General features: G+C 29.9%; 5 protein-coding genes across 5 annotated transcripts; 3 read left to right on the top strand and 2 right to left on the bottom strand.

Moving 5' to 3' along the window:
* The first annotated feature begins 909 nt into the window (after positions 1-909).
* Positions 910-7,379, top strand: LOC115699016 (aquaporin NIP2-2). Its single transcript, XM_030626226.2, has 5 exons — positions 910-1,354; positions 1,526-1,750; positions 4,323-4,517; positions 4,640-4,701; positions 7,015-7,379. The coding sequence occupies exons 1-5, from the start codon at positions 1,178-1,180 to the stop codon at positions 7,271-7,273; spliced, it is 918 nt and encodes a 305-aa protein (XP_030482086.2). The 5' UTR covers positions 910-1,177; the 3' UTR covers positions 7,274-7,379.
* An 8,463-nt stretch (positions 7,380-15,842) lies between these two features.
* On the top strand, positions 15,843-30,531 carry LOC115700394 (aquaporin NIP2-2-like). Its single transcript, XM_030627953.2, has 5 exons — positions 15,843-16,096; positions 16,208-16,432; positions 29,333-29,527; positions 29,627-29,688; positions 29,964-30,531. Exons 1-5 carry the CDS (start codon positions 15,941-15,943, stop codon positions 30,223-30,225), a joined length of 900 nt encoding a protein of 299 aa, XP_030483813.1. The 5' UTR covers positions 15,843-15,940; the 3' UTR covers positions 30,226-30,531.
* A 2,318-nt stretch (positions 30,532-32,849) lies between these two features.
* LOC115699504 (aquaporin NIP2-1) lies at positions 32,850-34,988 on the top strand. The gene is made up of 5 exons (XM_030626954.2): positions 32,850-33,226; positions 33,315-33,539; positions 34,015-34,209; positions 34,298-34,359; positions 34,435-34,988. Exons 1-5 carry the CDS (start codon positions 33,125-33,127, stop codon positions 34,688-34,690), a joined length of 840 nt encoding a protein of 279 aa, XP_030482814.1. The 5' UTR covers positions 32,850-33,124; the 3' UTR covers positions 34,691-34,988.
* LOC115699503 (structural maintenance of chromosomes protein 4) lies at positions 34,772-44,100 on the bottom strand. Its single transcript, XM_030626952.2, has 28 exons — positions 43,790-44,100; positions 43,371-43,460; positions 42,994-43,095; positions 42,532-42,708; positions 42,306-42,436; positions 41,954-42,032; positions 41,720-41,877; positions 41,482-41,557; positions 41,219-41,347; positions 41,007-41,151; positions 40,686-40,816; positions 40,339-40,491; positions 40,065-40,254; positions 39,615-39,748; positions 38,664-38,822; positions 38,030-38,338; positions 37,780-37,956; positions 37,427-37,510; positions 37,136-37,345; positions 36,947-37,036; positions 36,712-36,833; positions 36,440-36,595; positions 36,262-36,369; positions 36,095-36,155; positions 35,706-35,840; positions 35,490-35,577; positions 35,338-35,410; positions 34,772-35,253 (listed from the first exon to the last, which is right to left on the bottom strand). The coding sequence occupies exons 1-28, from the start codon at positions 43,931-43,933 to the stop codon at positions 35,133-35,135; spliced, it is 3,732 nt and encodes a 1,243-aa protein (XP_030482812.1). The 5' UTR covers positions 43,934-44,100; the 3' UTR covers positions 34,772-35,132.
* Positions 44,101-46,517: 2,417 nt separating this feature from the next.
* On the bottom strand, positions 46,518-47,708 carry LOC115701397 (gibberellin-regulated protein 4). Its single transcript, XM_030629184.2, has 4 exons — positions 47,468-47,708; positions 47,338-47,379; positions 47,216-47,249; positions 46,518-46,944 (listed from the first exon to the last, which is right to left on the bottom strand). The coding sequence occupies exons 1-4, from the start codon at positions 47,534-47,536 to the stop codon at positions 46,763-46,765; spliced, it is 327 nt and encodes a 108-aa protein (XP_030485044.1). The 5' UTR covers positions 47,537-47,708; the 3' UTR covers positions 46,518-46,762.
* Between the last annotated feature and the right edge of the window lie 24,381 nt (positions 47,709-72,089).

Below are 72,089 nucleotides of genomic sequence, written 5' to 3'. Positions count from 1 at the left end.
AGAGCCCTAGAGTAATATTTGTAACTGTTTCAGTTATAACTGTCTTTGTAACTGTCTTTATGTTCTTTAGTCTTGATCTTTGGTGTATCTTATGTAAGGGTATATTTGTCAAACCCTGTGAGTGGTATTATTCAACTTAAGGGTAAATAAGTGAATCTGTAACAACACCTATGTCACAAGCTTCGAGCTTGAGGCCGTTGAAGAGTTTGCTAAGTTACAATTAGTTAGAGAAGTTAGTTAGTTTGTAGTTGTTAAGTTGTTTTTCTTTCTTTAGTTTCTGTTATGTTGGAATATTGAACAAAGTATATAAATACTCTTCTGTTAGTTGTTTTGTGATAACGACTCAATCATCAATAAGCAATTCAGAAAGTATTCTCTTCACTTCAAATTTTCTTTGTTACTTTTCTCATCTCTCATATGAGCTAGCTCCTTTCCTTCTAGATCGCGTTCTTACACTCTCGCTCGTCCTTATATTTTTTCTTTCATTTAATAAAACGGTATAGTTTGCATTAACTGCCATCACCTGTCAAATTTATTGAAGTGAATTTATTTTTTTCGTTAGGCATTTACAAAAATAACCTCCAAGGATAAGATCACTCCACAACATTCTATAATTTATCATGTGATAATATGAATTAGGGACAAATTGCAGTAAATTAATAATCTCAAAGTTTACATAGTCTAGGCACATTTATAATAAATTTAGCAAATAATTGGGAAAGAGAAGACTTAATTACTATATATTATTTTAGATGAAGGCATGACTTGCTATAGCTAGCAGCTGGTAGGTAGGTAGTACACTATTATTGTATACTGTTGACCTTGTCATTTAATTGATCTATACATGTTGACAATAATTAATAATGTTGATATATAATTAATAATTAAAACAGCTTAAGCTTACAATATGGTTTGTTTGTATATCTCTCTATATATATTCAAGTAGTCATTGTTTCCAAGCACCATATCGATCAATTAATAGATCACTTTTGCCTAGGTCTGGTGTTCTTAGTTAATTTCTTTTTTTGTATCCAGTTCTATAGCTAAGCCTAACCAACTATGTAGTACTACTAATTAGCTATACTCCTCTCACAATTATAACAAAAATATATAACCTCATATATATATCTACTATCTATATCCAAGTCTCGAGAGAGTTTATAATATTATATATATAATGGACGACAGAATAGAGCAATCAGCGGAAAGAAATCATGAATTGAATGGTCATGATGAGAACCTAAACGACTTGGTGTCCGTTCAGAACCCAACAAAACGTCACAGTGTTTATCTTAGCCCTTCCTTTCTTTGGAAACTCTCTAAGACTCATTACAGTTCTGGTCTTCTTAGAAAGGTACCTACTTACCTACTTAACTAAATTAATTAATTGCTTATATGCAGTACTCGATCGGGACCATTCAAGAGGCCTCCATTCTCTTGTTCTTTTAAGAATTTTTTATAACAATTACAATCGATCTCTTGTACAATAAAAATTCTGAGTTCGTCACTGACTGACTGATAATAGATGATGGCGGAGATTGTATCGACATTTTTGCTGGTGTTTATGACGTGTGGGGCGGCTGCTATTAGTGCAAGTGATAACCAAAGAGTGTCTCAGCTGGGAGCATCGATTGTGGGTGGCTTAATTGTCACTGTCATGATATATTCTGTGGGTCATATCTCTGGTGCACACATGAATCCTGCTGTTACTCTAGCTTTTGCTACTTTTCTACATTTTCCATGGAAGCTGGTACATTATTTTTTTATTTCTATAAATTTAATTTCAACAGTTTTTTCTTTTATTTTTCAGAAAATGATAAAATATACCTTAATCGTTATATCATATTATTATTAGTATAATTTAGTATAGTGAATCCTACTCTTTTTGATTTAATATAAGTAACCACTAATCAGTTATGGGGTGCTATAAGAATTTGATAATTAGATAAATCTTACGTACTTTAATTAATTAATGTGATTTAATTTATTAAAAAAATTATAGGGTGGCATGATATTTTAAGGTACATAATAACTATGTGATCTAATTTTCCCTTCTAGTTATTATCTTTCTTTATTCCCTATTTAGCTTGGCACTGTTACTCTTCATGCATGCTAGGGAACGTTTCTAAAAACAAATTGAGTAATAAATAAATTCTCAGTTTGTATTTACTTTATTACTCAATTAAGTTGTTGGTGGACTATCACTACAACAAATTTAATTGGAAAGTATAAATTATTATAATGGCTTTGTTTTTGTTTTTGTTTTGGTTAATCAAATGTTCGATTCAGCAAACTATATATAAATATATTATAATAAAATATTCCATTAAATTATGGCATCAATACTAAGAGTTCTTGACTATAGTCGTGGCATTTTATAAGTATATAATATTTATTATTTATTATATTTTTTAGTATAAATATAGTATATTTGTTTTTAATAAAAGTTTATTTGGTATACCTTTGCTTAATAATTAGGGAAAAATCAGTATGAATAATTTTGCTATATATGTTTATGAATATTGCTATTGGGCACTTTTAAGGTGCCTCCAATAACACACTGATATGGCGTGTTGTGAGTAGTGATCAACATATTTTTTATATTATTTATTACATGTAGAACTTGATATAAGATTATACTAATATTATATTCTATGTTTATTATAGGCATTAAACAAAATAATTTGGAGACTAATAAGTGTCGGAAACTATAGTTATAGTTTTTTTTTATATAAGTTTTTTCCATGAACCTGCAATATTTATATGTTCTATTAAATACATTAAAGGAAAAGCTAAACAATTAACATGTACATAAACATATTGAGACATGCATAGTGTGTAGTTGGTGTGTTACTTTCATTTCATGGTGTAATATATATATATATATATATATATATATATATATGACACTAATTAAATTCAGGAGTCAACGAAATTTGTCAATTATTAAAATATTTCGAATTAATTGCAACAATATAGTAATCATTAGTTAAATGGAAATTGTGGTCACCATTCACTCTATGAGACAAAACATTAAGCAAATTAACTATATATAAATTAAATCATTAATATTGGTAATATTTTATATTAGAAAAGTCACATTAATAAGAACCAATCTAAGCCACAAATTTATGTTGAAAACTTCAGAAGCGGTCAAATATATGGTTAAACTTAAACTATAACCACAAACGGATAGTCATATATCATTTGTTATTATAATTATATATACTAGCCGGCTAGTGGTTCAAATTTAATATTTCATAATAATATCCACACATATTTTAAGTTATACATTGATGTGAGTGCGACATGAAATGCAATCATTCACTATAAAAATAATAAAAATATTAAAAAAAAAAAAATTAGTTTTCTATACTTAAATTTTCTATTAATATATATAGACAATCACTCATGGAAAATAAAATACATTAATTTGAAACGTTTCGTCTGGTATAAATGATGGTATATTTTAAGGGAATAATATTGTCTAATTAACAAATCATAAGATAAGAGTTGTTCAAAAAAAATTTAAAAAACAAATCATAAGACAAATATTAAGTACCATTTAAAGGCTAGTTTGTTTTAAGTGGTGCCATCTTATTTAATAGATAATTTATCGATGATCCAATTAAAACAGTCTTTCAACTAACATGTGATCCCAAAATTATCAAAAACACCATAGGGTTGTGAAAAGCATTGGCACCAGTACGTATGTGATCCCCTTATTCTAAACCCCAAAAGAAAAAAAAAAAAAAAAAAAAAAAAAAAAGAAGAAGAAGAATATTTAAGTACCGTACAACATAAGAGTTCAACAAAAACAAACATTTCAACATATATGAAAATGAAAGCGTAACAATAATAAATTATAGTTAAGTTGAGAGACATAATTAATTTTTTTTTGAATAAGTGTTCTTTATTAATAACTCGAGCAATCGCTCGCAAGGATAGACAATAAGTCCGAGGGAACACTGTTAATGGGAAACATACGTTCAGCTAGATAAACAGAATGGCGGGCAATAAAATGCGCGGCACGATTCGCAGAACGTTTAACAAACAGAAGAGAAACATAATTAATTAGTTTTACTTTTAGTCATAATTATTTTTATAAAGTTGATTAAAATAATAATATTTGCAGCCACAGGACATAGACTGGTTAAGGCTATGTTAACGATCACTTAAATCAGTGATCTAAAAAAACTCTCCTTCTATAATTATATATTTTTTGTACTGAATATATATTTGTATACATAGATTTTATTATTATACTTTTTTTGAAGAAAGATTTTAATATTATACTGAATATATATATAATTAATTTGCAGGTTCCATTTTACGTTTTTGCCCAATTAACGGGAGCTATATCAGCAGCTTTAGCGTTACGTGAATTATTGTACCCAATACATCATATTGGGACAACGACACCTTCTGGATCTGATTCTCAAGCTTTAGGAATGGAGATTGTTGTAACATTTTCCATGATGTTTGTCACTGCAGCTGTTGCAACTGATGCCAAAGCTGTAATTAATTATTTAATTATTAATACATAACATCCATCCATTAATTAATCAATTATTAAATCATAACTAAATTGTATATTTATAGTTAAATATTATTGTTATCATTTTAATTAATGGCACAGGTAGGAGAGCTTGCAGGTTTAGCTGTAGGTTCAGCCGTGTGCATTACTTCAATCTTAGCTGGGTAAGCAAATTATTATAATAATATTATTTAAGATAATAAAAATAGGCAATAATTTTAAGAAAATTAAAAATATATAATATTTTATTTAGAATTTATTTTAAAAATACACAAAAATTACAAAAATAGGATTATCTAAAATTTTAAATATTTTTACGATTTTTAAAATTTTATTTACATAAAATATATATGAATTTTTTATATTTTCTATTATTTTTATGTCTAATCTTGTTATTGTGTTCTTGGTTTTTTTTATTATTTATATATTATTTTGATGATAAATTTTATCAAATATAATACTTTGTGTAAACTTCTCATATTTGATTTTTAAGGAAATTAAACTTAAATATATAAATATCTATTCTATATAAAGTGTGTCTATATAACTGAATTCTTGGTTTATGAGAAATTCATGGGTGTGACTTTTTATTTATATTTAATAAAATAATAAAATATTATTTATATATAATAAAATAATAAAGTAAAAATAAAACAAATTCCATTTAAACTGATATTTGATATTTGAACTGATATTATTTATATATATACAATATTATATATTGTTTCATGTGATATTATTTAAACCATAAATTTACTATTCTATTTTGAATTTAATTAAAACTAACAAAATATACATACCTAATCTTGTACGTATATCTCTCATTTTTTCTAATTTTTTTTTATTAAAGTTAATTATTTTAAATAAATAAAAATTCATAATAAAAATCTAATTTCTAAATTTTCTCTATACTATTTTAAATTTAAATAACACCAATAAAATATATGTACTTATATTTTTTATTTTTTTAATATAAATTTTCTATATACATATATATTTATACAAAAAAAAAATAGAGATAAAAAATAGTAGTGAAGAGATCCAAAAAATTTCACATAAGCTTCAAACACACTCTAAAAAAAGTATCATTTATAATTCTATGTGTAACTAATTTATTTGTTTATTTGGATGATTTTAGTCTATATATCTCAAATTATACTTTTTAATTTTTATAATTCGGTTATAGCAAGTAAGAATATTTAGATTGATGTAATCATAACAGTATATATATAGCTTTAGTTGAGCATGAATTGTCCATTTGATTTTGTTTTAAGTTTAGATTTTACAATTGTATTTGAATACTTAGCTATATATATATATGTGGATCTTGAGTTTATCGGGTTAATTTGTTGAAAATATATGTTTACTGATTTGCTCAAAATAAATATACATAAACACATATATTTTGTTGAATCTATCATGAAGTACTATGAGATTGATGAGAGGCTTCAAGAGAAGAATGATATTAAGATAAATTTGGAGAGCATTGCTTTGTTATAATATTATTTGGAAGCTATCATATTTCTTGTTTTTTATATTCTTTCTTTCATATGTCCAGTTATATGCCTGCTACCCTTATTCTTTATAATTTTATTATTACCGGCTCGAGTTAAGTGTCCGTAGTAAGTGTGTAGCATTATTATTTTTTAAATATATTTCAAGCTAATCTCCATTCTCCTCTTCTCTTTCTACAAATTTTAAATTTGACTTTTCACTATTGATTTTCAAATAACCCGACACACTAATTAAAATTAGTTTTTAAACCATTTTAAGTTATATGATTATTTATTGAATCTTTCTCAATTAAATTATAGAGCACCTGACATAAAACTAAGTATACGTGCTGCCTTGCACGTAACTTTCTTCTAGTATATATATATATATTTATAGACTTTCACATTCTTTGCAAATTACTAATAAGCACCAATAATATTTTCATATTCTAATATTTTTCAACCTTCTCTTCTTGGTGGTAAAATTAAAAATAAAACTAAAAATAAGCACAAACATATAAGGTAAATACTAATTACAGCCCATTTCATCTTTTTTTTTTTATTATTTTTTTAAGCCCAACCCCAAAATCTCTAAGCCAATACAATCAATCTTCTTTTATATTATCTTTTCTAGATATTTTATCTATATTTTTCTTTTTAAAAAAATAAATAAAAAAATTATTAATATTCTCCCAGGTTTGTTAGAGAGATATGTGGCTAAGATGATTTTTTTAATTTAAAAAGAGATTATTAATATTTAAAAGATTGTTTATTTAAAAGATTGTTTAATTTTTTGGGTTTAATTATTGGGTTTATTTTTTAACGGGAGATCAAACCTAATCGTTAAATTTAACAGAATATTCTTTTATTTTTTAAGTATATTCTGTTAAACCAAGAAATGCCGTTAGATAGACACTTTTAATATATAAAGATATATATTTATATTATTTATCTAACCAAAATAGTTATATATTGTATAAACAGGCCAGTATCAGGTGGGTCGATGAACCCAGCAAGAACATTGGGCCCAGCGATTGCGAGTGGAGAGTACAAAGGGCTTTGGGTATACATAGTGGGCCCAGTTATGGGAACATTAATGGGCTCATGGTTTTACAAGATTATTCAGTTGAGTGAACGCAAGCCCATTATATCCCCATCTTTGTCAATTAAACTTCGTCGAATGATGAGCAACGTTGATAATAATGGGCAACTTGAAACCAAAGAGCGTGTCACTTCAGTCTAATAAGTTAGGGCTATTTTGCTTAATAATATGTTTTGTGTACTTTTCTCTATGTTAATGTGATGGTAAGTAATTTTATGATAAATAAATAATAATGTTTAAAACTAAATTTCATAATGTCACATCCAATATATATATTGAGCATAAAGTGACATCAATAACTATTTAAAAGAAATACAAAAAAGAGAGTATAGTATGTACTTCGATTTATATGGTCTTCAATGGGTATCCACTAGCTTAGATTGCGACAAGCCTTGAAGCAGTAAAATATTTAACCCTAATTCTTTAAGTAAATAGAATATTCAAACCTGAATACATCTATGAACCCTAAACCCAAACTAGCATGGAAAATGTACCTTGAATCCCAAGCTAACCCTAGCTAGTCGTACTTGTGTAGAACTTCAAAGCTTTGAATCTTGTTGATAACTGAAGCATGCTTTTGGCCTTCGGAGATACTAGCTAGGGTTTCAAATCTAGCAGAGGAGATGGGAAATGGGAGAGGGATAGAAGAGATTGGTGTGTAGGGAATGAGCACTAGCCTCAGTACTAGAGCTTACACCTAGTGTGAGTAGAAGATAGAACGAGCAAAATTAAGAGAGCTATGACTAAGAGAACTTGAGTGTTGTGTGAAAATCATGAAGAACTAAAGCCAGTACTATTCCCTTATTTCCAATATGAACACAATGATCACACCCTCAATCACCATTTATTGCTTGATTTTTCAATCAATCATTCATTGTCCCATAATCAATCTCTTCACAATCTCCTTCATCAAGTTAGACCAATTTTTATTTCTTATTCTTGATCATCTTCTAGCTAGTTGAAATCATGCTTGATGTGATGAAACTTCACGTTTCAGTTGTTGTTAATTATAACCATTAATAGCAATTTAAACACAGAGGTACGTAGAATTGATTAAGAATCAAAAAATTGAACAAGAACTGAAAAATACTTAGCTCGATTTCGATGATAGAAAATGAATGGATTTTATGCTCAGCACATTACAATGAGAGTTTATAACTCAATTACAACCATTAATGGTGGAAAACACTAATTACACAAAATCTCCCACTAAGGAACCTTGATCCTATACACGTGGAACTTTATTACAACCCTCCTTTGGACAAGTCTTAAAAGGGAGAGAGCTGAATCTGTGAGATAGTTTGATTCTTCTAGGTGCTGAGATCCATCTTAAGCTGCATGTGTTGATATTTATTTATAGGTATAGGTTTTTGTTGGTCCGAGAGAGAAAATAACTAACTTTTATTTCCCAAAATAGAACAATGATTATGTCAACTAGTTTAGTAATCTAATTCCTCAAAAAAATACACTTGAATTATTTCAGTCAACTAGATATAAGAATAATGTATTTCAAGACATAAGTGGCAAAGTTTATCATTGCAGATAATCTTTGTAAACATATCTGCAGGATTATCATGAGTGTAAATTTTCCTTACTTGCACTTATTTGAGAGCACTACATCTCAAATGAAATATAGTTTGATATCAATGTGTTTGGATTTCTCATAAAATATTAAATTTTTCATGAGACGTAATACACTTTGATTATCACAGTAGACAATAATATTTTTTGACTTAAACCTCGATTCAATGGTCAATCCCTTCAATCATAGTGCCTCCTTGATGGCTTTAGTTGCAACTATATATTCAGCCTATGTTCATGACAAAGCTACAATTTTGACAAGTTAGATTTCTAACTGACACACCAACCTAGGACAGTGAAAACATATCCTGTACAACTTCTTCTTGTGCCAATATTGACTGCAAAATCTAAATCAACAAAACTAGTAACATCCTCCCTGTATTTGCTCTCATTGTCGAACACTAGACCAGTGTTTAGAGTTTCTCTTATTTATCTCATGATCTATTTCAGGGCTTCCAATTGTTCAAATCCTAGGTCTGAGATATATCTGCTAACAACACTTATGGCATGAGCTAGATCAATTCTAGTATATACCATGGAGTACATTAAGCGTCCTACACAGCTTGCATAGAGTATTTTACTCATCATCTTTAGCCTCAATGCATCAGTGGTTAGGGAGTGAGATGCATTAATTAAGTTTCAACTGTTGAGCAAAGGTAGTAGAGATAGCCTTGATTTTATTCATGCCAAACTTGCACATTAGTTTTTGTAAGTAGCTTTTCTGGAACAAAGTTATTGTGTTTAGCCTAGATCTTTTTATATCAATCCCTAGGATTCTCTTGGCTTTCCCTAGATCCTTCATTTCAAACTCATCATTGAGTTTCATCTTGAGTTCATCTATCTTTGATCTATTGTACTTACTTTTGTTGACTCCAATTTTAACCATATGAGAATCAAATCTCAAGTTACACTTGTCTTGAAGATTGCTTGAGACCATATAAGAACTTCTTGAGCAAACACACCTTATCAGGATTTTCACTCTCAAACCTTTTAGGCAGTTGCATATACACATTCTCTTATAATTCCCCATGTAATAAGGTTTTTCTAACATGCATTTGGTCAATTTCTAAATCAAGCTTGGTAGCTTCAGCCATCATGACTCTTATTGAAATTTTCTTGACCACTCAAGAAAAAATCTCATTAAAATCCACTTTTTCTTTCTTTATGAGTCTCTTGGAAACTAGCCTTGCCTTATACCTTGCTTTTATAATCCCAGAAATTCCTTCCTTTTATCTTAAAATTAATTTGCAGTAGTGACCATAATCCATCTCTTTTCCTTCAAAAGGGACAGCTTCTCTTGCTCTATTGCTTGTAGCCATGTTGCAACATCTTTACAATTAATTGATTATTTCTTTATAACTGTTAGGTTTTGTGCTATCAACTTCTTCTGCAACTGTTGTTGCATAAGCAATGAAATCAGCATAGCCCAACCTGTTTGGAGGCTTGCTCTCTCTTCTTTGTCTGTCTTTGTCCAGTTGGTAGGGTCTCATGTCACCCTGGTTACCCGGCCTATCCTGACATCTCTTCATGGTCATCTCTTCGTATTTGGTTAAGTGAAGATTTCCACACTTTTGTTTAAAACATGGATGAAAATAATATCTTTAACTCAATTTAGATCAAACAATGTTTTAATACATTGGTACTGTGAGCTTAATTTTTCAGATATCATGACTTTTGATTTAGGTCGAACAAAAACCTCTCAGATTTAGACATATTGAAAAATTACTTGACCAAATTAATTAAATTGAGGTCGAGATATCAATTTGATTTATTTTACCAAAAACATGGTACATCTAAATTATTATTTAACAAAACACGAAATTTATCACGTATTCGCACTAAACACAAGAGCCAATTTTTGTATTTTTCGAACAAATAATGATCATGGGTGATTAAAATTAAGATAAAGTGAGAAATTAAAAAAAAAAAAAGTTAATGACGCTTTGTTTATAATCTTTTACGCTAATTGCGCAATAAAATTGATGTCACTACATACTTTATTGACATCATAATATGAAGTCCTTAAATGATTTTTACATCAGAAAACCGACCTAAAAACTCTTAATATGAAGTCCTTAAATGATTTTTACATCAGAAAACCGACCTAAAAACTCTTAATAGAAAATTTACAAACGGCATAGAACATCTGCAATTCCATTAATTAAATTTAGATAAATTTTTGTATAATGTAACTCTGATTAAAAACAAAATTACCAACAATGTAAAAGTCTTTGTCGGTTGTAGTGATGATATTTACATGCCTCCTATTCATAAGTAAAATATTAATTAGAATTATTAAAATAATAACATTATCCAATGATATTTCGACAACTCAATGGACACTAGCCTTTAAGATATCATTAATTAAATGATACATTACATTTCACGACATTAATACGTTACAATACTAACCATATTTTTTATATTAAACTAATTATATAAGTAACTAGGGTTTGTAAATCAATGTATATTTTTTTCCTGAAAATAGAATATAAAAAGCAAACTTCTTAGTCTAACAGCATAATTAATAAGCATATATTCGAAGATCAAGAATAAGACAGAGTACTATATATATTTATTTATATTATGACTATAAAAAAATTGTAAATCTGGCCGACTTTTGTGATATATTATTCAAAATATTGATTAACATTCTTATCTAGAAAAACTATTTTTACTCACCACTACTTAAAGATTTTTTAAGATTGAAGAGACTAATTTTATGTACTTAATTATATACTTCAACCAATTACTAAACCTATAAAATTATGCATAATATTAATTAATATGTTTATTATTCTATTTTATTTTTTCTCCAGGCTGTGTTCATATGTCGTTGTTTAGAGAACCACCAAATTGGATTACTAATAAAGTATGTTATACCAGTTGTATATTTTTAAATGAGAAATGTTATATATACAGTGGCTAGGTTTAAAGATTTCGTCTTCATATATATATGAAGAGATGAAATACTAATTAATGTCACTGATATATAGGTTAAATTTTATATATCTATAACTATATATAGTTCTGTTGAATTATAATGTATGTTATTTTTTAAATTAATTAGTACATCTTCTCCATATTAATTATACTACACTTACTTTTTCAATGTGCCAGTATAAATATATTAACCATGTATTATAACTGTTTTAGAAAAAATTTGTATTGTAAAAAAGTATAATGTGTGACAGCTTAATATATCATATTAAATTATCCCACATCCCTAATGTATGAAAAAATAATAAAATATATATATAAGAGGAATGAGCTACTCTTTTCATTGCCAATTAGTTTTGAGATGGAACCTCATTTATCTTATCCCAAATTCTAACACTTCTTTTATTGAAAATTGTTTTTAAGATGAAACTACATGATATAGCTAAAAACAAAACTCGTATCCAATCTAAAAATATAATAGAGACAATGGGGTCACCAAAATCTAAAAATTATTCCAAGAAGTAGAACTAAAAAAGTCACTTATTGTGATTTGAAGATAGTGAGCCAAAAAGAATGTTCATGTTCATCTTGCACATATAATGACAATGTGTGTGAGCTTAATTTATTTTTTATATAAAGTATGTTTTGAAATACTCATTTCATTATCAATTAATTTTAAAATGAAATCCTATCGTTCACTCTCTACTTTCTCCACCACGCTTCGGCATAACATGTGTTAGAACCAATCTTAATAATTTGACAAAATCCACACAGTTTCACATACTTTAATTCACTAAAATTTACATAAAATTAGTAAAAGTGTAATCAACATAATAATATACATAAGATTCCGTCAATTTGGAGAGTAGAATTAAATTGAGTAGGATTGGATATTTGTTATGGAATTATCTAAAGGACATTCATGAGAAAATGAATTCAACAATTATATATAATGATAACTGAAATTTATTGAAAATTTTATGATAAATTTAGCTTATTTGACCAATCCTAAGTTGTTGTTATCAAATGATCAACTCGTTCATTCTTCTCCTAAATAGGAATTAATAAGTACAATGCATTCTTGTTCACTTCTTGGCAATTTACACTTTTCTAATTTAGTTATCTCCAAAAATATATTATCATATATTTTGACAAATAAATATATAGAAACTACAAATTAATAACATATATGGTAGTTAGACTCTCATAGTTGTTAGGCTTGAGTATATTGCCAAGTTAGCGGGCTTGAAAGGTGTTACACAATATTCTTTTATTGGACAATAAGTGATGATTAAGAATATTGTGGTAATTAGACATAAATGGTGAGATGAAAAGGGATTGCATTATCACCATTCTTGCCTTACATATAGTTGGTCATTATTACAAAAAAAAAACTGCTATCTTTAGTGACAACCTTTTAGTCACAATATAAATTTTTTGTAATTAAATGAGACTTTTAGTTACAACAAAAAAGATACTTGCGACTAAAATATAATATTTAGTTACAAGTTGTCACTAATTTAGTTTTAGTCACAATAAATATTATGACTAAAAACACATTTAGTCACAACAAATTGTAATTTTTGTGACTAATACTTTTAGCCACGGATCTTTTAGTCACAACACAATAATGATAATTTATAATTAGCCACACAATTTTTTTATCTTTAGTCACAAATTATGTTGTGACTAAAAATAAGATTTTTTGTAGTGACATGGTGAATGAATGAATATATTTTCGGCCATAAATTGTAGGTCTTGCACCAGCTACAAATAAAAGATCTTAAATCGAATTGTAAGATGTGAATTTATTCAAAGGAAGTATCATTAGAAAAATCTTGAAATTATCTAAATATGTCACGAAGGGCTCAAAATCAAATTTGTAGGTTAAGATAGTGAAAAACGAGTCACAAAGTAGGAGCTCACAAAAGGTGTGAGAATTCAATTTAATTTTCCATTTCTATGCACGAACTTGGACATGATCAAGGAATAAAAGAGGATGTGACTGGAGAGTTGATATTACAAGGAAGACAGTTCTATTCATTTTATAGTTAGACAATTCAGATTGTATATAAAAGCTTTTGATTATTAATTAAAGCAGAGAAAATTCATAAAACTTGAGAGAGATTTCTATTGTTTTATGTGGAGTGTTTTTGTGTGTGTTCATTGGAGTTTCTTACTGTGTGGGATCATACGTCATTTCCAATAGATGGTATCAGAGCTTGGAGATCAAAAATCACATTCAAAGGATTCAACATTCTTAAAGATCGATCCAAGAAACAATGGGGAATGCCAAGTATGATCTAGAGAAGTTTATAGGAGAAAATGACTTCGTAGTGTGGCATGTCATGATGAGACCCCTCCTTGTTCAACAGGGTTTACAAGTTGCATTATTTGAAAAAAGGAATCTACCAGAGGGATTGAATCCAAAAGAAAGGATCGACATTCTTGTCAGGCTCATAGTGCCCAACATCACACTAATATGTCACCATATAATTAGTTAGTGGTTCGCCATATATAATTTATTATATTAATGTGTATGAACCGATTTTAAAATACATCAATAATAATATTTAGGCTATTAGTAATTTTTCCTCCTGAACTTTGACATGTAGTAAATCGTTCCCTCTGAACTTTTTTGGCCGTTAAAAATTTCTCCCGAACTATTGAGATTGTTAAATTTAAGAACTTTTGTCTAATTTCATTTAATTTTACTGTTTCAGTGATTGTTTATGTACTATACCATGCTCTCGAGACTTTGATATCTACCCAATCATGCCCCTCAAACTTTGATATGACTAAATCATGCCCCTTGAACTTTCATCCATGTTAGAATTTTTTTACTAAAATTAGACAAAAATCTTTAAATGTAACAATCTCAATAGTTCGGGGGAAATTTTTAACGGCTAAAAAAGTTCAGGGGGCACGATTTAGTACATGTCAAAGTTTAGAGAAAAAAATTACTAATTAACCTAAATTTATGTTGCCTCTTATAATGTTTTGCATCTTAAGGTTAAAGTGTCTTATAGCATTTATCAATTTGTAAATGGCCCTGTCAATATTTAAGAATAATAAATTATTTATAATATATGGCTGCGAATATTCCGTTTATTACCACCTGCCTAAAGCAGAAACCCTATCTTTTGCTACTCTTCAACTTGCCTAATTTGAAGAGAAGTGATCAATCGAAGACCTTCTCACTAAATTAATCACTTTTTATTAATTGTGGGGCCAACCAATAAGACCAATTCAAACTCAAGCTATGTCCAAAGTGTTAACATGCATGAGTACAACTACTATATAATTAGCTAGTACCTCATAACAAATTATTGACATTTATTTTAATTAATTAACAGATGATGATCATATGTCCCCATGTGGTGTTGAGAGGAGATATTAATAAATTAAAAAAAAATAAGGGTAGAAATTATCATCTAATCACAATCACCAACAAATTTAAGTGCTAAAGAACTATATCTTTGGTAAGAAAGACACAAACAAGTACATATCATTATGTCATGGTTAGTTTTATTTATTCATATTATATACTCTAATCAAATTTATAATCATAAAATATATTTTATTTTAGCATTGTTATTGTGTACCAATAGTGTCTAATACCACCTAAAGGTATTAACGTGGTACAATTAGTTAGCAATATTCTCTAAAATTATTACCTTAAGTTAAAACATGATACTTAATTATACTAATAGCGATATGTAAAGACGGACCCACATGTATTAATGTGGGCTATAGCCCCACTAACAAAAATATTGTCTTTTAAAAAATTAAATGCATTCTTTTAATTTGATAATTATAGATCAAAATAGTAGAAAAAGTCCCCACAAAATTAAATAAATTTAGTAAGAGTAATTATAATATAGGTATAAATATTTTTTGATGATAAATAAGCTCCCACACAGTAAAAATTTTAGATCTGTCACTGACGATATGACAATGAGAAAGGTGTTAGGACATATTTTTATTTGTAGAATATGTATAACCCCTTTAATTTTCTTCTTCAAATTATATGGGTAAAAAAAGAAAAAGTCTTCTTGATGAATTATAATTGGGATGACCTAGTGGGAGGCCTTTGTCATTAAAAAAATTGATGACATGGCACGATATGTAAAGGCTACTTTGTCCATAGCACAATTGTTCTCTATTTAAGCCAACTTTCTCAACCCTATTAATGCATGAAAAACACCCAACTTTATTATTAGAGCTAAGTCTAAATTAAGTACTTCTTCACTTTCTTTTATAAGACTAATTAATAGTATTTTTATTATGGACACAATAGATCAATCAGTTTCTAGAGGTATGAGTGGTCGTGACACAAATGAACTGACCTCTAGTTTGAATCCCAAACCTCAAGCTGAGGATAACACTTCAGGTTTCTGGGCTCTATATAAGGACCACTTCGAACCTGGTCTTTTTAGAAAGGTATATATATAAATTGACATAACTAATAAATGCTATATATATTTTTCTACGTACGTAACTTTGGCCACATGAGCCATGCACATGCATCATCATCGAGTACTTAATATGTAGATGTTGGCTGAGGTGGTATCAACGTTCCTGCTGGTGTTCATGACATGTGCTGCGGCTGCCATTAATGGAAGCGATGAACGGAGAATATCGCAACTGGGAGCATCGGTTGCCGGTGGTCTTATCGTGACGGTGATGATTTACTCTGTTGGTCACATCTCCGGTGCACATATGAACCCTGCTGTTACTATTGGTTTTGCATCTTTTCTCCGCTTCCCATGGAAACAGGTATATATTTTATAATTATATATATTTTTATATAATTAGTTAGCTGATCCATTCTAATTGTTTATGTTTCTATTTGAATTAATCATTTTATTGTATTGTTTCTTTTAAATTACGTAAGCTTATTTGAAAATTTGCCCTCGATCGCTACTGAAAAAGTCGTCACTTTGCTTTCAGTTGCGACTTTGTTATCGTTGCGAGGACTTTCAAATGTGCTTGCTAACAATGTGTTAGCTCGTCGTTGAAAGTATGTCGTTGTTGCATTGCGAGGACTTTCAATGTATTTGCTAACAATGTTTTAGATTATCGTTGAAAGTTTGTTGTTGATGCCTGGCAAGGACTTTCAATGTACTAGCTAACATTGCGTTAGATCATCGTTGAAAGTTTGTCGTTGTTGCATATCGAGAACTTTCAATGTACAACTAATATTGTGTTAGCTCATCGTTGAAAGTTTGTCGTTGTTGCATTGCGAGAAACTTTCAATGTACAGCTAACATTGTGTTAGCTCATCGTTGAAAGTTTGTCGTTGTTGAATAGCGAGAACTTTCAATGTACAACTAATATTGTGTTAACTCATCGTTAAAAGTTTGTCGTTGTTGCATAGCGAGAACTTTCAATCATGTACAACTAATATTGTGTTAGCTCATCGTTAAAAGTTTGTCGTTGTTGCATAGCGAGAACTTTCAATGTACTTGCTAACAGTGTGTTAGCATATCGTACGTTGAAAGTTTGTTGTTGCAAAGCGAGAACTTTCAATGTACTTGCTAATAATGTGTTGGCTCATTGTTAAAAGTTTGTTAGAGCTTTTAGTGTACCTGCTAACATTGTGTTAGCTTAATTATCGTTGAATGTTTATCGTTGTTGCTTGTTAGCGAGGGCATTTGTGCTTACTAACGGTGCGTTAGCTCGTCGTTGAAAGTTGTTGTCGTTACTTGGAAAGAATTTTGACTGTACTTGTTAATAATATAAGATTTACTCACTATATATAAGTTTGTTGATAATTTTCTTAATTATACAAGAAGTTATTAGTACTAGCAAGAACAGTACTCTTACGAAATTAAAATTTTTCTATGGAAAATATTCAATCTGATGATAATTTGAAGATTTATGATACTAATTACTAGAATAAATCAAATTTGTCCCCCCTAAAATTTTGACCCTTCTATAGAGTTGTCACTAAATTGTTTTTTTTTTTTTTTTTTTGCAAAAATTTCCCCACTATAAAAATGTTATTACCTATAACTCATGAACTAATATATAACCAAATTGGTTTAAATAATGAAATGTAACAATTTATATTGTTAGAAGGCAATTTTGTAATAAAGAATAGCTTATGGGACGGAATTTAGGAGTACTGAAAAATTTTTATTTATTCTAATTACTATGTATGAAAAATACTAGTATATCTGTATAATCATATTTTATTTTTTGATGAACTGGAATATTTTATTACACCAAAATTATTTTTTACAAACTAAAGAGATTTTATAATTAGCCTCAAAATACTTTCTATACAAGATTGTAATTTGTGCATGTTTTTTATAGACTATTATGGAAGATCGATCATTTTACATATACGTTATTACACTAAAAAAAAGAAAAAAAAACACTACTTTTAGTGACAATATTTTAGTCACAACATAAATTTTTTTACTAAATTTGAGTTTTAGTTACAACAAAAAATTACTAAAAATACATTTTGCCACAATAAATTGTGAATTTTGTGACTAATTCCTTTAGTTACGGACTTTTAGTTACAACATAAAAATATTAATTTATAATTAGTCACAATTTTTTTACTTTTAGTCACAAATTTTGTTGTGACTAAAAATAAAAAATTTAGTAAAAAGATGAGAGTTTAGAAAATGATCTCACAACTTACCATACATGTCATAAAAGATACTATGTCGGGATGAAAACTAGTCGATAAAGGTCTTCCTTGTATATTTAGGGATGAAAACTCATTATAGAAAATTATTAATTATTTTACATCTCAACAAACAAGGGTGTGGCAAAGTTTTAAGCATATGTAGGATAAAAACTATTTTTGTACAACAATAATATCTACATAAGACTTCCAAAATAGTTGGAGCTGCCACATTCATCAATTAAATTCAAATTGATATCATATAGTAACATTCATATATATTAATAAAAATGTTGTTATATGATATTAAAGTGTTTTACAATTTAATAATATCTTTTAAATACTTTATTAATGTGATTGTGAAGTACACTTTATGTGGTGGTGATATATAATTTATATATTAATGACTACAACTAGAGCTTTTTCAAAAAATTATTCACTCTAATTTTTTTTTTTTTTTTTTTTGAAAATGGGATACTCTATTTTTTTTTTTAAATATACATATCACTAAAAAAATTTATTTTACATCAAATTTTTATATTAGATCATGTAGATTTTATAAATATATTTTACATCATTGAAACAGTATATCCTTAAATATATTTATTAATTAAAAGAAGAGAAAAATTTATTAAAGTAATTAATTCAAAGAAAGATATAAGAAAATGAGAATCAAATATTATTTTTTTGAAAAAAAAAAAATGTATTTGAAGATAATGTAAATCATGCACTACATGTATAGGATTTGAAGAATATAACTCTAAATAGAAAAGGAATTAACACTATTTTTTATTAAAGAGATATTTACTATAGAGTTTGAATTAGCACTATATTTTCAATTAGAAAAGATATTTACTATAGAGTTTGAATTAACACTATATTGCTATTAGAAGAGATAATTACTCTTTGTTTTTTCAACTTTTTGGAAAATATGCTCTGTGATACAATATATAGTCATGTCACACAAGTGTTGAATTTGAACAAAAATTAACTAGTAATTGAGTTGTGAAGGGGAAAGTGTTATTACAACAAAAAAAAAAAAAAAATTATTTGTATTGGTTTTGATCTGACATATTAGTGCGTCAATTAGCTATTGACGCTTCATTTCTTTGATAGACAATCACGTCGTGTGGAATTAAAAAAAAATGTAAATGACTTTAGATGAAGAGTATTGTTATTAAGTATTATAACGTACGTCTAATACCGTCGTCAAGTACCCATTTCTTGATCCTCTTGAACCCACAGAAATTCGTAGATTATTATTATTATTATTATTATTATTATTATTATTATTATTATTAGAGCTCATCAAATAAGTTAGATTCATATATAGTGTATATAATTATTTTAAAAAAATATATATTATACATAGTCTACATAATTTGTAACTTTCCAAGAATATATATCATAATAATATAATGTATTATAATATACATTTCTATATATTAACTCACACGAAACACTATTTAAATAAGTATGTATATATTTACAAATATTATATTGACTTATTTATTGTTATTTTCTGCTTGGACGAGTCACAAATCGACAGACATCAATGCACAGGTCAACTAGATGGTTTTTCTAATTTTTCAATTCTGCAATATAAGTGTGCCCTATATAATTAAGAATGTTATAGTTTGTATTGGTCTAATAATTTTTTAATATAACAAACTATATTTCCATTATATTAAGAAGAAGAAATTTTGAATGTACACACAATTAATAGAGAAGAATTAATATTTAGTATATAGTATGTGCTAATTTTTATTTTTTTTTTTGAACACATAGTATGTGCTAATTAAAACATCGATTTCAATGTAGAGTTGAAATATAATATAGGGTGATTTTATAATATGCGCATTTCGACATGCAGTTAGAATAATATTTTAGTTTAATTTTTTTTTTTTGTTATATTCATGTACATTATATAGTTATTTATAAGATATCATACAAAATTTTGAGAAATTCGTAATAATTTACAATATAAAAAGTAATATTCAAACAATTTATTTCGCATGCATCTAAATTAAAATAGTCTTGCGTGCAACACAATGTTTGAACTTGTTTTCAATGTTTTTAAATTTTTCAAAATTTTTTAAAATTTTGCAGGATGTAATAACTATAATGTACATAACCATGAAACAGATAAGGGATGCATCGGTACATCTCTTTTAAAGGGTGCATTGTAAAATTTTGTATACATATAAAGGGCAATATATGAGCATTGCTATTGGGTACTAAGGTGCCTATATGACATGGTATTTTATAATTAGTTAGTAGTTTTTTTATAAATTTTAGTAAAACTCGATATTAAATTATACCAATAATAATATTACACCTTATAAGAATGTTAGCCACTCGTCCCTTTAATATTTCTCAATATATGTTGTAATATCCGCTTTCTTGGTTGAATAATTTTTTTTTTAGTTTATTTTGTTTGTCAATGGGGATAATTTATTATTTTGAATATTTATGAGTTTGGTGGAGTATGAAATTTTTCTTAGTGACAATAATTTTTTTTATTATTTTTATTTCGTTTATTTTTGTTATTTTATTTTGAGGGTGTGTGTAATGCTAGATAAATAATTAAATTATTGGAGATAATTTAATATTTTATTATTTGTGAATATTATTGTAGGTAAATTAATAATAAAAATATGGGTAAATATATTATAGCATATTGTCTAATTTATTATTAATAATAATAATATTATTACTATTACTATTATTATTATTAATACTAATATTATTATTACTATTACTATTATTATTATTTATTATTATTATTATTATTATTATTATTATTATTATATATTACTTCTACGTAGGTATGTATATATATATATTCTTTTTTTTTGTTTTTAAATTTTAAGTTGTTAATCTAGGGTTATATTAGGGTTAGGATTATATATAAGATGTTTATATGATTGTTTAGGGTTTGAAGGGTTTAAAAAAAAACAGTAGTGAGAGGCAGAGACTGAGAAAGAGAGAGAGCGGTTTGGGTCGAACGAAACCGAGTGGTGAGAAAGTGAGATTTCGGGTTGGTTGGATTTGAGAGTTTTGGGCTGCCTTAGATTATTTCATTGAGTTTTATTTCATCCAAGAGGAGTTTTAGATGCGATTAGAGGGTCTGTAATCGCACCATTCGACATACGCCATTATTACGTTCAAAATACCGTTCTTGAAACGGATCCGAATTTGAACGTGTTTAACTTGTTTCAAGGATCAAAGAAGGTTGTATTTGAGTTTTTGGGACCCTAAGGCTTGGTTTGGACGAAAAATAATGGAGCTTTGACGTCAAAAACACAAAACCAATATTTTGACACCATAAAAGGCGGTACACCGGAGCTAAAGAAGACAACTCTTTTAGGACGTAATTTAGTTGTTTCTTTGGACAAGATTGGATCGGTTTGAGTTTCTGGGCATTGTGGGGATCATTCCTAATTGAAAGGAGGCGTCGAAAGCAAGAAAAACGGGAGTTTGGAACTCACCGTGGCCGGAGAAGACGACCCGCCGGCGAAACTCCGGCGAAGCTCCGTTCAGGGGTTTTTAAAGGTTTTATTCCAGATTTTTTCTTATACTTGATTTGTTTTAGGTATTTTTAGGTCTACTATGAAGTTTGGGAATTTTCTTGCAATTATTTGATTTATTATGAATTATTTGGTTTATGTGTTAAATTAATTAGGAAAAATACTTAGATTACTCAGAAAAATCTAAATATATTTTATATGATTAGTTATGAGATATAAACTATTGCAAAATTGGTAGATTCGAATTTCAGTTAATTTTGTAATTTTCACGAATTATTTGTGTTATTTATTAAATTAATTATGAAAAATACTTAGGTTGCTCAGAAAAATCTAATTTTATTTTCTATGATTGGTTATGGATTATAAACTGTTACAAAATTGATAGATTAGGTTTTCGGTCGATTTTGTATTTTTCATGAATTATTTGTGTTATTTCTAAAGTTAATTATGAAAAATACCTAGATTATTCAGAAAATTAAAAGTTAATTATTTAGGGCTTAGTATAGAGTATAAACTGTGTTAGAATGGTTAGATTGGGTTTTCAATCATTTTTGTATTTTTCATGAATTTATTTAGTTAATACTTAAAATAATTATGAAAAATAGTTAAGTGATGCTAAAACAGTAAAATATATTTTTGTAATGCTATTTACTACCTATGGTACGAATTAAAAGGGTTTTTATAATTTATTAGTTGATGTAGGTATTTATTATAATTATTTGTGACTAAATAATGATTTAATTGAGTTTTAGATAGAGTAAATATTAAAAATTGTGTTCACTGCTTGGGAACTGTCAATATAATGTTACAATATAATTCTAGTCTATGAAATAAATTTAAGACTAGGTTGAGATGTTTTGTTATTTTATATATCTAAGTAATTGGTATTTATATACAGTTTGAAGTGTAAATTAGTACATGAATATGAATAATAAATTGTACGTGTATCTAGATTGATTTAATTACTTTTATAATCTGTATAAATGATTAAGAAATATGTTAGCTTCTGATTTTGATAAATAATTACATAATTGTATATTTGTTGATAAATAGTATTTTAGTAAAATTTCACGTAAAAAGTGTTTGTATGAGCACATGTTTTACGTTAAAAATATTCATATGGGTACATGCAATGTGTTGGTGTGAAATATATTGATAAATGGTTATGTATGGTGTGGCATGCAAGTAAAATTAGCTTATGTGTTACGTACTTCTACGTAGGTTTTTGTATGAGTACAGAGATTCATACTTGAATATATTTTGAATGTATTGTTGTGTTAATGAATATTTAGGATCTTGTTCTCAACAAGGAAATTCATTGAGGTGCTTGGAGTAGCAAGAAGGTGTTCTTAACAACTGAGGTAAGAAGAGTGGACATCTGTGCACAGGGTGTATGTTGAAACATACAACTGTATTATGGGTTTGTATTTACATGTTTTATTCTATGGTAGATTGTTGTTTTATGCTAATGTTATTGGTGTGTGATAGTGATAAGGCTTTTGAATGTTTGTGTGAGGATAGCACTTATAGGATAGGTTTTCTCGTTGGTGTGAGCATAAGATCATAGGATATATATATTTTTGGCCGCTTGTATGGGTTTACTTGCAGTTATCCTATCATGGGTGGGTACAACTTGTGATAAGGGATTGCCCCGTTGGATGCCGAGTGTGAGAACAAGCACGAGGCAGGCAGTTACACTTCATGTCTGATCAACATGAGTGGGAGTATGTTATCGTATGTGAGGACAATGTGCGATAAGATACTGTGTGTTATGTGTGTGAGTATAGCATGCATTAAGATTACACTGTGATATGATGTTCTATTATATTTGAGAATAGTATGTGATATGATATGTTGGTATATGAATGCTAGCATGGTATGAATTAATTTTACATTGTGATGTTATTATGTTTATGACTATGTTATCTAGTTGGGGAGTTATGTCCTACATAGCTCTTCTTGCGGGCGTTAGCTCACGGGTACTGTGTGCGGGTAAGGCAAAACTATACAGTGAGGGTGGCGAGCTCGAGGCATGGATTACATGTTAGGGGATTGTCACGATGTTTTGGTTTGAGAATATTTCTTTAAAGATTATGGCTCGATTACTTTTGTAAAAGTTAATGTTTAAAAATTTATAAAGGAATCAAGAGTTTTTGTTTTAAAATAATGAGATCTCATGCTTTAATTATTTTCAATAAATTAGTTTATTGTTTTTCTATAAATGGTTTTAAACGGACTAGTAAGTGTGACGTCTCGGGAAATCGGGCGTTACAATATGGTATCAGAGCAATACGGTCCTAAAGAGTGTGGTTAGCCCTAACATGTAAAGTTCATTGCCACGAGACGAGCTCGACTCACTGTACTGTAAGTGGTTATTACTTACGATTAAGTTATCTTTAAATTGTTCATGTAGTGTTGTGATATTCTTCTCATCTAAAGGTGATGGTCAAAATGTTCCTTCTTGATATTTTTTAGGTTTGTGTGGTTTAGGAGTTTGAATATGCCTCCTAGAAGGTCAGTCAGATTAGGTCGAGGTCGGGGTCGAGGCCAAGGCCAACGCCGAGATAGAGGCCAAGAGAATGGAGGGATCAATGAACCACCACAAGCACCACATGGATGGGAAGAGCGCTTTGCTGCACTGGAAGAAACTATTCGTAGGCAGAATGAAGAACTTCGTCAGCTGAGACATCAACCGGAGCCGCCAGGGCCAGAAAATAGAGACCCACCACCGCGGTGGTATATCCCGCCGTAGAGGCTAGACACGAGATGTTAGCAGAGAGGTTTCGAAAACAACACCCACCCGAGTTTGAGGGAGGCATAGACCCAGTGGTGGCTGAAGAGTGGATGAGTCGCATAGAAAATATTTTGCAGATGCTAAGGGTCAATGGGAATGACCGAGTGAAGTGTGCATCATACATGTTGAGGAAAGATGCTCGTATCTGGTGGGAGGTGGTGGAACAAACAAAGGATGTAAATACCATGAACTGGGATGATTTCAAAAGGGTCTTTAATGAGAAATATTATAACACAGCAGTGTTAGCAGCAAAGGTTGATGAATTTACGGGATTAGCCCAAGTGGAGCCTTATCAAGTTACAGAGTATGCACAAAAATTTGATAGACTGGCAAAATTTGCTCCAGATTTGGTACCTACTGATAGAGTGCGAGCACATCGATTTGTGGAAGGCCTGAAACCAATGATTGCTCGGGATGTAGAGATTGTGTCAAGGGGTCAATTCAGTTATGCTCAAGTTGTCGAAATGGCTCTTACGGCTGAGCGAAGTGAAAACAAAATTTGGAAAGAAAATGCTGCTAGGAGGGAATCTAAGAAAGGTGCAGCCAATTCTAATGAGTACAAGAAAAGGGGACAAGATCAGCCCGGACAATCAAGTCAAGACAAGAGGTACAAAACTGATAACGACCACCGATCCAATGGAAACAATGGACGCAATGTTCCAGAATGTCCTAAATGTACTAAACGTCATCTCGGAGAGTGTAGGGCAAATGCATGTTACAAATGCGGAAAAGAAGGTCATATTAAACGTAATTGTCCATTGTGGGGACAAACTGAGAACAAGGAAGATTCAAAGGAAGACGATAAATATGTTCCAGCGAGGGTCTTCGCTATAAAAGAAGCAGGACAGGGTGATGACAAGTGCTGAGGTGTAAGACATTGAGTCTTCGCTTTCAAAAAAAAAAAAAAAAAAAAAAACAAAAAGAGTCGAGTAGAATTTCGGGACGAAATTTCTTTTTAGGAGGGGATAATTGTAATATCCGCTTTCTTGGTTGAATAATTTTTTTTTTAGTTTATTTTGTTTGTCAATGGGGATAATTTATTATTTTGAATATTTATGAGTTTGGTGGAGTATGAAATTTTTCTTAGTGACAATAATTTTTTTTATTATTTTTATTTCGTTTATTTTTGTTATTTTATTTTGAGGGTGTGTGTAATGCTAGATAAATAATTAAATTATTGGAGATAATTTAATATTTTATTATTTGTGAATATTATTGTAGGTAAATTAATAATAAAAATATGGGTAAATATATTATAGCATATTGTCTAATTTATTATTAATAATAATAATATTATTACTATTACTATTATTATTATTAATACTAATATTATTATTACTATTACTATTATTATTATTTATTATTATTATTATTATTATTATTATTATTATTATATATTACTTCTACGTAGGTATGTATATATATATATTCTTTTTTTTGTTTTTAAATTTTAAGTTGTTAATCTAGGGTTATATTAGGGTTAGGATTATATATAAGATGTTTATATGATTGTTTAGGGTTTGAAGGGTTTAAAAAAAAACAGTAGTGAGAGGCAGAGACTGAGAAAGAGAGAGAGCGGTTTGGGTCGAACGAAACCGAGTGGTGAGAAAGTGAGATTTCGGGTTGGTTGGATTTGAGAGTTTTGGGCTGCCTTAGATTATTTCATTGAGTTTTATTTCATCCAAGAGGAGTTTTAGATGCGATTAGAGGGTCTGTAATCGCACCATTCGACATACGCCATTATTACGTTCAAAATACCGTTCTTGAAACGGATCCGAATTTGAACGTGTTTAACTTGTTTCAAGGATCAAAGAAGGTTGTATTTGAGTTTTTGGGACCCTAAGGCTTGGTTTGGACGAAAAATAATGGAGCTTTGACGTCAAAAACACAAAACCAATATTTTGACACCATAAAAGGCGGTACACCGGAGCTAAAGAAGACAACTCTTTTAGGACGTAATTTAGTTGTTTCTTTGGACAAGATTGGATCGGTTTGAGTTTCTGGGCATTGTGGGGATCATTCCTAATTGAAAGGAGGCGTCGAAAGCAAGAAAAACGGGAGTTTGGAACTCACCGTGGCCGGAGAAGACGACCCGCCGGCGAAACTCCGGCGAAGCTCCGTTCAGGGGTTTTTAAAGGTTTTATTTCAGATTTTTTTCTTATACTTGACTTGTTTTAGGTATTTTTAGGTCTACTATGAAGTTTGGGAATTTTCTTGCAATTATTTGATTTATTATGAATTATTTGGTTTATGTGTTAAATTAATTAGGAAAAATACTTAGATTACTCAGAAAAATCTAAATATATTTTATATGATTAGTTATGAGATATAAACTATTGCAAAATTGGTAGATTCGAATTTCAGTTAATTTTGTAATTTTCACGAATTATTTGTGTTATTTATTAAATTAATTATGAAAAATACTTAGGTTGCTCAGAAAAATCTAATTTTATTTTCTATGATTGGTTATGGATTATAAACTGTTACAAAATTGATAGATTAGGTTTTCGGTCGATTTTGTATTTTTCATGAATTATTTGTGTTATTTCTAAAGTTAATTATGAAAAATACCTAGATTATTCAGAAAATTAAAAGTTAATTATTTAGGGCTTAGTATAGAGTATAAACTGTGTTAGAATGGTTAGATTGGGTTTTCAATCATTTTTGTATTTTTCATGAATTTATTTAGTTAATACTTAAAATAATTATGAAAAATAGTTAAGTGATGCTAAAACAGTAAAATATATTTTTGTAATGCTATTTACTACCTATGGTACGAATTAAAAGGGTTTTTATAATTTATTAGTTGATGTAGGTATTTATTATAATTATTTGTGACTAAATAATGATTTAATTGAGTTTTAGATAGAGTAAATATTAAAAATTGTGTTCACTGCTTGGGAACTGTCAATATAATGTTACAATATAATTCTAGTCTATGAAATAAATTTAAGACTAGGTTGAGATGTTTTGTTATTTTATATATCTAAGTAATTGGTATTTATATACAGTTTGAAGTGTAAATTAGTACATGAATATGAATAATAAATTGTACGTGTATCTAGATTGATTTAATTACTTTTATAATCTGTATAAATGATTAAGAAATATGTTAGCTTCTGATTTTGATAAATAATTACATAATTGTATATTTGTTGATAAATAGTATTTTAGTAAAATTTCACGTAAAAAGTGTTTGTATGAGCACATGTTTTACGTTAAAAATATTCATATGGGTACATGCAATGTGTTGGTGTGAAATATATTGATAAATGGTTATGTATGGTGTGGCATGCAAGTAAAATTAGCTTATGTGTTACGTACTTCTACGTAGGTTTTTGTATGAGTACAGAGATTCATACTTGAATATATTTTGAATGTATTGTTGTGTTAATGAATATTTAGGATCTTGTTCTCAACAAGGAAATTCATTGAGGTGCTTGGAGTAGCAAGAAGGTGTTCTTAACAACTGAGGTAAGAAGAGTGGACATCTGTGCACAGGGTGTATGTTGAAACATACAACTGTATTATGGGTTTGTATTTACATGTTTTATTCTATGGTAGATTGTTGTTTTATGCTAATGTTATTGGTGTGTGATAGTGATAAGGCTTTTGAATGTTTGTGTGAGGATAGCACTTATAGGATAGGTTTTCTGCTGCTGGTGTGAGCATAGCACTGCAGGATATATATATTTTTGGCTGCTTGTATGGGTTTACTTGCAGGTTATCCTATCATGGGTGGGTACAACTTGTGATAAGGGATTGCCCTGTTGGATGCCGAGTGTGAGAACAGCACGAGGCAGGGCAGGTTACACTTCATGTCTGATCAACATGAGTGGGAGTATGTTATCGTATGTGAGGACAATGTGCGATAAGATACTGTGTGTTATGTGTGTGAGTATAGCATGCATTAAGATTACACTGTGATATGATGTTCTATTATATTTGAGAATAGTATGTGATATGATATGTTGGTATATGAATGCTAGCATGGTATGAATTAATTTTACATTGTGATGTTATTATGTTTATGACTATGTTATCTAGTTGGGGAGTTATGTCCTACATAGCTCTTCTTACTGGGCGTTAGCTCACGGGTACTCTGTGTGCAGGTAAGGCAAAACTATACAGTGAGGGTGGCGAGCTCGAGGCATGGATTACATGTTAGGGGATTGTCACGATGTTTTGGTTTGAGAATATTTCTTTAAAGATTATGGCTCGATTACTTTTGTAAAAGTTAATGTTTAAAAATTTATAAAGGAATCAAGAGTTTTTGTTTTAAAATAATGAGATCTCATGCTTTAATTATTTTCAATAAATTAGTTTATTGTTTTTCTATAAATGGTTTTAAACGGACTAGTAAGTGTGACGTCTCGGGAAATCGGGGCGTTACATATGTAATGCTTACGTAGTGGCACGATCTTGGTGTAATTCATAACAATTAGCTAGGTGAAAAAAACAATTATAATAATTTATTATTAATTATGATATAACTGATCAAAAAAATCATTCTACATTTTTGAAAGGTAATAAGATCGAGTTGACTAACTTCATTATATTTATTGAAGGTGATTATAAATTTATAAGCCTAGCCTTTTTATCTTGGATTAAAATTACTAACGTTTTGTATTAAATTAAAATATAAAAAATGTAAACATTGTATGTAAGAATATTGGTGTGTTCTAATATTATTAAATATATATATTGTGTAGGTGCCATTCTATGCATTATCTCAATTCACAGGAGCAATTGCAGCAGCATTTACACTACGTGCACTTCTGGACCCAATAGATCGAATTGGGACGACAACACCTTCTGGGAGTGATGTTAGGGCTTTGATAATGGAGATTGTTGTCACTTTTAACATGATGTTTATCACTTCTGCTGTTGCAACTGATGCTAAAGCCGTACGTATATATATATATATATCATTTAATGTGTACATATGTTGGATTATTAATTAATTAATTTGGACTAATTAATTAATTAAAACAATATAATTGCAGGTGGGAGAGCTGGCTGGTTTGGCTGTTGGTTCATCAGTTTGTATAACATCAATTGTTGCTGGGTACGTAATAACTCAATTTTTAAATTAAAATCTATAATAATCATATTCTACCAAACTAACTATATTTCGTTTAACATTTTGTTAAAATTATAATAAATTGAACCTTATTTTTTAAAAAAATGGTAGAAACAAATACAAAAAAAATGCAACTAGTCTAATTATTATAACCATCAAGTTATTATTAAGTTTTATCATTCAACAAATTGAAAAATAGTAATTACCCAAAACAAACTCACATCAAATATTGATTGTAAATTTGTGAAATTATTATTCAGGCCAGTTTCAGGTGGATCTATGAACCCAGCAAGAACATTAGGACCAGCAATTGCAAGTAGAGAGTTCAAAGGGCTTTGGGTGTACTTTATAGGTCCAGTTGCGGGAACATTGCTTGGTTCATATGTTTATAAGGTCATTCAGTTGAGTGAGCGTAAGCCCATCATTTCTCCCACCTTTTCGCTCAGACTTCGTCGTATGATGAGCACTACTACTACTGACACTCCCCACCTTGACAACAAACGCCCATCTACTTCTGTTTAATTCAAATAAAAATACTATTTATTAGTATGTTTGTTTGGTTTGGTTGTTTGTTAATTTTAGTCACCAAAAATAAAATTAATTAATGACTCGGTTGGATCGATCGATCAGTGATTAATTGTATGCATGTGTTTGAAAGTGATCACATATATTGTTGTATATTGTGAGTACTGTTTCTCTAGCTATAGCTTAATTATAAGAATCTATTAATGCTTTAAATTATGTGTGTAAGATCTTGCGACTGAAAGGTGTAATATATATATATGCATGGCTACAAATGTGAATAAAGACTTTCTATCGAAATTTCTTCAACACTATATATCTCTATTCTTGTCATATATATTGCATAGCTATAAAAAACTTTCTAAATCTGCATTCAATAATGCTTTTATTTGATTTTCTCACAAAATCCTAATTCCTAAAGACTACAGTTCATTTTAGAAATCAACCAATCTTAGTCGAAGATTTATTTCTTAAAAAATAAATCTATATCTTCTAGTTTTCCCAATCAAATCGCTATAATTTTGTATTAATGGTTATACTCTCCTAGATGAGAATCTTTATGTCAAATTAATTTGAAAAATTCCTTTAAATTAATAAACTTTAACTATATATATATATATATAGTTCCATAAGAGTATCATTATTAGTTATTAGTATTAATGTTGAACAGTATGATCAAGAAATGACACCTTGGGAATTAATTAATAATTTTTATAATGATTATTAGGTTAAATTATATAACATCAAATATCAAATTACATGTCTAGTGTTAGATCATGGCCATTTAAGCAATCCACTTGCGGATGTGGATTTTTCTTTTAACAGTTTCTAATTGTACTTAGTGATAGGTTTTACTAACGGTCCTAATTCTATTCTATTATTGATATTGTTGGGTGTGCAAAATTATTAAAGTCTCACATTGACTAGAAATAGGAAGGATCATGAGTATTAACGATGGGCATATCTCTATAGGTATAGAGCCTTTTGGGAAGGTGCCCAAAAATAAAATCGTGAGGACTTAAGCCCAAAACGAACAATATCATACCTAGAGTAGAGATGGATGGTGTCTGGCGTCCTTAACAAGTGGTATTAGAATCAGATCACAACATTAACCGTGTGAATGAATTCTTTGAATCTTCTTAAGGTGATGAACTTTTGTGTAACCTCACGATTGAAGATATGAATGGTACCTTGTGTCGAAAGTCTTCTTCACAATGAAGATCAAGCAGCGTGTTCTGTTTGATGATAGCGGTAGTGCAAGATGGAAGATCGTTGAGCGGAGGCTATATGGTCATGTTTGAGGGGAAAATTGTTGGGTGTCCAATCAAAGTCCTACATTGACTAGAAATGGGAATGATTATGGGTATATAAGGATGGGCATACAATGAAGTCTTTTGGAAAGGTACCAAAGAACAAGTGGTATTAGAGCTGAGGAGAATAAAAGAAATCAAGAACCCATGTTCTTTGAGATTAAGAAATTCTTTGAGATTAAGAAACACAAGCACAATTTGAGGAGGACAAGTTCAATGGTGAAAGATTAAAAGATTGCAAACCGATTCAGGGGTGAATATCAATCTTTCACATCCTTATGAAGCAGCCACAAGGTTTTGAAGACAAAACCAAAAAACCCAATTTTGTGTAAGGGTGTTCATAAAATAGCCGATCCAATTCAATCCGCACGATCCAATCTAATTCAATCTAATATTCGCACTTGTACTGATTTCAAATAAAAGTATTTTCATTGTTCAATGTTATTTCTCATTTTTAATCAATTCAATATGGTTTTACATTTGTTTTATTCTGCTCTCATCACAGTTTAGTTTACAAATTGTTTGGTTAATTTTGTATGTATGTTATTGTTGTTATGTTTACTTGATCTTATTCTTGATAGTGATTTCAATCACTGCAACATGGAATGATACATCAGTTGGTGTTAGACAAAAACATTGCTTTTCTTGTAATTTTAATGTCTCAAACTCAATTATAAAGCATGGAAATCCAAAAGTTATGCATTTACTACTTTAATTGAGTCTTAATAATCGTTTTATCATCTCTATCTTTCATTAAAATATGTGGTTATCCCTCTATCTTTCATTAAAATGTATGTTTAGAAATCATGGACTACTATAGCTAAATTCCTTAGTATAGCCTCCAATAAAATTGACATTTTTGTACTTCTCATTAACCAAATCAAACAATAAGAATCTCCAAATAATAGATGGTGACCAAAGTTGAGCATAAAAATTTTAAAATAATAATAATAATCATAATCCTAATAATGAAAAAGACACGAATGGTTATGATATTGATCAAAAGACTAGAAAGATTAAAGAGAGACTAAACATGTACCAAAGGGCCTAAGCCTAAAGTTACCTAACTAAAGGTGAAATTTGTAAAGATTGATTATGATAATGAGGAACATAATAATAAGTAGATATTTCAATTAAAAAATTTGTAGTGGTAGTTAAAGAAATTGTACCAGAAATACAAACAAGGAGAATGACAACAGATCCATAACAAAGGAAAAAAAATTACACACATAATTATATTGGAGACTAGTACAAAATATATCTTGATAGGAAGGTCTCCTCCTAAATCATGTAAATATCCTTTGACCAAAACCTACTTAACTACACATATTAATCAAAAGTAGTTACTATTATTTGTACTATTACTTTCTCATTCCTTCCTTTTTTCTTTGATTTTACTTGTGCCTTCTTCCCCCCACCCTACAACTTTCTCAACTTTACCTTCTATTATTGCACTATCATAACAGAAGTTGTACTAGCTTTTCAAAGCAATATAAATATAAATATATATAATAAGCAACCCCAAACAAAAGGGAGGCAAAGAGAAATAGAAACACCAAGAGAATAGTTTCCAAATTAATATTAGTTTAATGGATGACATAATTGAGCCAGTTTCAGAGCAAAATTCAAGGTCCAGTTATGTTTTCTGGAAATCTCTTGAGCAACATTATCCACCTGGATTTCTTAAAAAGGTATTAATCTATGTAATTAGCTAGATGAAAGATCTTTTATGCTACTTAATACTTCTTCTATGTATTAAATTATTTGGTGACTGCACAGGTGGTAGCAGAGATTGTAGCAACATATCTATTAGTGTTTGTTACATGTGGTACGGCTGCACTGAGCATGAGTGAAGAGCACAAAGTTTCAAAGCTTGGTGCCTCAGTTGCGGGCGGACTCATAGTGACCGTGATGATCTATGCCGTAGGCCATATCTCCGGTGCACACATGAACCCGGCTGTCACTTTAGCTTTTGCAGCTGTTAGGCATTTTCCATGGAAACAGGTTCAAATTAAATACACATGACTTGATTTGGTTTAGTTTAATTTGTAATGGTGACTCTTAACAATAGCAACACAATCCCACTTGACATGACCACATGCCCAACATCCCATGACATGACCACATTCTTAGGTCCAACTGACCCAACTTCACCTAGTCCTTGATTGAACAGAGAGAGACTTCTCAAAATATACACCAAAAAATTACACTTAGACATGGTTTTCTAACCAATCACATGGACCTTTTTTCAAAAAAAAAAGTGTTACAAGAATGAGTGCACATATTATTACTCAAAAATTTGGTATCTTGATGAAGAAAACCACATGCATTTCACTTCAAAAATTTCAGTATCAGGAGTCTTTACTTCTTTTCTCTTTCTTTTTTTTTACGAAGTTAGTCATATTTTCGGAAATACATGAGCAGAGCATTTTAAAAAGAACAAATAGAAAAACGGTGTAAAAGTTTGATAGAGTTGCAGGTGCCAGTTTATGCAGCAGCTCAATTAACAGGAGCAATATCTGCATCTTTCACGTTGGTCGTTCTTCTACACCCAACGAAAGAGGTTGGCAATACATTGCCTTCAGGAACAGATATTCAAGCTCTAATTATGGAAATAGTGGTAACATTTTCTATGATGTTCATCACTTCAGCCGTGGCAACTGATACTAAAGCTGTATGTATCACTCTCAACCACTCACTTTATCAAAATTCATCAAATTCTTTGGAGTCTTAACTTATACCAAAATCATTTGGCATCCCAGATAGGAGAGCTAGCTGGCATAGCAGTAGGATCTGCTGTATGCATAACATCAATTCTGGCTGGGTAAGCAAAAAATCACACTTCATTTTCAGATATTAATATGTTGTTTCTTCTTTTGAGTTAAGAGTCCATCCACAGACCCATATCGGGAGGATCTATGAATCCGGCGAGGACTATAGGACCAGCTATTGCTAGCTCATGCTACAAAGGTATTTGGGTGTATATGGTGGGACCAATCACCGGAACACTAACTGGAGCTTGGTGTTACAATCTGATTAGGGTGAGCGAAAAGCCAGTTCATGCACTATCTCAATCTTCATTTTCATTCAACTTCCGGCGAATGATGACCAATGAAGGCCAAGTTACCAACAAGGAAGCTCTCAATTCAGTTTGATAAGAGCCTTTTACCTGATACTAAATAAGGCTTTCTTCAGCCAAACCCAATACCAGCTCATCACATCTTGTAATCTTTAGATTAGCATAATAATAATGTTATAATAATTAAGTAATGTTACAGTACAGCACTAGTTTGTAAATCTGTCATAATTTAGCCAAAAGGAAAGTGCAGTTGATTCCCGTGAGCTTTAAAAAGACTGCAATAGCTACCTATCTGCACTATACATCATCACAATAAAATTACAGAGCTCCTGAGGGGCATACAATGTGCCACTTAAGCTTGTTGGTTCTACATATATTTGGTAAACATATGATACCGGCCAAAATATCAAAATATACATAAATAAGCGAAAAAAACACAAGCACGTAAAAACATTGAATTGATCATAGGACAATAGGACATGGAGCCAATTCATGCAACCAGGCAACACGAAAACAGATCAAGCAGCCTTTTCACAGACTACAAAACTCCCTGGGTTGATGGTAATGCTCTTTGTGCAATTATCCGTTTTGTATATCCCGACAAGCCGATCGGCTAGCTCAAACATATTGTTTCTAAGGCTGTAAAAGAGACAAAGAAACCATCATTTTTACTCATATTTACAAGTGAGTTTGGGTATAGTCCATTGGCAGCGGATAACCTACCTTATGATTATGAACTGTGCATCCTTTGTCCTGTCCTTCACATAATGCCCCACTATAGAAACATTCTTGAAATCTACAATGCCACGAGCCATATAAATGAGAACAAAGAGAACATATTTAATTAGAAGAAGTTTAAAGTTCAAAGGAAGTACCCAACGCAGCATCGATTTCATCCATTACATAAAGTGGTGTAGGCTTGTAGTGATGCAGTGCAAAAACAAGAGCTAATGAGCTCAGAGTCTGAAAACAGTAAAGAGGCAACGTGATAAGAGATTTTGAAATGCTATATATGTACAGGAAATATTTCTCTTCAACAACAGCAGAATGTATATATTTATAATGTAATTTGAAAATGATGTGAAAAGAACCTTTTCACCGCCAGATAAGTTTGCAATATTCTTCCAGCTCTTCTTTGGTGGTCTGACACTGAAAACAACACCTTCAGAGAAGGGATCCAAGGAGTCCACTAGCTCAAGTTCGGCATCACCTCCAAGCGTGATCATCTGAAGAAAGTAAATTAAGAGGAAAAGAATAATTACAACTCAAATACGAGAGGTTAGAAAATAGGAAGAACGGGATGCAGGTAGCATCTGGTGTGCGAGTATCACATATAAGCTGTGAAGAAGGTTCCTCCAAGTAACAAAACTAGGAAAAATTGAAGAATATGTACTACACCACACAAGTGCAGCAGCAATGTTCGAGGATGGTTACAGAAAAAGCTAAAACATGAGCAAGACCAATAGTTACGATCACAAACCTGGTACATTTCCTTCAACTTTAAAGATATAGCATTGAATCCTGCCATGAACTCGTCTAACCTGAAACAACAGGAATTTCTCTTTATTTAGAAAAGAGCTTTGAGAAGTACAACACCAACGTGCAAGTGCACAGGTATGTATACATATAAGCTAAAGGAAACCGTGCCTCTTTTTTCTCCATTCGTCATACTGCTTCTTGATATCATCACGTTGTTGAGTGACTGTGTTAAGGTCCTCAACTCGTTCATTATACAACGAAACCTTTCTTCGATACCTATAACAGCAAACAGTTAGAATATAAACAAGGTAGTGAATTTCATACAACAAAACCTCTCCAAACATACTCTGCAATTGAGTCAAGATTAGGATTCATTTCTTTTAGTTGTGCCTCCAGCAATGTGACTGTTTCGAGGGCTCTTTTAAGATCACAGTCCTTATGAAGAGTTTCATCTGTCAAAGTTGCTTGAAGCTTTTCAGGGTCCACTAAATCTTTTTGGATTCTGCAACCGACATGGTTATGATTTCTTTATTAATGAAAATTTTGTAATAATACGTTATTTTGCCAAATTCAGAAGCACAAAAATATAGCTAAAGAAAATCAATCAAATTAACATACTGTTCTATATGCTTTACAATAGCACTTTCCAACTCGTCAAGCTTTTTCTTGTATCCCTTCCCCTTTTGTTCCAACTCACCGTATAGCTTCTTCATGTCTTTTAATTTATAGTCTACATCTACCTGTAACATTTTTAATCTACTGCTCAAAACAATGAAGCACAACAATAGTAACCTGAACAAATATGTAACAGAAGGAAAAGTCTCAAAAGATAAGAATCTTGATATCATGGTACCTCTGTCGCTCGCAATTCATCCACTGTCTTTTTCATTGTATTATACTCTGATTTTGATTCGTCCAAAACATCTTTATGTTGATCAATCATCTACACAGACAAAAAGATAATAAGATAAAAGATAAGACAATTCCTTGTAGTTTGCAAAATCCATAATTAAAAAAACAAAAGTGAATAAGAATGCTAGACCTCCTGTGTCTTTTTATAATTCTCTTGAACGGCAAAAGCCTTCTGTTCTATTTCTTTGAATTTGTCTCTCAACTTTTCCTTCTCCTGAGTGAGTCTTTCTATCTCCGTCTTTGATTCCTCAATTGTCTTTGTTAACTTCTTTATCATTTTATGAGCAGTCTCTATTTGAACCTTGTGACGGTTGATGTCAGTACTATTTTTGTCAATATCCTACAATTGGTAGCATAAATTAGGAGCTACACTCCACTGCTATAAATAGTTAAAATTGATATACCATTCATATGAACTTACAGACTGAATCTTGTTGACCTTTGCCTTTTGGGATTTTAATCTTTCCCCACCTGCATTCTCTATATTCTTCTGAAGTTCCAAGGCCTAAAAAGGGGAAATAATTAAACGGGCAGAATCTAGTATTCAGCCTAAAGTAAAAAAGTAAAACTCAAGATACTCAAGTAAGCGGAAATATCAATATCCCAAATTAAATCAGCAATAAATTATTTCTAAACCTATACTAAGTTCTCAAAACTTCAAAGGAAGTAATACGAAAAGCAGAAAATATGGAAGTATAGCTCTCTATTCAAGATCTAGATTGTAGAACTGGCAATACTTAATAGAGAACATAAAACATAAAATTTATCACTCACCTTCTCCTTCAACTGCTTAGACCCTTTAGTGAGTTTATCAATCTCCTTTTCCTCAGCAGAAATCAATTTCTTGAGCTCCTGAAGCCGATTAAGCTCTGCCTTTCTTGGTTGTGAAGCAGCTTCCAGGGAATCCCGTTGCTTTTCAAGATAATTATGTTGTGTATTGAGACTGTCAATCTACACAAAATGAACATCATTAATTTACAAATTATACCGAAACCCAGAGAACCCTCAAACACACTGAAAATACCTCTTTCTGAGTTTTTGCTAATTCCATCTCCAACTGTGAAACTGCTTTCTCTGAGGCTTGGTATCTCCGCTCTGCATCAGAAATTCTTCCACGTATGCTTTTCAACTTTTCAACCATGGTAGAGAGCTCCTTCTCAGCACTTGCAATAGCTTCTGCAGACACACTTGCAGCTCGAATAGATGTGCCCATCTTACCACCACGTGGCTTACCTCCTCCACCACTCATAGTACCAGATTTTTCAAACAATGCACCGTCAAGTGTTACAACTCTTCGGAATTCTTTGTTTGCACTATATGCAATCCGAGTTGCCTGCAATCAATCATTGTATTTTCTGAATCATTAGTAAAACATTTGCTAAACTAAAACTAGTTGATTATACAATACCAAAAAACAGGGAAAAGAAAGACTTGACATGCTTAGCACATTGGCAGTTTATAATGTTATTGTAGCAACTGATACAGAAAACCCAAGACTGAAGCAAGAAATTTAAAAGCCCTACTATCCATAAACTGAATCATGAAGAATATCAACACGCTTCTAGTACTATAGAAGTATTACTAGTAATCAACATGTGAAAGTACTAGCACATGCATATGAAGGACAAACATGAAACACATAAATACAAAAAACACACCTGATCAAGATCTTTTGCAACAACAGTGTTTCCCAAGGCTGCAAAGAAAGCGAGCTTCATTCGTTCATCTTGAACTTTAACTAAATCAAAAAGACGTGGTACCCCCTCTGGAGTCTGCACTTTCTCTTTCAACCTTGGTAAATTATCAACTTGCTTTTCCTGATAATATTAAAAAAAAAATGGTCAGAAAATTAAATAAAACCCAGACAAGTTATTTTCAACATATGCAAACTCATACTCAAAAGGTCTTACAGCTTTAATAAAATAAAAGCTTCTAGGAAGCAACTCTATTGATAGTCAGAGGGTTAGAATGATGTTAAGCTATTTCAGAGGCTCAAATATCATGACTTGAACAGAAACCTGTTCCATTCTTAGAGACACTCTGAACAAATCACCAAAATTTCAAATGTCCCTCTACAAACAGCTAAGCCGACTATTTATAGACAATTATCACAGCCGATTTACAACAAACTCACCGAGAAACTAACAGAACCTGTAATAAGAGTACAGATTATAGAGCCATTAAGAAAATTACAGCTGGAAATTTTACTTAGTCCTTTTTCTTAAGTATTTTTAGGCCTTCTCCTAGAGTATGCCAAACGTCCTAGCACATGAATCAATGAATTGGGAAGAAAGTTAGTGAATTTAACTTTTCACTGTTAAATGTACAAGTATTAACCTATATCAGCATTCAACAAAACAATCAACTCTTCAATGCAAGAGGGTTGCAGTTAAAATATTTGAAAACTACACAAAAATGGGTGTGGTCGTAGTAAATGCCACAACAAATACAGCAGCCATAGCCCCCAAAGTTACCTTTCTCTAGTGTATCAAAGGTACCATTAGTGGAAATTAGCTAAGCTATCTAGAATATCATCTATTGCATGAATTTTATTACGTAATAATTAAGCATCAAAGAGACTAATAGCATATCAAATTGCACATGAATACCAATATCATGAAAGTTGCAACACCAAGATTCTCTCTCCGTAGTAGCTCGACACATGCTTGTGCTGCACCAGTTGTCTCCACAACAATGTAATCAAGTCCATGGCAAGCTGTCGATATTGCGACATCATATTTTGCTGCAAAGATGGTGTCATTTCAAGAAAGAATTAATGCCTCCACATAATGGCAGATTATAAAATGTGGTTTTGCTTATTAATAAATAACTGGATAAAGACATCATGTCAGTATTTGAGCCCCAAATATTAGAAGCACAAGTATAATAAAGTAAACAAGCAGAAATTATTGCTATGCTCCCGACAGCTTTGATGAATAAGAGCACAATTATAGAACTAGCCAAGAAAGCTAATAAAGCAATATTGCCACTCCAGACAAACTTGGAACGTATGCATAAATACATTTTTATTCCATTAAATGCAAGGCAAGGCAACTAACCGTCAATAGCTCCCAAGTCACCCATTCGACCATATATACCCTGAATCTGGTTAGACTCCTTAGCCTGCAAAATTGCTTTAAGAACTGATCCCTGACTCCTTTCTGAATCCATAACAGACTTGAGCTCTGTAACCTTCTGTCTTGCTGCTTGTTCAAGAGGAATCAATTCTTCTTGCTCTTTGATGCATTCCTACAACATACCAAATGTCATCATCATATCCTGTAATAGCAATGAAGCAACTAAAGTTCAAATGTACATCAATAAAACACGAACTTGTTCCACTTTATGAGCTTCCAATGCTTCAAGTTTGTTCCTTTCAAGATCACTTTGAATTTTTGTGATGCTCTCAGTTTTTGTTTCAATAGCACCTAAAATGTTTTCCATCTGCTTTTGAGCATCTTCAAAAGCTGCACGAGCAGCTTCATGCTAGAAAAATTGAGCAGCTCTGTCAGCTAAAAATTTTTAAAAACATTACAAAGCAAAGGGCCATGTGAACATTTTAGAAAGAGAAAAGGTAAGGGTACAGTAAAAAGAACACAATAAGGCGATTGTTTACCTATTAGCTATTAGTGTCAATAAGCTGATGTTCAAAGTCCTAATATAAACTATTAAAGCCTCACCTTTTCACTCAAAAGCTTGTTCTCGGTAGATGCAACTTCAAGTTTTCCCTTGTGCTCAATAAGTTGTTTTTCCCAAGGCTCCAATTCAGCACGAACTTTTGAAAGCTCAGAGCGGTGTCTCTCTGTTTCAACTGCTTGTCAATCAATCAAATAGAAAAATATGTTAGACATTGAGTTACCCAGTCACATCAGATCTAAGCTTCACTACTGCATGATGGGAATACGTTCTTCTACACTATAATATCTGAGGTCCAAACACAAAATCGTATACAAACAATAGCAAAACCTAAACTCTTAAAGGTTGAGAAGTACAAGCTCCACCTTTTGAATTCTCTTTAATTTCCTCTAGTACTTTTTCTTCTTCCACCAAAAGCTTTTGCAGTTTTGGAATATTTTCCTCAAGTTTTGGAATCAAATTTGCTGAGTTCTCACTCTCTTTCTTAAAGTCTTCAATCTTTGATGAATCCTGAGATGAAAGACAGATTTGAGACGTATGTATATGTTCACAAAATATAATAATGTATATAACCTACCTTTTCAAGCTTATCCGTTAGTTTCTTGATCTTTTGCTTCATGTGCTTTAAATCTTCTCGATATTTAACATCCTCCCTTTCAAACTGCTTAAATTCTTCTTTACATTTTCTGAGAGTATTATCAAGATCCTACGAATTCACAAAAAAAAAAAATGAATCCAGTCAGGAGTAACGATGACTGACAAATATAACAAGTGCGCTAGAATTTTGAATTTTCTTTTCTGAAGCAAGATTATCTCAGTGTCAAAGATACGTAGTCTAACCTCTTGATTTTTCATATGCTTATTGTGCTTAGATTCAATCTCCTTCAATCTATTATGACTTTCACGAATCTTCTCCCTGGATCAAGAGATTAAAAATAAGCTCTAATACTTTTTAATTAGCTATTCATCTTTCATTAAGAAAATTACCTTTCTGTTTTTAAATTTTTTTCCAACCTGGAGATTAAAAATAAGCTCGAATACTTTTAATTAGCTATTCATCTTTCAATAAGAAAATTACCTTTCTGTTTTTAAATTTTCTTCCAAGCTGGCAACTTGTTCTTTTAACTCAACCATTTTCGTAGTGGTACCTTCATGAGCCAATGCTGCCGCTTTCTCTTGCCATTTCAGAAGTGACAACTCTTTCAGCATGTAGCCTTCTGCTTCATTTTTTACATCCTGTTTCAAAAATGTATGTTAGCAGGTAAACGAAACATGGTTAAAGAATAATTCTAAATAAGTAAACTACTCATACTTCCAAGCCATCCCTTTCTTTCTCTGCCAACTTAACCATTTGCACCACTCCAGATCGTTTCTCATTGAGGGATTCTAACCTAGCAAAACCAATTAAACAAGACTAAACATAAAAAGGTGTGAAAGTTCTATACCAATTAATTCAAGAGATTTACATAAACTTCTAAACATCGAATCATAATCGGTAGGAATTAAAAATTATAATCACTGTTATTAGTCAAAAAATCTGAAATTCTCATAATAGCCATGTTGAAAGTAAAATCAATAGCCCATCACATGTTGAGATGAACATAAGAAGAAGAACCAAGAGTACATTAACTTCAATCGAATAAGAGAGAGAACAAAGTACTTACTCCTTAGAGGACTCATCAATTCTTTCTACATATTTATTAGTTCCAATAATGTCCTCAAGATACTCAAGAAAGCCTTCATCATGGGGTCCTTGAGCTTTTGGCTTCATCAATGAAATTTGTTCCACTTCACCCTGATAACAACCAATGAGTTAAATATTATAAAAAAAACATGTTTTAAACTCATGAGTCATGAAATAAAGAAGAGCAACTGTGTGAGTATAAAAACCTGAAGAATCAAAAAACGGTTATTATCAAGATCAACTCCTTTCCCCTTAAGTTTCTTTGTCACTTCAGTAAAGTTGCTTGAACGATCATTGATGTAATATTTAGAGGAATTATCACGAAAGGCCACCCTAGTTATTACAAAATCGCTTCCTGGAACTGTTTCATATGTTCCCTCATCCTGTAATAATTTAAAACAGAATTAATAATGTAAATAAAATTGGATAAAGAAAATTGATGTCAAAAAAAAATGTTGGACCAATAATAAAATTTCACAATGTATGAATTTCTAACAGGAATGCATGTTGACAAAATTCAAGAGAGCCATTTGCAAAGGTCAACTAAATTTTTCACTTTTACAAATACTGTGACGGAACAGATAAAACTTGAAAGTTAAAATTTTTCCTCATAATCAAACTGTACATAAAAATAGAACTACATGTAATTGTAACTAAACAAAATTTACCAGATCAATAATCTCCTGGAAGTGAACAGAGACCCCTGCACTGTCCAGATTCTGATGATTAGTAGAGTTATGGATAAGCTCTGACACCTTATTTAGTCGCATCTACACAATTGACAATGTCCGATTATAAAAAGCAACAAAAGAGGAAAAGTATAAATCAATGCATTGCACTGTAAATTAACCATTATTGTCTTCTGCAATTCTCAAAAACTCAACTACATCAACACAATGAGGAACATAAATACTAATAACCCCTTCACAAGATAATAGGGAAAATTCCAATCAAGAATGTATTCTAGCTTAGTCAAAAGAAAATATGTCACTATCTTAAGTAACAATTAGGTGTAAAATAACCCAAAAAAGTAAAATTTCCATACTTGCTTAGCTCGCTTTCCGAATACGAACAGCATTGCATCAATAACATTGCTTTTCCCACTTCCGTTGGGTCCAACAACCGCAGAAAAGCTCTGATTCCACATACGAAAAATAAAATCAAGTCAGTGATAATGGATATAAAACTCAACAAAACTCAATTTTTGGGCAACGGAAAGACATGAAATAAAATCTAAACTTCATCCTCTCTCTCCTTCCCTCCCTAGTAATCCTTCATCTGACACAGTTTGGCTTTCATTTTCTTCTCAATTACGCTACAATCAAAAGAAGAAAGAAAAAAAAAATACATACCCAAATACCATAATCACCCAAATTTCGTCATAAACCGAGCCAAAACCCAACCTTGAACTAGTGAAAATCACAATTAAAGGTAGAACAAGAAGAAGCAAGTGAAAACCCTAACCTTGTGAAAAGGACCAACACGTTGTTCACCGGCGTAGGACTTGAAATTTCTCATAACCATTTCCTTAATAAACAACCTAGGGGCTCTGGATCTTCCGGAAGCAGAGTCGGAGGCGTCCGCCATTAACTCGTCCTGAGTTGCCATACCGGAATCGAGTTCTGTGAAATTAGGGTTTATCGAGAGGATAAACAAAGCAAAGCACGATAATTGGGAATTTCAGTTCCACAAAACAGAACCCAGAACAAGTTAGAAATGAAAAACCATAGTTTCGTCTCACTCGTAGTCAAGAAAGAATAATTTTTTATTACTTTATATGAAACTAATAAAATGGCGGGAACTAATTGTAAGGTGTATTTGACTTTAAATTTTCATTCATCCTACTTGGGCCATTAGAGTCGAACCCAATATGAGGCCCATTTAGGCTCTCAAGCCCCTAGGCCCTAACTCATAAATAGAAATGGGATAATTTTAAAAGAAAAATTTTATTTACACCCCAACAATTTCTAAGTACACCTTATTTTAATAATTTTTATTTTATATAAAATTTATATCTTTTATTGTACTAAGTATTTTTAACTTTCTTCTTTCAAGTTATATTCTTAAAAAATATACCTATCAAACAAAATTAAATTATATTTTAAAAATTATGACAAAAAAATTAAAATAAAAAATTATATGAAATTTTCTTAGAAAAAAATAAAAAATATATATATACTGAGTTAGAAAAAATTATAAAAATAAAATCAAAATAAGTATTAAAATTAACATAAAATAATGTGAGGAAAAAATTTTAAAAAAGTATTAAGAGTAATTTTTAAAAATTATTTAAGTTTATATTTTTTTTAATAATGGGGTGTATTTATAATTTTATAGGGTGCAAATATAAAAAATACAAAAACAACACAAATTACAAAAATACTGTACAAAAATTTTAATATTTTTACGAATTTTTAGATTTTATTTACATAGAGTACAGTCTTTTGGAGTATTTTTATGTTGTACTCTTGTTATTTTGTTTTTAATTTTTTTGTTATTTGTATATTATTTTTTATGTTGTTTTGCCGTAATTTTGATAATTTTTTCTTGTTATTTTCATATTGTTTTCTTGTATTTTTATAGAATACGGTAAAAATATAAAAAAAGAAAAAAAAAATTGAACGTAAAAATTTAAAAAATTTACAAAGATTAATGTTTTATGTTATTATCCCTAGAAAAAAGCTATTTACAAAAATATAGAAATAAATAAAAGTTTTGATATATATATGGCATGCAAATTTAATTGTACTAAATATGATATTTTAACAATTAGTTCTCGAAATCAGGGGTGAGCATAAAATCCAGAAAATAAAAAAAAAATAAATAAATAAATAAAAACTGTTCAAACTGACCTATCGAACACCGTTGGAACCGAACCTAACGAAACCGAAAATCGATGCTAACGGTTAAAACCGCAATTGAACGGCCCGTTTTTTTTTGTTTTTTTGGTAATAAACTAATCGAAAAAACCGAAACCGACTGTTATACACATATATATTAATTTATTAAGTTTTTTTTTTTTTGCATGTATTATAGTTACTAATAATATATAAAAATAATATATTATTTTTTATTTATATTAAAGTTAAGAGAATATGATAATTAGTTTTTGAACAATTAATTTGTATGTTTGTAATTGTAAAATATAGAATAATGTATTTATAGAATAAAGTGGATCATTTTTTTTTAAAAAAAAAAAAGTTCGGTTTGAGCGGTTTAAACTGACCAAACTGAGATTCAAAATAGTCGGTTTTAACATAGGTTCTGGATTGGTCGGTCAATTTTCGAATTGCACCAATCCAGACCGAAAACTGAATTTTAGATTTTTATATAGAAAAATTAGACTAAACCGACTGATGCTCAGCCCTACTCGGAATACTTTTCCTTAGGTTACTTTTCGGGCGTCCTTGCTCAGCCACGATGTTGGATATTACTTATCAGAAGATGCAGAGCTACGGTGCCTGTGAGTGTGTTAGGGGAATGGTTGTTGAAACTGTTCTATCTTTATTGTTGTTCGAATATTTTGAGTTTTTCAGTTTATTTGAGTTATTTCGAAGTTGAGCACCTTTTGTCTATAGTGAGTTTTTTTGGGGTGTTTGTCCTTTTTTATACTCCTGTGTGAGCCATGAACTTAATGCTCTTTTTTGAATCGATTTAGTTAACTGATCCCCTGAACTTATACTCTTGATCAACCTTAAATAAAACTTTCATTAAAAAAATTGGAAAGCCACATATTTTACTACAAGTGTAGGAGATATTTCTTCTCAAAAGTCTAAAACCTTATAATGATATGGGGAACAATGAATATGACACGTTCAGGCCCATCAAATTCAAAGTCCAAGAATAATATTTAGTAAAGTTGTTGAACAATGAACATGCATCCCCAAATGAGCAAAGGTGTTGTGTAGTGTGTAGGTCCCCCTACCCTAATAAACATCCTAAAACCCATCTATATCTATCTATCTATCCCAAAAGGCTTCAAAGCAAAATGATGCCACCGGTAAGTGACCATATTTATTCTAAAGATTTTTAGTGCTCAACATGTGAGTGATCCCTCTTTACTTTCATTCTTCTCTCTTCTTAAAAATATCTTCCACTCACTCACTCACTTTTCTCTATGTACATTTATATTATTACTCAATCAGATCAGATCTGAACTTTAGAGAAACCCCACTAAAGAACAAAGTAAAACTCATAAAAGCCATAATCTTTTTTCATTGATAATAATAATAATAGATGAAAGAGCCACTCTCATTTAGATAAAACTCCAAGCTAAAGGAGTGACTTTTTTTAGTACACAAAAAACACTTGTTCTTTCAGTCCTCTCTAAATAGAGTCCAAAACAACAAAATAAAATGAAAAATCCCCAGACAATACAAAAGGACATTACTAAAAAGTTATATAGTAAAGGGCATTATTGGAAATTCTCCAAGTTTCCTAAGGGCATTTAGGGCCTCCTTCCTTGGTCTTCCAGTTGTTGTAGCAAGGGCACACAGCTTTATTACCATAATACCCCGGTGGCACACACAGGCAGGTCTTACAACATTTCTGGCAGAAGAACATGCACGGCTTGTGGTACTGGGTTCTTCCACACCTCCTCACGCATTCAGATGGGCATTCTGGTCATTTCACACACAAAAATTTTAATTAGTAAAAAAGATCTCAAAATATGGTCAAAGGCCATAGAAGGCATTTTTGAGCTCTTCAATAAACTTTGACCAAAGTCAAACACCATTCCTGCGCGTGGATCAAACGCTCTTCTGATTCTCTCTTAAAACAAGATCATGAGAATATGTGTTGTTGAATATAATTTTAAACAAGATTATACTGAGAGAATTAGGATAATAATTTAATAATAACAAAAATAATAATTAAAAACAAAATACTTACGGTAACTCTTGAGACTCCCTGGTCCATATCCTTTCTAAAATAAAAATAAAAAAAATTAATTAATTACAATGCAAAATAACTATTAGCTTTGATTCTTTGACCGAAAGAGAAAGAGGTCTTACCTTGTTGTTGTGATGACCTCCATTGCCATTAGAAGCCATAACCTGTTAGAGAAAAGAAAAAAAAAGTCAGAGAGAAAACAATGCAGTAAGAAATATCTAGTAAAAGAAGAAGAATGGGTCTGTTACGTACAGTTGTTTGGATCATGGAAATGGCGATGAAAGCCAAGATCATGAAGGCCAGAAACTTAGTCATGGCCATTTTCTCCTAGAAAAAAGAGAAAAGCTTTGAAAGGCAGAGGAGAAGAGCAGAATGAAAGTAAGGAGAGGAGAAGGGTTTGATCTAGATTTGGGAGAGTGATGATGGGTATAAATAGTAAAAGCTCTCCACTGTGCTGTGTTGTTGTGGCCTGGCCTATGGGTTTGGGGTTTGAGATTTGGGATTTGGTACTTTTACTCCCACTGAATTCATTCTATGCTGGCCCAATACAAACTTGACACGTGTAGAAACTAGTATAGTATTATGTGAACAAAAATCACACTCAAATTTCATTGTCAAAAAAAGAAAAAAAAATCACACTCAAATTTAACACACCTATTTGACACCCTAATTTCAAACAATTATGTTTGTTGAAAGATAAACGGTAAAGGAGAGCGTTGTGATATTCTTATTGGTTAAATGAAGTATTTTGTTGCACCATTAGTGTAATTTTAAAAAATATTATTTACAATTTAAAAAAAATTACTTAATAAAAAGATAATTCATTAAAAAAGAATAAGAAAATAATTAATAATAACAATAAATCATCCTTACAATAATTATAAATAAACTATAAAACGATATTTTTTAAGTAGTATTATAAAATATTGCTAACTATTTATAAAACGATACCTTTTAAATAGTATCTAATAGCGATGTTGTGTATTTTTTTTCTACGAAGTTGGTGTGTAATTTTTCTTTTAAGAAGTTGGTTTGTAATATAGTTGTGCATTTTACTTTTATTTTGCTAAAGAAAATGTCACTCATAATATACCAAAGAAATTGTTATAAATTTTTAATTTTAATTTTTTCCTTTCAAAATAATGATAATAGCCTATTCTTTTAGAAAAATAAAAATACTTTATTAGACTTGTAAATAAGGATGGCAAAACGTCTTATTATTTTGTGTTGATGTTATATTTTATTTGACTCGCTTTTATAGTTTGTGTCAGCGTATTGACCAGTGTCTAATTTTCTCAATTCTAACTCGACCTGTAAAAAATTATGTTATATTCGTGTTGATCTACTTTTACTTATTTTACTATTACTAAAGTTAAAGTTGTAGTGCAAATAATAAATTTAAAGTTTCATTAGAAAACTTATATACATCTATATATATAATAAAAAATTAGATATTTAAAAAAATTTATTTTTTAAAAAAAACTGAATTTAAAAGTTTTTAACTCAACATTGAATTGTTAAATATATATATTTTTACCCAGTAACATTATTAGTAATAATTTTGTAATTTATTTTATTTAGAAAAAAAACGTGTCAAATTTGTGTAAGTAGGTCGTGTCGTGTTTTACCTATTTTTATTTCTTATCAAGTCTTGTCAACACATTTTTCACCCGCTGCTAATTTTCCAACTATAACTCATAAAATTCGTGTCGTATTAATATGTCAAAATCCATTATGTCACTCCTAATTGTAAAAAAAAAAAAACAATTTTTTAATCCGAAAACAAAACTTCTATTAACATAATTCAGAAGCTCTTGATTCTTGTAGTATTTCTAAGTCTAATGCTTCGGCTGAACTCCAATTTCTATTGCACTCAGAATATTAATCAATACATTGTTGATTTTTGAACCAAATGAAATAAATTAATAAACAAAACTATTTTTTCCTTGTGACATATTAAATAATGAGGAAATCAGACATTTTTGACACAAAATCTTAAGATCAGATCCAACAATGAACAATCCATATCATAAATACACATTGTTTTTATTTTTTCATCATTGCACCTCCCTTCTGAAAAATAAATAAAAAAAAAATACTTCCCTATTAAATAGAGTCATATTAAATTCTTATTTATATTTTTAGTTATTATTAAATAATTAAAATAAATAAATAAATAAAATATGAGTTATTCACATGCATATATTAATTTTGAGTCACACTTCACTTTCAAGCATTTGCGTTCAAATTACTCAATCTATTACAAGTAACAAATTAAGTCACATTACATGAAATACCATATTTGTTTTTGTTTATTTTTGTACTCTATTCTAACACCAATTTGTGCATTTCTGATGGAACTAATTGTGCATTTACGATGAAACAACCCATCCCACCATATTCATTTTTTGATTTTTTGGTCAAAAATCAAAAGTTGTGCATCACGATGATAGCAAACTCCCAAGCCACGTGGCACAATAAGATTGCTTGAGAGCACAATAAATACTAACACTACGTTTAGTGAGATGGATGGAGAGGGATAAAGGATGGAAAATTGAGTGAGTAAAGATAATATAAGGGAGGGAGAGTATGGTAGTTATCCTTTCAAGTTGTTTGGAAAGAAAAATAGAGAGGTAGACGGATACATTACTATATTTATAAAATTATTTTATTATCTATTTATTTATTTTTTTATAATTTTCTTATGATAGTGTATTTGTAATTATAAAATAAATTAGAAAGAAGAGTATAAATCCTTCTATTTGAGGAAGGATTCAAAATGGTGTGCCTAAATGGATTGTAAATCATTCCACCTCTCCTCGATCTTCCTCCAACAATCCTCTATGCAAAACAAATAGATTTTCCATCTCCCACCACTCCTCTCCTTTCTTCTCTCTCCATCCACCCATGTCTCCCTCCTTCCAAATACTTGCACAACACTATTTATGAAACCTAGGTGTTGTAGTCGAAAATTTGATTAGAGAACACTTACTATTTTTAGTAAGCGAATATATTTTCTGCCTCAATTTAAATTTCTCTTAATTTGCTTTTGCTCCCTAATCTTTTTCTCGTCGACGACTCTCAATTTAGATTATTGCGAGTGCATGAGATTTTCTTGTAAGAATTTTTACTAAAAGAGAGAAAGTCCAAAAAAAACTATAATTTAAATTTAAAGAGGCGGGAATCCAACTCCTTTTCTTACTCAATTCTACCATTTTATAATTAAGTGGGCGAAAAGTGAGAAAATAATCCAAATTGGCCAAAATGTAACTAGATATTATTTGACATTGAGTTTCAAACTTTCTTATGTCCTAATTGATTGATCACACAAATTAATGATGACATATCGATGACATAAGCAGAGTTAAGCCCATGCTCGCAACCAATTGGGTATAGATTGAGATTCAATATTGTAGTTGGACTAGATATTTATTTTAATGAGTCTTTTTTACCGAACCTTCTATCTTAAGTAAAAAAAAGTGAGTCGAAATATTTAAACTCAACACTAAAAATAATTAATAATTTTTTATAATAAGACTCTCAAATGGTGTTAAACATTACTAATATCCTTTAAAAATAAATAACATATGCTAGTTTGATAAACAATACAACAACTAATTCAAATTACCATATCTTCTCTATTCTCTAATTTAACTATGAGGGTTTTTTTTTGTGTGGCAATTTAGTTGTTAATTTTTTTTTTAATTTATTATGAAAATAAAATATTATTTTCTTGTAATTGCGTTTTTATGACTGGAATTTTTGTTTAAGATAGATTTCATTAAAGTGAAGTAATTCTCTTTATGAAAAGTTTTAATGAGTTAGTTTTGAAAAAAATAATTTTTCTTTTTACTAGTTGCTCTTTTCGGTTTTGCTATGATTATAAGAGATTGTATAATCTTTATATGATATGTATTAAAGTCTGAATTGTGATCTTGAATTTATTTGAAAAGGTTCCTGATTTTTCACTATAGAGTGTAATTCTGTCGCTACAAATTAAGGTTTACTTTAGGAAAATTTTGTACATTTATAAAAACATGTTGTGGCTATCTCTAAGGTTTTTATAAGTTATAAATAGGACTTAGAGAACAGTAAAATGTTCTTATCTCTTTTAGTCTTATATTTCATATTTTCATCTTTGTTCAGCTAGGTTGAAAAGTTTTATCGAACAAGAGAAAGGTCTTTGTGAGAAGGTTTGTCAAAGTCTTACTTCGAGAAAAAGTAAGTGTTAGATAGAGTAGTTACAAGTTTCTGTACACGCACACATCAAAAGACAAAAGAGAGTTCGGTGTTCAAAAATTACATTGGTAAAGTAAATTACAAAAGATTGTAGTAGAACTTTAGAAGGAGTCTAAACTAGTGTTTTTTTTTGAAGGAAAATGGTAACTTTATTAATAAGAAGATTCAACCACTACAATAGAAAGAAAATCGGGAGGAACATCATCCTCACTAAAAATACGATCTGGATACAAACAAGAGCTACGAGCAAGACAATGTGCAGCTTTGTTTACAGAACGTTTAACAAAATTAATTGAGACTAACGGCAAATCAGCTAAAAGAGAACGACAAACCGCCACCTGAAGGCCAAAAGGAGAAGGTATCTCCATCGTGCTTTGGACTGCCTGGACGACAACCAAAGAATCGGTTTCAAGGTCAACCGGTCCCCAATGTTTCCTCTTGATCCAACTCAAGGCCTCCTTAACCCCTACCAGTTCAGCCATAGCCGAATCCACACGCCCCACTCGTAAAACTGTGAAGCCTTCAATGAATCGACCCTGAGAATCCCGGGCCACCCCTGCCGCTCCAAATCGACCATCACTTGCAAAGATTGCACCATCGACATTAACCTTAATCTTTCCCATAACTGGTTTCACCCAATGCTCGAAGTCCTCTCTTGAACCCGTAGGAACAAGTAGAGACCCCATTCTCCTTAGTTGAGCATTTCTCCATTGATTAAGGACTACTCTTGCCAATAGAATAACCTCCGCCGCTGACATTGATTTGTCCCGCCAAACCACCTCATTTCGGGCATACCAAATCGCCCAAAGAACCATGAGCAATTCTTCCTGGGCCGTGGATGAGTGTTGTAGCAGAATGTGGCTAAACCAATCCCAAAAAGACTCCATAGGCGTATGACTCCAATTTAGAACCGAAAGATGCCAACAAGACCTTGCAAAAGAACATTGCACCAACAAATGGTAAATGGTCTCAGGCACCTGGTTACACATAGGACAAGCTTGGTCTAGAGGAATATGTTTGGTGGTAAGTTGAACCTTAGTAGCCAAGCAACCAGATAAAGCACGCCACATAAGTTGGTGCACCTTGGGAGGGACACGAAGCTTCCATGCAATTTTCCATATCTTAATCTCAGCCTCACTAGTATTAGTGATCTCTGAATGGTGCAGCAACCGATATGCCTCCCTCACAGTATAGAATCCATAAAGATCCTTATGCCAATACCAAGTATCCATAGGAGTCTCCTGATCAATGTTAGTACTAATGATGATCTCTTTATCTCGGTCATTGAATATATCTGAAACCACCTCTAAATCCCAAGCCCGTTCTCCTACCACCATGAGATTATTAACCGTCCACGTCTCCATACCAGTAGCTCTAGAAGTAACCCACGGTTGAGACTCATCCGCAAGCCACGGGTCAAATTGAACACTAACATCCGTACCTGGACCAACCCCCCGACGAGCTCCCTCCTTAATCAAAGCTTGCGTTTCAAAAATACTCTTCCATATGAAACTAGGATTCGGCCCAAGAGAAGCACTCAAAAAAGAACCCTGAGGATAATATCGGGCCTTATATACCCGACTAACAAGAGAATGAGCATTTGTAACTAATCTCCAAGCTTGTTTTCCCAACATGGCTAAGTTGAAATCCCTTAAGTCTCGAAAACCAAGCCCCCCATGATGCTTATGGCGGCACAACTTCTTCCAACTCACCCAACTTACCCCACGGTTCTGATTGGATCCCGAGCTCCACCAATATTTGCTCATCATACCCTCTAGCTTATTACAGGTTTCCACGGGCAACAAGAAAACAGACATAGCATATGTAGGAAGAGATTGAGCCACTGTTTTAATCGATACCTCTTTTCCGGCTTTTGAGAGCAAGCGACCTTCCCAACTCTGAATTCTCTTTTGCATCTTATCCTTCAAGAAGCCAAGAATTGCATTTTTATTACGACCCATGATACAAGGCAAGCCAAGATACAAACTGTTTTCAGGAGCTTCATTCATTCGAAGAAGATTACACATATCTTGTCTAGAGGCCGAAGTTGTGTTGAGGCTAAAGAAAATAGTAGATTTAGAGTAATTAACACACTGACCTGAGGCTTGTTCAAATAGTTGAAGCAGAAGAAGAACACTACGAGCCTCCCTTTCAATAGCCTTACAATAGATATAGCAATCATCCGCAAACAACATATGAGAAATTATGGGGGCACCATTACACACACGACAACCATGAAGAGCTCCCCGAGCTTCAAATCTTTTTATGAGAGAAGAAAATCCTTCAGCACACAACAGAAATAAATAAGGAGAGAGCGGATCTCCCTGTCTAATACCCCTTCCAGGAACAATTGGCCCCATCTCACGACCCCCATGAGTAATAGTGTACGAAACCGTTGAGACACAATGCAAAATGAGATCAACCACCCGCGCATTAAAGCCCATTTTTAGCATGATATTCTTAAGAAAAAGCCACTCAACACGGTCATACGCTTTACTCATATCAAGCTTAAGAGCCATATAACCTTCATTTCCAGCTCTTTTCCGCTTGAGATAATGCATTACCTCAAACGAAATCATAATATTATCAGTTATAAGACGCCCGGGAATGAAAGCACTCTGATTCTCTGAAATGACTGCAGGAAGAACATGCTTCAACCGATTAGCTAGAACCTTGGAGCAAACCTTGTAGAGGACATTACAGAGAGCAATCGGTCGCATGTCACCCATAGTAATGGCATTTTTCTTCTTAGGAATCAACACTAAATTAGTATGATTAAGACCAGCAGGCAACTGTCCAAATAAGAAAAAAGATCGGACCTGTTTGATGACGTCATTACCCACAATTGCCCAATACTTTTGATAAAAACCTGGAGTCATGCCATCGGGTCCAGGGGATTTATCTGGGTGCATCTGAAATAGAGCATCTTTCACCTCCTCATCGGTCAAAGGTTGCAAGAGAGAGTCATTCTGGGTTGAAGTCACAGTAGCAGAAATCCCATCAAGAACATCAATCATAGTACAGTTGGAGCTAGTAAACAGATTCTGGAAGTAAGAACACATGACATCTGATAGACCCGATTCCCAGTCAACCCAACTTCCATCTTCGCATTGGAGTTTATCAATAGCATTCATACGGCGCCTAGAAGAAGCCGTTGCATGGAAAAACTTGCTATTTTTATCCCCCTCCTGAAGCCACAATTGTTTAGATCGTTGGCGCCAAAACACCTCCTTCTGAGTAAGAACTTCAAAAAGTTCTGTCTCAGCTTCCTTATATTTAGAAATAGCATCGGGATCCCTACCTTGCTTCCACCGCCTCACCTCCTTCTTCCAATATTTTATACGAGAAGCAAAATTACCCGAATAATCTTTGCCCCAAACCGAAAGAGATTCCCCACACCGTTGTATTTTCTCTTGGATACCTGCAAGATTATACTCCTCCCAACACTCCTTTACCACCTGATAACACAGAGGTTCCCGAAGCCAGCAATTTTCAAAGCGAAATTTGCGACTAGTGTTAAATCAATTATATTTGTAATTATTTGAGACTTTACTAATTAATGTTATTATCTTAGTGTGATCTTGTGAAAGTGTGGACTAGTAGTATTTGAAAGAATACTAATATTGCGCGTGTACAATTTTATTATGTCAAATTTTAAATTTTGTATAATTTATTTCTGTTATCGTTTTGTCACACGTCTATATTCTATTTTAATAACAGATATTAAAAAAAAAATATTAGGAAATGAAAAACACAATTTTTTCACTAACCTTATTTCACCATAACTTACAAGACAATAGAAAACCTCAGAGTTAAACGACTAACAATTTTAGGATAACTCATTAATGAACCAAACTCCATAAAAAAAATAATGATTACGTGAACATGAAGGATCGGTCATCAAAGGGGAAATACATTTTTTAGTTAGATTTTAATTATTAAAGTTAGTTGAAGATTTTGTTTTTACATGAGAAACATCATCCTATTCTCGAAAATAAAAAAAGTCAATGAAACTGGTAAATCGATTTACTGTAATTAATCACAACTTTCTATAATTACCGTGTAAAGACATAAACTAGTGTGGAACCTTTTGATTGATATTTTCGTGTTTATCAATTATTATTATTTGTTTTATTTTAACTTGGGTTGGTTATATTAATATCAAGAGGATTCGAAGTAACCTTTGGTTGATATATATATATTTTTTTTTTTGAAGAAAGGTAAAAATTAAGCTATATTTAGTTCAGAAAATGGTTTTATTATATCTTTACATCAATTTTTATTATTTTATCATTGTGCTAAAATACATTATATATAATTATTAATTTTAATATAAAATTTAGTATATCATTAATACTCACTTAATAATTTATTAAAAAAAATTAATATAATAACAATATAAATTATTTAATGTAAATGAATTTGTCTATCCAAATTTAATAATAAAATATTAAAAATAGCATGATAGTAAATATAAAACATAACATTTATTGTAATATAAATTTTACTTTATGCTATATTATGATATAAATTTGGATCACTTTTTGTTATGTGACATATTTGCATCGTAATTTGACACATTATTAGAGTAGATGTTGAACAAAAAATGAGCTATATTTTGCATTTGCATCACTTATTTGCATCTTTATTGGAGATGTTCTTAGATCATTATTATTGGTATTAGTGCAGCACAGTACTTTCACTATAAAAAAAATCTTATTTTGTTGTGATTAATATAAATAAAATAATTGTGACTAATTATAAATTATCATTTTTATGTTGTGATTTAAAGTTTATAACTAAAACGTATTAGTTAAAAAAAATGATAATTTGTTGTGACTAAATGTGTTTTTAGTCACAGCACTTGTTATGACTAAAACTAAATTAGTAAAATTTATATCTAAATATTATATTTTAGTCACAAGTAACTTTTGTTGTGAGTAAAAGTTATATTTTATTCTTAAAATTTATGTTGTGAATAAAAAGTTATAGTATTAATTTGAGCATTACTATTAGGCACCAGTGGTGCCTAGCACCTTTGCGACATGTCGCGTTGCGATTGGCTAGCGATACTCCCTAAAAACTATTATATTAAATTATATGGGACCCGATACTTAGTTGTACCAATAGCGATATTGACACATAGGAAGGTGCTAGGCACCACTGGTGCCTTTTAGCATTTCTCTATTAATTTTATGTAATGTTTTAAATGTATCTTTCTATAATTAATTAGTGATGTTTTTAATAAAAATTATTATATTAAATTATATAAAAATTAATATTTAATTGACACTTAAATTATTGCTAGAATGGCCTAATTAGTTTGGATAAAGGTGATACAAAACTCAAGGTAGCTATGCTTTAGAAACATAGACCTTCCCTTGTTTAATGAAAATCCTTTTATTTTATTTTTTTTAGAAAAAACCTATACTTTAAAAAGAGAAATAAAGTAATGCCACCAGCCCAATATCTACTATTTTTTTTTTTTTTGTATAGGTGAAATTCAATGTTCAGACTCACATAAATTAAAAAGAAAATTGAAAATGGGTGGTTGTGGTTGTAGTAAATTTGGGTATTTTCTTAAAAAAAGAAAAGAAAAGAAATTAGAGTAGAGTAGGGACGGTGGAAGTGCATTGAAGAAGAGAGAGAAGTTAGTTAATTGGTTAATAGATGGGTCCCACATCAACTGAGAAGTCAATATTAAGATGGAATATTCAAATAAATAAATTAAGAAACACCATGTGCCTCTCTGAACACAACCACGTGACCTGCAATCACATCTTCCTCTCCTAAACTTTTTTTTTTTAAAAAAATTTATTTATTTTATTTATTCTTTCTTTTTTAGAAATTTATTGCTTCATCTTTACTGGGATGTTATATTTAGGGCTTGTTCCCGCATTGTATTGTATTATATTGAATTTTATTATATATTATATTTTTATATAATACTGTGTTAAATTTTAATTTATAGTAAAATATTATATATTTAGTTGTTCGTAAAATTTAATACCACATATAATTTTACATAAAAATACTACATAAAATATAATTCAATATAATACAATATAATACGACCTAATACAGCGTTCCAAACGAGCCCTAACAGTCGAAAACTCACTACTCACTCGTCTTGAAACTTAAAAAATCTGAAAAAATGAATTTAAAAAATTAGAAGCCGAGTTCAGATTAGGTTTAGTTAATTACTGGACTGAGTTTGAATTTCATTGATTCGAAACATGAAAAAACTATATTACACCTAAACCCACTCGAAACTCAAATATATATAATTTTTTTATGTATTTTTTAAAAATATAAATAATAATATATTATTTTTATTTTCTTCTTCTTTTTTTTTTTGTTTTTTTAATGAAAAATTATATAAAAATAATATTTTTTCAAAAAATTAAAGGGCAGCCCAATTTGAACCCGGTCAAAACCAACCTGGACCCAGTTTAACTCGAATCTGACCCACTGTAACGTCCCCGCTTCAAGCCTCCATTGGGTCCTTACACCCACAGACTGAATGGCTCTTATACACGAGTACGTCACTCTGGCTGCTTCATGGATTGATGACTCACCCTACAGACCAACACGAGTGTTTCCAGCGTGCTTTGTCCTCACTCACACGCATCCTGGGAAAACTTCCCAGGAGGTCACCCATCCTTGAAATTGCTCCAAGCCAAGCACGCTTAACTGTGGAGTTCTTTCGAGATGGGCTACCGAAAAACAAGATGCACCTTGTTGATATAGGTAGTACCAATCAATTCATTTAAGCTCTCTTTAACAGTGTAGTCCCATACCTACACAGTCTCAGAATCATCCTACTTGACCTTCCCCAGGCGGTGTGGGATTGCACAGCTTACCCGGTGTTTCCCCTTACGGATCACGGGACTACTGACTGTCACAATGGGTCAAGACTCTGATACCATTTGTAACGTCCCCGCTTCAAGCCTCCATTGGGTCCTTACACCCACAGACTGAATGGCTCTTATACACGAGTACGTCACTCTGGCTGCTTCATGGATTGATGACTCACCCTACAGACCAACACGAGTGTTTCCAGCGTGCTTTGTCCTCACTCACACGCATCCTGGGAAAACTTCCCAGGAGGTCACCCATCCTTGAAATTGCTCCAAGCCAAGCACGCTTAACTGTGGAGTTCTTTCGAGATGGGCTACCGAAAAACAAGATGCACCTTGTTGATATAGGTAGTACCAATCAATTCATTTAAGCTCTCTTTAACAGTGTAGTCCCATACCTACACAGTCTCAGAATCATCCTACTTGACCTTCCCCAGGCGGTGTGGGATTGCACAGCTTACCCGGTGTTTCCCCTTACGGATCACGGGACTACTGACTGTCACACCCACCCGCATTGAAACCCAAAAATCCAGTCACTCAAACATGTGAGTTCAGGTTTCTAATTCTATGCATCTGAAACTCGGTAAAATTCACCCAATGTGCACATCTAACCTTTATATTACTGACACACATTTTTAAGTTAATAATGTTTTAATTGAATAAAACTATTTTTCTTAAAAAAAATAAAAAATAAATAAAATCATGTGATTTGGAATCTAATCTTGTAACTCATTGATCTTGAAGATCTTATAGTGAAATCGAGCCATTTTTGAGGCGAGCTCGAAAGAGAAAGTACCCATCGGAATATTTTGGGGAACCTCTATAAAATTTGGTGCAATCTCTCCTATTTCTTGCTTTTACTAATTGCTTATATCTGTGTGTATAGATCTAGGGTTCTGTTTGGTATTCTAGGAAAGGACTAAGCTAGTTTTTTTTTGGGTTGATAGCAGTCTTCGAGTTTCTTGGTAGAAACTCGAAGCTCTGCTAAGGTTTCGATTGGTATGTGTGAGTGTGTAAATGACCTAGGTCTAGAGGGTTATGAGAGTTATTGGGTTTGATCAAAACGATATTGCGTTTTGGGAGAGTCATCTGTCATATGACTCATTGAATAGGGAGTCAACTTTGTTTTGACTCAGGGTGAAAGGTCAATTTTGACCTTGGATAAAACTTGATTTATTTCTATTGTGTGTAGGTTAAATTGGTAAAAATTCCTACAAATAAAATTTGCATTTTTCATTTAAAAAACTTACTTTTGCATGTAGATTATTATGAAGATTGAATATTCATGGGAAATAATACATCTACATTTCCTAGGGGACGGCTTGGTTATTTAATTATAGCATAAATTAATTTAGGTTATTTTACAAAAAAAAACATTGGTAAATATATACTTGGAATATATATGTGTATTATTATATAATATTTTAAAATTGATTTTATTCTTAATTGATGGTCAGAGTTTGAGATTCTTGTCTTCAAATATTAGAAGGAATAGGGAAAGAATGTTATGGAATTAAGAAAGACTAATGTCGAAATAGTTTTAGGAAACAAAAGAATAAAAGTACTCTAATCACAATTAATTAATAATAAACTTAATTAATAAATATATGCAACTTGTGCATATATAGACTTATAAAATTATAGAGTGCAATAGCAACTAGGGATGGAATGATTGCATGATATATTTAAGCTCAAGACCCATTAAACTTAATTAAAATATAATAATCACAGCAAGTGTTAAAAAATACATATTAATTTAGAAAGATAAAATAGAGATAGGAAAAACATGTGCATGATGGTGTTTAATCACTTCACATGCAATAGATCTTTCTATATCTGTATATATTTCCTTAAAAAATGTATATATAGTTTCCTACACAACCAATAATGCAGCTCTTTTTTTTTTATTATTATTATTGATCAATTAAAAAATATCAATCCTATGTAGATCTGTTGGGACTAATTTGGATTTTAAGTGAGAACATTCTCATCAATTTGGCAAGGAATGCAACAATTAACTATAGCTGAGAACAATTTAGGTTAAATTTTGTCAACAAATAAGTTACTTTATTCTCCTTTTAAAGTACGAGTTTTGTAAGATGTATATTATTAGTGTTACAAGTTAAGATTGGGTTTCAATTATTTTACTTTAATTAATATTATAAAAAATTACTAATCAATTATAAGACGACACTTCATTGTAATGCTAAACATGAGTGTCTCATATATTAATGCTCTATAAAGTACAAACTGTCATGAAGCAATTAACTTGACAAGTAAACAGAAAATGTTGGATATCCCCAACAATAATCGCTACAAAACTTTCACAACAACTAGAGATGGCGATGATGACATTTTTGACAATCACTTTCAAGAGAATGAATAACAATACCTTGATGATGGCACCAGTTTAAAGCTTTTAGGATGGCCAATAATTAAGCAATAAAAGAGGTATTTTGTGTTGTATGTTTCTAGCAAGTGAAGCATCAAACCACCTGTCCATATCGCCAAAACTCAACATTGGCATGAAGGAGCAACACAGGGATAACTTCGTCGGCGTCGACACAAACATCCTTCTTTAGCGAAGGTGGTCTCTATGCTATTGGTTCTTCTCATATCTACTCTACCGACACTCAAGTTTGATCCAAGAGTGTTTGGTTTACTTTGTCATAATTGGTTATTCTCACATATTTTTAATGATCTATTCATGTGACAAATGTTGATTCTCAGATATATACTTTATAATCTGAATTGAGATTTCATATTTTGTACTGTTGAGAATATTTAATGTACTGTATTACCATTTGGATATTTGAGGTTTTACTTCTTCATTAATGAATTTGTTCTCTTTTTTCTTCAATTATTTTGAACTTATGGCACTAATTGTATTATTTCATAAAATACAAAATCTAAAATTATTTTTTAAAAAATATGAAGTTCAAAAATGGTTTTTCACTTTTATATGGCATTTGGCAGAATACTTGGTGTTTGGTAGTTGAAACTTTACCTAAAGAAATAACTTTTTACTTTTATGGCATTTGGTATGAGAATTTCAAAAATAAAATGATCAAATAGAATTTTAAAGTGAAAATATAATTATGTCGAAACTCATAATTTTATTTGGTTGTGCAATAGAATATTTAATTGAATTATTTTTTTTGGGTTAAAATATACAATGTTAATTGAATTATATATATTTATTTATTTTGTCAAAATTATTGTGAAAAGTTAATTTAAAATTATTAATATGCTAAATCTATTGTATCATGATTGGGGAGAATATTTAAAATCTATATTTTTCAAAGAATTTAATATAACTTTTTAAGGAATAATTTTGAAGAGAATATAAAAAAAAAAAAAAATTACCCCATATAGGCATATACTATTTTTTTTTTTTTTTTTCAAATTTACGATTTGAGTTTTTAAAATGGTTGCAACACTATTTGTAATAGGATTTTCTATATAATTTTTTTATTGTAATTTAGGTTACAACACTAGTTGCAATAGAGGTTGCTATGTAAAATCTCATAAAAATATAAAAAAAAAAATTATTTTAAAGTGTAAAAATAAAAAAATTTATTCCCATAATGTGTAAGATTAGTATTCTCATTAAGGGCTCGTTTGGAACGCCGTATTATGTCGTATTGTATTGTATTGCATTATATTGAATTGTATTTTATGCAATATTTTTTATGTAAAATTATATGTGGTATTAACTTTTACGGATATATAATATTTTAGTATAAATTAAAGTTTAACATAGTATTATATAAAAATATGATATATAATCTAATTTAATATAATACAATACAATATAATACGGCCTAATACGACGTTCCAAACGAGCCCTAAAAAATTAGGAGTAATATAAATAAATATATTATAGAGAAATTCTTCTAAATTCCAATATATATATATATATATATAAATATATTTACATAAATATGCAGCCGCAAAATGGGTAGGATATGTTGGACCAAAGTGAAAAGATTTTTTTTCTTTGTTTTCCAAATTGGAGTGATAGTGATTAGTGTGGCATGGCATGTGTTATTGCATGTGTGACCATGTTCCAACTAATCATCTCCACATGCCCCTTTCTTCTATTTCCTTTATTATGTCCAAAATTGGATCTCTCTACTCTCTACCACTTTTATCAATTCAAATATTTTTCATCTTTCAAACATAACTACTTTGGTTAATTCATATATTTTGTTAGAGTTATATATTGTTAAAGTGTAAGAATATAACACCACATATAATATAAGATGTATGAATTATTTTTTTTTTCACTTATTAAATTATAACATATATCATTATTGAACATTATCTAAATCTAAATCATTAATTTATAAACTGTGAATCAATATAATTCTTTAACAATAATATAAGAATTTGTGCCTTGTTTGAATGTTTAGATCCTCTATTTATACACAGGAATTGATGTTCTGTGTTTTTCGATCTTATTTCTTCTAATTGTTCCAAGTTGGCATCATTTTCTTCTATCTCCTAAGCTTCATCCTTGGTCTTTCTTGGGCTCTATTGTTCCAGACCTTTTTATCACTTTTTTCTTTAGTGAAATAATGTGCTTTATCCCCTCTTATCATAACTACTTTGGTTAATTCATATATTTTGTTAGGGTTCTATATTGTTAAAGTGCATGAAATTCCATATTAAAATTAATTGGCAATGAGAAAAATAATCTATTCATTTTATATATGTTATAATCTTTCCACACATCTAATAAAAAAATAATAAAATGTACATACACTCAAAATATATATACACCAAAATATTATATTTATAGTTTGTGATCGACACTACTTTTTAAAAGAGTGTGACTTAAATTAAATAAATATAATTGTTAAAAAATTTATTATGATCATAGGTGTAAATTAATTTATACATATATTTTGAGTGCACGTATTATTGATATTGATAGAAAAAAATAATAGATTGAAAGAAAATGATCTTCATTGATTAATAATTATGTTCGAGTATAGATTATATATAAGAGAGAAAGCAAGAGAAAAAACTAACTAAATGTTATACCAGAATAACAACCATAACAGAAAGTTATAACTAACTCGTAACAGCAATATTATCTAACAATCATTACTTTTCCACACTTTCAATCAAAATAGTAACTTTGGTAACAAGAGAATCGATAAGGAATTAAAATTAAAAGACCAATGAAATGGATAATAATGCATTTTCTTCATGTTCCTAATTGATTACAATGAGATGAGTTATCATTGATGTTGAAGCTCTCATTGGTAGATCAAAACTAACTAAGATCCAACCCTCTTGAAGGGCTTCCACTCTAATTCTGGATATTATACTCCTTAGATCAATATATAGAACTCTCAACTTCATTTTAAGTAACTACAAATAAAGAAAAAAAGAAGCAATTAATTTGGTCAAATTCCATTGTGTTTATTTTCCACAAAAAATAAATGAAGTATGCAACTTGGAACCTTAACTAAATATAAGACTAGTGTAGCTAGGGTGTATCTATCTCTCCAAACCAAAAATGTTGGACTAAATCCCTCTTGTCTTCTAAGGATATTCATATTGGATCATAATTAGCATTTACACATTCCTCCTATTTGGATCCAATCAAATCTGAAAATTGAGTCTATATATGCTCTTCTTATTCGTGTATGAATCTGTTATTACAAGGCTACTTTAAATTCTAATTAATGTTGGTCTCTATTTATAGGACCATTGAGCCAATTTCACATGTGACAAAACAGACCTAACTAACCTGTTGTTGACTTGCAACTAATGTGAACAACTAACTCATTTAACACATTAGCTGAGGACACATATATAAGATAAGAAGCTCTATATATACATAGATGACCATACAGTTGGAAAATCGTATTTAATCAATTTTGAGGTTAATGTATGAATAGAAAATTGATGTTTAAAATATAATCTATTAATAAAGGATATTGTGGTGAATATTATGATTAATCAATTTTATTAATTTTGTGGGATTTTTTTGGCATTTATTTACTTGTATTTACACTTGGCTTATGAAGCCTATAAAAGGAAACACACCAACAAAGAGTGCACTCAAAACTCAAAAGTTCCCAGTTTTTTTTTTCTCTGTCTTTCTCGTAATTTTTAAAGAAATAGAGTGAAAGTATTAAGCCAAGTTGTAATTTTAAAACATTTCCAAAATAATCGTGGAAAGTGTAATTTTTTTCTATTTACCAATTCTTAAGAAATTATAGCACATTGTACAAACGAAAGGAAAGGAAAAAAAACATAAACGTATAAATTGAGTAGTAACTAGTAACTGACTGCTGCCTTTCAAAAAAAAAAAGTAACTGGCTGCATTTTGAACAAAGAAAATAGTAGTCATGCATACACCCTTAAGTTATTCTAATTTTTTATATACATTACAAAAATTTTATAATGCACTCCCTTAAAAGAAATGATCAATACATCTTAATCTGTTTTAGTATCTGAAATAATTTTTTAGTCAAATTTTTTCTTATGGTCATAAAATTATAGTTATTTAAAACATCCTGTAAAATTTTAAGAAATTCGAAAAAGTTTAAATTATTTTGAATTTCTCGAAATTTTGTAAGATATCTTAAATAGCTATAACGTACATGAATATATAAAAAAAATAGACTAAAAAATTCTTCTGAATGCTAAAACAATTAGAGGGTGCATCAGTACGTCATTTTTAAATGGGTGGATTGTAAAATCACCATACACAATATCATATAGAATTACTTTTCAACTAATCATATTATTAAGTGTAAAAATTACAATTTATTTGAATGAATGTATCATTTACTATGTATCACAATGTAAACACACAAATAATATTATGTAATATACCTCTTAGTTATTGCCCCAAAAGTCTCCTATTTAGGCCCACTTTCAGATTGGATTTTTGGGCTTCAACATAAGTTGATGTTTTTTAATGGAGTAAATTGAAAAATATCTTTTTTATTTATCAATTAATTAAATCTACTTCTAATTTACATTTAATTGAAACATACATCTTTTTTTATGTACTGTTTCCAAAATACCCTGACATAAGAAAATCACATGGAGAGTATCTTGAAATGACAAGGGTAAAATTTGTACAGTGTTTAAAAAAATAAGTAAAAATGATAAACTTTAAAAAAGAGGATAAAAATAAAAGAAGATAATAAAAAAATGGATATAGAGTCTAATTTCCTCTTATTTTTAATGAGCTTATACCTATGTAAGTAGTTTTAATTGTACAAAGTACTCTTTTTAATTTCACATTTACGTTCATATATATATTTTACATTTTTACTGTATAAAAAAATACAAAAAAACAACAAGAAAATATAAAAGTAACAGAAAATCAACATTGAAATAATATATAAAATACTAACAATAAAATAACAAGAGTACAACATAAAAATAATATGAAAACATTAAAACAAAGCACTGTATTTTCTATAAATAAAATTTTGAAAACCGTAAAAATATTTAAAATTTTATACAACTATATTTTTATAATTTTTTTTGTTGTTTTTTTATATTTTCAAAATAAACCCTTAAAGTTTTTGGGCATATGGAATTTATTCAATGTAAGAATTTGAATTTGAGTTTTGGTTGGGTTTGTACTTTTTTATACCATCAAAATTAAAAACTTTGATAAATAATTGTGAGTTGGGCCTGCCTTAATTAATTAAGTTGGACTTAAGTTTGGTTTGTAAAGTAAAGAATATCCATTCCATTTCCATCTCATCTCATATGAAATGAAATGAAACTCACACACTCACTCATATCAATCTCAAAATTAATGGCTATAATTTGTTTCTTTAAATTCAAGCTTGTTGAGTTTTTAATTATCATATTTATTAATGAATGATATTTTAATAAATATATTTTCTTCTATGCTCTAGAATTTAAGAAGTTATTACAAAATACACAATGATTTATGCTGTAGCAGAGAGGAGCATGTAGGACCTGTAGCATTTGATAAATTGTTGTTTTTCTCACAAACCTCATAATTTGTTTTTGGCTTCCATTATGATATTATTATATTATATAAAAGAAAAGAAAAAACTGTAGAAAATTTATTAGGGTTTGATTAGGTGGATTTGTCAGAATACATTAATAGGGACAAGTTGTTTTGTGAGAAGCACTAATCCACGAAACCCCTCAATATGGGTCTAAAGATAAAGACATGAGGCTACATAATCCAACAACCTTTAGAACCAGTTAAAATCCAAACTAAACCACTTGAGGCTAGCTCAAGTGGCCATAGGTGGGTGGGTGTGTGCGTGTTGGAGGTCCTAAGTTCGAGTCTCAGGTAAAACATGGTTGTAATATATAAACGCTTAAATAAAAAAAAAAATTAAAACCCAAACTAAAAATACAAATATACATTAACCATATATAAAATTATTATACCACGAGTTAGTTTTGTTTGAATTACAACTCAATCAGAAAATTTTAAATGGTTGAATTGACCAAATAATTCACCTTAGAATTATTTGGTCCGTTTTAAAATGGTTTAATTTGAATTAATTGGAATATAAAAATTATATAAACACTTCTAGTTAGATGCTCTAAATTCTTTCTTCATTTTAATGTTCTTTAAAAAATTATTATTCATGTTCTACATTTAGAGCACTTCTAGCTTCTTTACTCTATTATTTAAAATACATCACCAAAATTTTACTTTCACAATTCTACTACACACTTTTACATTACACAATATATATCAGTTTCTTTAAAATATATCAACAAAACTCTAATTTTTTTAATATTTTTAATTATTTTAAATATATATTAATATATACACATATCCTCATACAAAAATAATTAAAAAAATATATTTAGAGTAATGAATAACATTCTCTAAATATAGAGCATAAATAGTAAATTTTAAAGAAACTTTAAAATAAAAGAGTTAGAACACTTACAACAGCTTCTTTAAAATAGAAAAGTTTTAAAAATTTTAAAAAACCGTACTAAAAATACACCACAACAAATACTCTAAGAGCAATCAATAAAATATGTGTATATATGTTATTATCTTTAAAATATTAATTGCTTTAAATATACTTTATTAATTGATCTATATGTATTTTATTAATTGTTTTGAGTTTTGATAATTATTTTTGTATAGAAATATATGTATATATTACTATTATATATTTATAATCAAAATATATTAAAATTCGAAAAAAAAATATAGAGTTCCGTTAATGTATTTTAAAAAAGTTAATGTATGATGTAATGTAAAAATTAGATGTAAAATAGAAAAAAATAAAATTTTAATAATGTATTTTAAAGATAGAATAGAAACTGATGAGAATGCTCATATTTCAATCTTTTTAAAGGAGTATTAATTATAATATATTATTATAGCCTCTTAGTTAATTTTTACGCTTGAAATTATATTTAAAATATTGTTTTTTTCATTTTTTTTATAATGGTATTCGTTATAGTTATAATATTAATACTAAAATTTTTTGAAAAAATTTAAATAGTTTACAATACAAAAAACAAAGTTTTTGATATTTCAATTTGCCACGAGTAAATTCATGATATATTTTTCAAATTTATTTTTGCTACTGTAAATTGTTTGAAATTTTTTAAAAAATTATTATTAGGATTATGTTGTGGTAATTATAATAAATACCGTCATAAAAAAAAATATGATATATATTTTTTATTAGGGATGTTGACTAAGAAGTTATAATCTAAAATTAGACCATAATTCTTCTCTTATTTATATTTTATTTATTTTCTTTGAAATAATTCATTAATGCTACAATTTTAAAAATAGATTTTTAATTTGGGCAATCCTTTTCAAGAGTTAACTTCTCAAACTATAGGTCTAGTTTGACAGAAAATTTAATGATTGCTGAATAAGAGTGTCACATCGTCAGTTAATTTTTTTGTTTCTATGAGCCAAAAAAATTCAGTAAATAAAAATTACAAAATAAGATAAATTAATCTACCACTAGTAATAATTAATAAAAATAGAAGTATAATAATTATTATTTTTTTTTTGAGTAATTTACGGCATAACCTCCATAAGTATTTAGTTTATTGTAACTAATTTCCAATTTTAAAATTTTAGTGGTAAAATTCTCTAAATTTGTGTTTTGTTAGCAGTTTAATATTTTCATTTATTTTTAGCTGTTAACTATCATGGTGAAATATTTCTAGAGGAAATTACACTCTATGCCTTTTTTATATTCTCCTCTTTTATTTTTACCCTCTTTTTTAAAGTCTATCATTTTTACCTCTTTTTTTAAACATTGTACCAATTTTGCCCCTGTCACTTCAAGATACTCTCCATGTGACTCTCTTATGTCAGGGTATTTTGGGTACAATACATATAAAAAGAGGTATGTTTCAAATAAATATAAAATTAGAGGTAAATTTGATTAATTGATTAATAAAAGGGGTATTTTTCAACTTACCCCAAATATCTACGTGTATACAGTGTACACATAGCACAATTTTATTGATACATGTAAATAAATATTTAAAAAAATAAAAAAATATTATTTTAAAATTAAATAAAAAAATTCTTTAAAAATAAAAAAAAATTAAAATTAAAATAATTAAAATAATTTAAATAATTAATAACATATGTTTAGAACAATGAATAGTATTCTATAAATATAGAGCATAAATAATATATTTTAAAGAGATTTTAAAATGAAAGAATTTAAAACATCTACTGTATCGTATTTTTAGTACGGTTTATTTTTTAAAAAATAAACTTTTCTATTTTAAAGAAGCTCTTGTGAGTGTTCTAAGTTATACAAATTTTATTATTTTTGTTAACCCTTATCTTTTCTTTCTTTTACATCATATATAGATATGACCTTTCGACCAAATAAGTAGAAATGCATCTATAAAAAAATCCAACGTAATTCTTTTCTATTTTATTACTCTTAATTGAACAAATGTATCCTAAGAAAGTTTTCAATTAAGAAATACCAATAGTTTTCCAACACTATAAATATGTGAGATGTGACAAAAATCTTAATTGTGTTCTATAATTATTATTTAAATTATTTTTTTAAGTAGAAAAGTAAAAATATTTTAGTAAAACATGTTTCTCTTATCATTAACAACATTGCCCTTAAAACTTATCTCATAATCTCATTCTATTTTTCGCTCATATTAAACTTGAGTTTATAAATTATAGCTAGAGTAGCTATTTTATTAGTTTTTGAATGATATACATTATCGAAAATAAAATTTAAAAAACTTGTTCACACATGATAAATAATTGATATATGTATAAATAAATATTTAAACTAATATGGGTTCCTAAATTATTTAAAATATTCAAAAACTTAAACCAATAGAATTCTTACTGCAAGTAGAAGGTATAGTGGTATTTAAAATAAATTATAATATTTTGTTTGTAAAACAGAGAGATTTCATTAAAAGGCATCAAGTTAAAAATTCAAAATACAAAAGATAGACAAATTTAAATAGCAAAATAAGAGGGCAAGTCCAGTCACCACACCCGAGCCTCATCTGAATCTAACACTCGTTTTGCTAAAGAATGAGCAACATGTTTCTTTGATCGACTACAATGCGACATAGATATGCTACTGAAAGTATTCTTAATATGATTAATATCATTAAGAATAATACCAAATTCATTGAAACAAGGGGCCCTGCTATTGACGGCAAGAACTACCCGCTGACAATTAGAGAAAGCAGTAATCACCGTATACCCCTGCACGCAGCAAGAAAGCCCATATAGAGCAAAGCTTTGGCTTCGGCAACGTGGGGTTCCAACAAACCCGTGCAAGGAGTCGCACTCGAGAATAGGACATGCCCCAAACGATTGGAGACCAAAGCCCCCATCCCTACTTTTCGGTTCTCAACACAAACCCTAGCATCCACAAAGAGATTGAACTCACCAAGAACCAGATCCGTCTCAGATGAGGCTAGTTGATTACTTGCATTGTTAGAAGCCGAATCCAAAGAAACTGGCTCGGCATTATTAGCATCTTGATATTTTTATAAATAATCTATGGTCCAAGCACTAACCATGTTATCAGAAAGGAGTTTGTGATCATGCACAAAGGTATTATGCCTGTTACAGATACGCCAGTCAAGGGTTATAAACTGCTCAAGTTCTTGTTGTTTCAAGATATCTATACACCCTAATAACAACTCATAGCAAGGGGACCATTATAGATTTTGTATTTTTTTTTTTTTACATATTTTTAATTGTGATCTAGAAGGAACTGTTTATTTAAAAATTTGGTAAGATCATATGCAAATTGCTTGACAAATTTCCAAATATCATATGAATTTGAATGGAATCCAACAGACATACATAGCTTTTTCATGACTCAATATATATATATAATTTTATTTATTTATTTTTACAAATTTTCTCTTAATTGTATAATCTGAAATTGAAATCTCCCATAACTAATGATGGTAAGCTAAACACTCAAAAAGCACTTATTTGGTTGACTGAAAATAGAGACACACCATGTGATTATTTGCAGCCTTTTGGGTGGGGAAAACAATAATAATAAATGTTTGTGAAATTTTAATTATTGGGTTTAATTAGTATATAAATTGGAAAAAAAATATATATTAATTTGTACATTTTTATAAAATATTAATTAATAACTATGAGCTTTCATGACTTTTTGTCAACAATTGATAGGCTATTCACACTGTCACTGCATATATATTTAATGTTAAGTACGTATATATATTAATTACAGAGCTACATGACATACCTCTGAAAATGATGTTTTTTTTTTCTAAAAATAAAAAAATTCAGAAGTGAAGAAGATAAGATAATTATAAGATTAAAATAATAAATAAATAAATAAGCAAAAATTGAATGGAATAACAGAGTTGAAGCATGAAGTTTGAGCAATAATTTATAAGATAAGCTTATCACTAAGCTCATTTGAAAAGACTCTTCCTTTATTTCCCATCCACTTATTATTAAAACATCTTTATTAATTCAATTTTTGTTATAAAAATAAAATTTTGAAAAATACCATATTTTCACTTCAATAATTTTGATGAGTGCCAAAATACCTACAATATTCAATATTGTACAAATAAAAAAAAACAACTACCATTGAAAAAGCTTTATATATATATATCTTCGGATTGTGGCCTTAAAGCTTATCATATATACAGTTGTGTCGTTTTTAGGGAAACCAAATATGATAAATATATATAAATATATATAATCTCCCACGTAAAGACTCACCTTCACTTTACAACTATAAATTTACTGAGTTTTACTTATTCGAAACAGTCAATCTGTGCCGTGGTCCGTGGACCATATTGGGAGGTCAAAGGATTCAGGTAGCACTAAAAAAAATATGGACTGAAGTAAGACATGATATGTTGTTGTAAATTGATATGACATGATATGAAAAAATATAGACTTAAACGACACAGAAAAATATAAATTTAAACATGATACAGTATGTAAATATAAAATAAATTAATTTGAAAGCATAATACATTAAAAGCATGATCACTTATTAATAATAATAATAATAATAATAATATATTTTATTTGTCAATTAAAATGATAATAATATTCAAATTTTAATAATTATAATTATTTTTTTTATAATTGTGTGTAATTATTATTGAAAAAATATGCGTAAAAGTAATTTAAATTATAAAATACACATATATTTTAGTAATAAGCTCATCAGTTACAATAAATATATAAAATTATAGAGTATGAATTTAAACCCCTATAAAAAATGAGTTGGTTTATTTAAAATAAACGA

The sequence above is a fragment of the Cannabis sativa genome, chromosome 8 (assembly GCF_029168945.1).
Source record: "Cannabis sativa cultivar Pink pepper isolate KNU-18-1 chromosome 8, ASM2916894v1, whole genome shotgun sequence".
Taxonomy (NCBI): domain Eukaryota; kingdom Viridiplantae; phylum Streptophyta; class Magnoliopsida; order Rosales; family Cannabaceae; genus Cannabis; species Cannabis sativa.
Note: the sequence above shows the minus strand (reverse complement) of the source record. Positions and strands in the feature narration are given on the sequence as shown.

Excerpts from the sequence above, each read along its gene's own strand:
- LOC115699016 (XM_030626226.2), top strand. The coding sequence starts at position 1,178 with ATGGACGACAGAATAGAGCAATCAGCGGAAAGAAATCATGAATTGAAT. Across the intron at positions 1,355-1,525 it reads GTTCTGGTCTTCTTAGAAAG|ATGATGGCGGAGATTGTATC; the intron begins GTACCTACTTAC and ends GACTGATAATAG. Across the intron at positions 1,751-4,322 it reads TACATTTTCCATGGAAGCTG|GTTCCATTTTACGTTTTTGC; the intron begins GTACATTATTTT and ends ATTAATTTGCAG.
- LOC115700394 (XM_030627953.2), top strand. The coding sequence starts at position 15,941 with ATGGACACAATAGATCAATCAGTTTCTAGAGGTATGAGTGGTCGTGAC. Across the intron at positions 29,528-29,626 it reads TTGCAACTGATGCTAAAGCC|GTGGGAGAGCTGGCTGGTTT; the intron begins GTACGTATATAT and ends ATATAATTGCAG. Across the intron at positions 29,689-29,963 it reads ATAACATCAATTGTTGCTGG|GCCAGTTTCAGGTGGATCTA; the intron begins GTACGTAATAAC and ends ATTATTATTCAG.
- LOC115699504 (XM_030626954.2), top strand. The coding sequence starts at position 33,125 with ATGGATGACATAATTGAGCCAGTTTCAGAGCAAAATTCAAGGTCCAGT. Across the intron at positions 34,210-34,297 it reads TGGCAACTGATACTAAAGCT|ATAGGAGAGCTAGCTGGCAT; the intron begins GTATGTATCACT and ends TTGGCATCCCAG. Across the intron at positions 34,360-34,434 it reads ATAACATCAATTCTGGCTGG|ACCCATATCGGGAGGATCTA; the intron begins GTAAGCAAAAAA and ends GTCCATCCACAG.
- LOC115699503 (XM_030626952.2), bottom strand. The coding sequence starts at position 43,933 with ATGGCAACTCAGGACGAGTTAATGGCGGACGCCTCCGACTCTGCTTCC. Across the intron at positions 42,709-42,993 it reads TCCAGGAGATTATTGATCTG|GATGAGGGAACATATGAAAC; the intron begins GTAAATTTTGTT and ends AAATTATTACAG. Across the intron at positions 40,255-40,338 it reads AAGCTCATAAAGTGGAACAA|GAATGCATCAAAGAGCAAGA; the intron begins GTTCGTGTTTTA and ends GGTATGTTGTAG.
- LOC115701397 (XM_030629184.2), bottom strand. The coding sequence starts at position 47,536 with ATGGCCATGACTAAGTTTCTGGCCTTCATGATCTTGGCTTTCATCGCC. Across the intron at positions 47,250-47,337 it reads GAGGTCATCACAACAACAAG|AAAGGATATGGACCAGGGAG; the intron begins GTAAGACCTCTT and ends TTTTTATTTTAG. Across the intron at positions 46,945-47,215 it reads AGGGAGTCTCAAGAGTTACC|AATGCCCATCTGAATGCGTG; the intron begins GTAAGTATTTTG and ends TGAAATGACCAG.